We start from the raw sequence: 72,089 nt of genomic DNA, 5'->3' as shown, positions 1-72,089 counted from the left end.
TTGTTTGATGTGGTCATTTGTGTTGCCTTCTGGCTCCACTATGCTGGCGAGCCGTCTGATGAAGAGGGAAGTGATCGCAAGATGGAAAGCAGCCTGAAATATATATTTACAGCAGCCAATAATCAATCAATAAACGCGATAGATATTTGGAATGGCGATCAGGAATTGGAATAATCTTTTTGGAGAACATCTGATCTAAGGTAAGGAGTCTATGTTACCAGTTTTAGGATAATCAGAGCTGTTTTCACTGAGATAACAGCGTGTCCCGTATGTGTATATGTGTGTGTGTGTGTGCTGTTGAGGAAATAAGAGAATCGATTTCTCAGCTCGCTTCTATAGCATGCATAAGTACACTATCGATAATCTAGCGTTTATTTGAAAACTATTCATAAATAGGCCGACAAATGACAACGTGTCTAGTGTATTCGAGAATATTCCAATAAATGCCATTTATGACGGAATCTTTCTATTTTCCTGAAATTTTCAAGAAAACGATAGCTTTTCGAAATGCTATAAAAAGGATATGAACCGATTAAAAAACAATCCGTTTCGACAATGTTGACTGCAAACAAGTCATTGATAAGCGACGGGCAGATTAGACACATAGCCATAATTTAAAACATAGATTATGCGTTTTTAACGCTATCATTGAAGTGGATGCTGGCACGCAACGGGGTTCCGGGGCACCAAGCTCCGGCATTGAAAGTGTTAAATAGAGAAGGCATGTGTCAGTGGAGTGGGATGTTCTGAAGCCAGATTGGAATTCGTAGATTAGATTTTTTTCCGCGAGGTACTTTTTCGACCTGTTCGTATACTATTTTTTCCATGACTTTCGAGATGGAGGTAAGGATAGAAACAGGGCGGTAGTTGCCTGGGTCTAATTTGCTGCCCTTTTTGTGCAGGGGTGTTACTCTCGCAATTTTGAAGTCCTTGGGGACATGTCCCTGTTTTATGGAGAGGTTTATTATGTGTGTGATGGCGGCTGCTGAGTCTCTGAGGAATTTGGTCGTCTTGGTGGATTCCTAGGTTCTTGTAGTATGCTACTATGTGTTCTACCCCATAATGCCCTGAGTGGGAGGGTAGTTTGTTTACCAATGTTGTGGCTATGTTTGTGAAGAAAGTGTTTAAGTAATTGGCTACATCCAGCTTGTCTGTGATGAGCGTGTTGTCCGTCTTTATGTTTATGTTTGAGAATCTGGTTTTAAGTTTTTTTACTGCAGCCTAGTTGATTATTGAGTAATTTCCAAAGTGCACGTGGTTTGTTTTTGTTTTCCTCAGTTTTGTCATTGATGATTTTTTTTTTGCAGTTTTGATCATGGAGTTTACGTCATTTCTTAGTCTGTTTCTTTCCAGTTTGAGTTCAGTCACGTGGTCTTGGAGTTCACTGCTCGTGCTTTTGGTACGCTTTGACTGACTTTTACGAAACAGTGTGCATCCACGGCTCAGCGCGATTTTTTACCCTGGTGGTTCTTAGGGGGGCCATGTTGTTTAGTATTGTTGAAAATTTGGTTTTGAAACCAAGTTTATTCAACCAGTGTACCAACCAGTGTAGGATCTCATGAGTTTAGCTGTTTTCTGCTTCACTCGTACGTGTTTATTTGGGGCCACTACGTCTAGTACAGAGAGGAATTTCCCTTTGAATAGATTCCATGCCTCGTCTGCATCTTTACTGTTTAGTATGTCTATCCAGCTTATCTCACCAAGAGATTCAATAAAACGCTCCTTGCAGTAGTGCTTCATTGTTCTTGTTTGAATAAACTCGTTTTGGACATTGGGGACTTTAGTGCGCTTATGGGTACAGTAGGTCACCATATTATCACTGATACCATAGGCTAAAACTCCAGACTGAGAAATCTTCTCTGGACCGGATGCCAGAATCAAGTCTAAAGTTGCTTTACTGTTGACAGAGATACGTGTTGGCTCCTTTATCAATTGTTTCAATCCAAAAAGCTTGGTAAGTTTGCACAGTTTATCTACCAGTAAATTGTTTTGCCTGATGTCTGTACATTTGTATTATAATCCCCTAGAAATAGAATGTTCAGTTGCTATTGCATGCACTTATCTGTGTTTACACGTATTACACGTATTATACGTATGTGTGCATGGCCGCCTAGTTATAGTTGAAAGTGGGGGTGCACGAATCTTATTTTTATAAAAAAAAAAAAATTTATTATTATTATTATTATTATTTTTTTTTTTTTTTTTGACAGGCAAGGGGTGGTTTGGAGGGTGTCCGGCACGACCCCCTCCATGGCAGACTTTTTTTTAAATGTAATGAACCTGTACGTGCAATTTCCTGCAATATAGAGCCTTCAATCTTGACCAATAAAGCTGCTCTTTTCACTATAAAACTCAGTTTATATTGCAGTATGATAGCCAATTACTATAATAATAATATATTATACTGTATATACACTGTATATTGATTTTTCGCTCATTCATTTTTATTAAATCAATCTCCTTTCAAATAGGCCAAGTTTTTAATAAGAAAGAGAAAAAAGATATATTTCCATTACCTGTAAATCTTGTGTCTCTTTCTCTCCTTCTCTGCCTCCTCCCTGAGTCTGCAGTGCACAATCATGACATCGATCTAAAAAAAAAAAAAAAAAAAAAAATGGAGGCCCCTCGTCACTATAGGCCCACGGGCCGCGGCCGTCGTTAATCCGGCCCTGCTCGTCTGCCATATAGATAGCGATAGCGTTAACGTTTGGAAATGAAGTCAACGTCATCCAGCTGAGCTCACACCACATATCTAGATAAACTAAACTAAAGCTAACGCCAACCAGAGAGGGAAACGTTATTATTATTTATTCGAGGAAACCGTATGACCAGATCGCAATTCGGGACCGTGAAACACTTTTATGTATTGCGTGGTAGAACCGTAGAAGTTCTACTACCACTCAATAGTAACTTATGTCTAACATAATCCTTTTATTTGAACAACTTACTGGAAAAGCCTGCCTGCCCCACCAATATTTTGACACACTCTGTGGGCTTGATATTTACACTGACTCCTGCCTGCAGCCAGACTGCAGCGCTGTGAGGCAGTGAGCCAAGGTCTACGCGCTGGAGATGGGAGGAACTGGATCAAACCATAATGGGGCAGGGGGGGGGGGGGGGGTTCGCAATCTTTGGAAACTTAAAAACGTGTTATTAAGTGTCATTGCGTATTATTAATTTGATTGAAATTACGTAGTTATGCTTAGATTTATATATTGGGGGGGGGTATATCATATTTTTCATATGATCAAAAAGTGGTGGAGCAAGATCGTATCCTTGCTCCCCCAAGTTCAATAGTCCTGGAGCACGTGCATCGTCTGCTCTATTGCGCAGGCGTCTATGTATGTGTGCATGCTTACCAATACCAACTGTTTCGCCTGTTTTATTGCAACACTACTCTCACCGACATCTAAGAAGGGAGATCCCCCCTTGAACGGCCCTTCTAAGGTTTCTCTGCATTTTTTCCTATTGCTAGGTTTTAGTGAGTTTTTCCTTACCTTCGTGGGGGGTTTGTCTGGGAGTGTTGCATTAATTTCTTTTATTTATTTAAAATGTTTTGGACTTCATGATGTTTTTGTTTTGTTCTTGATTTATTGTGATGTTTCTTCTTGACTTGTTTAAAGAAGACATGTCCGGCCCATGGGGACATTAACATGTGTTGTCGGGTCTTACAAATAAATTTGATTTGATTTGATTTTGTATACTTTCATTTTTGGACAAATTAATCTCATTGCAGACAATTTCAAACTGCTCATAGAAGTTCTGGTGCTTTGGAGGCCTATAGCATACTCCGACAAGAATGGGATGGCTTTTGGGCAAGATTATATCAACACAAACCATCTCCAATTCCTCCGTCTCCAACTCAGTCCTAGGGTTAAAATGTAGAGCGTCCGTTAAATAAAGGCAAACACCTCCACCATTACGATTTCGATCCCGTCTGATTTGGCTATAACCTGGAATATTTACTTGATTATCGTCCACTGTATGGTTAATCCATGTTTCTGTCACTGCCAAAACCGCTGGCCTAATCTTTGATATTAACAGTTTTACTTCTTCCATTTTTGGTAGCAGACTTCAAGTGTACTAAATGCAGCCCTCTTCTGTTAAAACAGTCAACATTTACCTGGTTGAATCGTGCGTTAGTGTAATTCTGGTCATCCTCAATTGGAGTAATTACATCATCAAAACTGTCCTCAATTAAGCCTATATTAGGAATTGTTTGTAGACAACATACATTACACACTAATGGAATATCATTATCTAATTTGACTGCTTTGTTGTATGTATAATCTGATATCAGTCCACATTTAATATGCACACATCTATCACATATCACCTGCGACTGCTTTTGCATTTGATCTTAGGGTCTTATCACAGTTTGGGCATGAAGACTGTGAAACAGGTATGGTGCATCTGTGGTGAGATGACAGCGTATGCAAGTCATCATCGGTACCTGATCATTCTGACCTCCGTCGTTCGCCGGCTTCCCTCGTCCTCCTAGAGGGCTTGATTCTCCAGTACTTCCCCCAGCCTTCGGTTCCTCCGTGGCTCTCGGAAATCAAGTGTACAAAGGAGGAAGTGAAATTCAATATCATGGTCTGCACTGCCGATATCTGTCCATACCTGTTTAACAGGTGTCTTGCACATGTCCACAAGGAAATGTGATCTGCTTTCGTCATTCAGGTCCTTGGTCTCGGGACTTCAGGCGATAACTTCAGGCTGCATATAAGCAGCTAATCAGAGAGAGGGAGAGAGAGAGGGGAAGGGGGCACTTTTTCTCTAGGAGGCAAAACGGTAGGTCATCACCTTTTTTTAATTACCATTTCAATTCAGTAGTGTTAAAATGAAACCAATTAGAGTTCCAAAACTGATGCTGGTTTAATTCTAAATATCCTCCCTCAAATCAGCAGCAATTACTTTTCTTAAATATTGTTATTACAAACGTGACATTTTCATACTATGTAAGGTGTTAGTTAAATAGTATCTACTACTCATTTTAAGCCTTTAAGAAATTGTTTATAAAAAACAATTACATACAAATCATTTAGATAGATGCAACCTATATTTTCTAATAATTTGTTTATGGGTATTGGTTTGTTTGTAATGCATCTATAAACATTATCTGGATGTTATTGTAAAGATGCAACCGATGTTTATGATACTTTGTAAATGGATAATAAATACTGTGCATCTATAAACATGATTTGGATGGCCATTTTAAAGTTGAAATTGATGTTCATAATAAATGGGTTATAAAGCATATATACAAATACTGTATTATTATGAAGTTGCAACTGCTTTTGTAAATGGATAATACATGTTTTGTGAAGCATACATAAATATTATTTGAGTGGCTGTTTGCGTGAATATTAAAGGCAACCAACTTGTGTTCAGCTTTTCGTTCAGCGTTTCTCTGATTGGCCACACGGCCAATCAATCAATCCACTAGCAGACGCCCTTGCGGCGCGGCAGAAGCGCTGGTCGAACCAGCGGTGTTCTGTTGTGTGACTGTACTACAGCGGTGTTCTGTTGTGTGACTGTACTAAACTCTTCCACCACATGACCGACATTTGACATACAGTACACCTCCTATCTATGTTGGGATTATGTTTGGTCATGACAAAACAATAAAAATCGCTACTGTTAGTAATGCTGCCACCACCCACTTCAATGACAGAGCTCTCATATTTGCGAATGCATAAACTATATCTTAAATTATGGCGATGTGTCTAATATGGCTGTCGCGAAGTCATTGATAAGCGACAGCCATATTAGACACATAGCCATAATTTAAGATATAGTTTATGCTTTCGCAAAATATGAGAGCGCGCCGCTGTCATTGAAGGGCTTCCTACAACAGAGCACCGCCGCTGCTGCTGCTGAAGCTGTATCAAGCCGGCGGCGGCGCACGAAAGCCGGGGATAAACCACCGCGTCGCCCCGCTGGCGCTTCAGGCTCAGCAGCCTCCACGGGCGAAATAACATATAACGTTACAGTTCCACACTGATGTACAGTGAGTGTCTAATATGGCTGTCGCGAAGTCATTGATAAGCGACAGCCATATTAGACACATAGCCATAATTTAAGATATAGTTTATGCATTCGCAAAATATGAGAGCGCGCCGCTGTCATTGAAGGGCTTCCTACAACAGAGCACCGCCGCTGCTGCTGCTGAAGCTGTATCAAGCCGGCGGCGGCGCACGAAAGCCATTGTATGGGCTTTGATTAAACATGTAACCTACACCTACTGTAACTTACTGTACCTCTGCTTCCTACAGCACAGCAGGTAATGGCGTTAATCAATGGAACGCGAAACATAATAACGTTACGCTTCTAGTTCAGCGCATTTCATAACTGTATGGGCTTTGTTTATACACGAGTGAATCTGGTAGTTGGTTGTTAAAAACGCGAAACATAATAACGTTACGCTTTCTAGTTCAGCGCATTTCATAGCGCTCCACTGCTACCGCAGCCCAACACAAGTGCGTTGGAACAGCAGCCACAAGTTGGTTGCCCGCGCTGCCGCTCGCGCGCGCTCCTTGGATTTCATTTGGGACGTGGGACGACTGCGCTTGCCTGCGCGTGGGGGCGGGGGGGCGCGGCCAATCAGAGAAAAGCCGAACACAAGTTCGTTGCCTTTAATATTCACGCGTTTGAAAAGCCTTTATTAACCGGGGGGTGCAGGAGTAGGTGTAGACAGGTTGGTGGTGATGTAGGGCTTGACCCGAGTGACGTGGAACACCCGGTGGATGCGTCGGAGGGAGTGAGGGAGAAGCAACTGGATGGCGGCGGGGTTGATCACCCCGGTCAATGGTATAGGGACCGATGTACCGAGACGAGAGCTTTTTGGAAGCGACGTTGAGGGGAAGGTCTCCAGTCGACAACCAGACCTGTTGGCCGACCCTTTGTCGAAGTGCAGGGAGTGAATGGGACAGACACAGGGTTAGAGACAGACACGGGGGTGTGTGAGGGAGACACAGGATTGTGCAGGTGAAACCATAACAAGCACCAGCCATTCGATTCGATTCGATTAGATTCAAATGTATTGTCGTCATACAGCACAAGTACATTGCAAAATAAGGAAATCTGGCATCCAACCAGAGTGCAAATGTAACAGTAAAGTGCAGGTGATTAATGTACAGATATAGATATAGTATCTACAGATATGTAAAAAGGAGTATATGCAGGTATGTACAGACAGATGTGAATAGAGGGTGGCCGGGTAGCGCAGCGGACTAAGCGTCTGTCTACCACCGCAGAGACACTGGTATCGAATCCGGCTGTCAGCGGTGCCTCCGGCTTGGCCGGTCGTCATACTGACACAATTGGCAGAGTCAGCGGGTGGGAAGCCGGTGGGTGGTATCCTGGTCGTTGTAAACAGTGACTCCTACAGGTCGGTCAGGGCACCTGCACAGCAAGGGAAGGAACTGGTGAAGGTAGTGTGATCCTCCCACGCGTTACACTTCACCAATGAGAGTCCACGCTGCCAGGTGAAAAGAGGCTGCTGGCTGTCTCCTATGTATCGGAGGAAGCATGTGATAGACTTCAGGGCTCCCTAGACCGACCAGTGGCGGGCACATGCGCGCAACGACCAGGAAGGGGAAGGGGAAATTGGGATAGGAGAAAAATACAGAAAAATAGGAGGAGAAAAAGTAGATTAAAAAAAGACAGATGTGAATAGATATATATTATACGGTAATACCGGTAATAAATATGATTTATCTATTACTTATATACATTTAAGAATGAGTAATTCGCTTTTGGTTTTTAAGAAAATGATTACAAATGTGAATCATTTGTTTGTTATTTTCTTTTAGAATACTGTTTTGGAGTCTTAATTGTATTGTGTGAGGACTGAATAAACTACTACTACTATATATATATTAGGGCTGTCAGTTTATCGTGTTAATTAGATAAATTAATTAGACAGCAAATTATCACGTTATGAAAATTAACTCAAAATTAATAATACAAAAATATATATATTTTTTTTATTTGTTTTAATTTAAAAAAAAAATTATCTCATTCATTCCATAAGAACGTAGCATACACATTTACATACTTTTTTAATATGGTCCATTTGCATGTTCTTAGGATCTCAGGGAATGTATTCCCAGTGTCAGAAATACTGTGTCTGTTACTAGGCTTGAGTAAATTGTAATGAACCAAATGAGAATATCAATAATTTTTTTTTATCTTTGACTGTGAATAACACCATGCTAAAATTGACCAGACCAGACCAGAATAAATGGAAGATGATTAAACAGAAGGTTTTCTAGATACAGTACTGAATTCTGCCATCCGGACACATGCCATTTGAAATATGATTATAGAATATAGAATATCAGGCCTAAAATCGTTATTAGATTAAAATGCGATTAATTTGATTAATTAATTACAAATCCTGTAATTAATTAGATACATTTTTTTATCGCCTGACAGCACTATACAGCATTATTGTACATGCTATCATTGAAGATTCAAGATTCAAGAGATTTATTTGTCAAGTACATACACAAGACATGTAGTGGAATGAAGGTGGCCATGCCCGCCTCGATTGTGCAAAAATGTTAATAATAAAATAGAATAGATAATAAATGCTAGACATGCTAAAAAATTATAAGAATAAAATGCAATACAATGCTAAGCTTAAGAATTAAGGTAAAGTACTATATACAATAATATACTAATGTACAGTTATGTTTCTTAAAGTGACCTTTTTTGTAGTGTGTGGGTGAGATAGTGCAAGTGTGTGTGTGTGTGTGTGTGTGTGTGTGTGTGTGTGTGTGTGTGTGTGTGTGTGTGTGTGTGTGTGTGTGTGTGTGTGTGTGTGTGTGTGTGTGTGTGTGTGTGTGTGTGTGTTCATGTGTGTTTGTGTGTGGAGAGATCAGTGTTCAATGTTCTGATGGCCTTGGGGAAGAAGCTGAGTCTGATTCTCCCTGTTCTTGCTGCATGTATGTGGAGGCGCTTGCCTGACCGCAGCAGCTTGAACAGGCTATTGTTGGGGTGGTGAGGGTCCTTCATTATTCTGCAGGCTCTGGATTTGCACCTCCTGTCATATAAGTCCTGCAGGGGTGGTAGTGCAATACCCGTAGTACACTCTGCTGAGCGCACTACTCTGTGTAGAGCCTTCCTGGAGCCTTCCTGTCCTTGGCAGTGCAGTTGCCAAACCAGGCAGTGATATTTCCAGTCAGGATGCTCTGCACAGCCCCGGAATAGAAGGACTGGAGTATCTTCCCTGATACTCTGTACTTCCTTAATTGTCTCAGGTGATAGAGGCGCTGCCAGTGTCTGTGTGTGTTGGCCATGTCAGGTCCTCTGTGATGTGGACTCCCAGGTACTTAAAACTGCTCACCCTGTCCACGATAGTCCCACTAATACACAGTGGTGTCTGGTGTGTGTGTGTCCTGCTGTATTCTCCTAAAATCTATGATCAGCTCCTTGGTCTTACCAATGTTTAGGAGTAGGCTGTTATCCCGGCACCAGAGTGCCAGGACATCAACCTCCTCCCGGTAGGCCTTCTCGTCATTGTTAGAGATCAGGCCCACCACCATGTCGTCCGCAAACTTCACTATGGAGTTGGAGCTGAACCGGGCCCCACAGTCATGTGTGTACAACGAATACAGCAAGGGGCTGAGGACAGCCGTGGGGCGACCCGATGCTCAGGGTGATTGAGTTGGAGGTCCACCCACCCTGACCGCCTGGGGCCTGTCGGTCAGAAAGTCCAGGATCCAGGCGCTCAGGGTGGAGTTCAGACCCAGATCAATCAACTTGTCAGCCAGTCTGGTGGGGACTATGGTATTGAAAGCTGAACTATAGTCAATGAACAGCAATCTCACATAGCCCCCCTTCTGACTGTCAAGGTGAGAAAGGGTGTTGTGCAGTACATTTACATTTACATTTAGTCATTTAGCTGACGCTTTATCCAAAGCGACTTACAAGTTCTGTACGACAAGTCATCAGGAAGGGCACAAATCTATCAGCTGAGTAACAATGTTCATCAAAGTGTTGAGTGCTACAGTGTAGGTTAGTATATTAGGACCAGTGCATGACAATAAGGTTAGTTAGGGTTAGATTTTAATTTTTCATTTCAGATAATGGTTGAAGAAGTGCGTCTTTAGTCGACGGCGAAAGATTGGACGGGTTTCGGCTGTCCTAACTGTTTGTGTTCAAGGCCTTAAATGGTCTGGCCCCTCAGTATCTAGCTGAACTCATCCATCTTTGTACCCCTGCTAGAGCACTGAGGTCAGCAAATAAACTGCTCTTAGATGTCCCGAGGTCTAGGCTAAAGACTAAAGGTGATCGAGCTTTTGTGGTGGCTGCCCCTAAATTATGGAACAGTCTTCCACTGCAAATTACTGTAGGTCTGCCCAGACCCTACATAGTTTTAAGGTACAGCTGAAGACTCAAATGTTTTTATTGGCTTTCTGAGGCTTGGTAAGCCACACATCCCTTGGTCATGTCGTGATTGTTTTTTAAACGTTATTGTAGTTATATGACTTTGTGTGTGTACTGTATTTTATATTTCTTTTAGTATTTTCTGTTTTTGTAATGTACAGCACTTTGGTACAACTTCGGTTGATTTTAAATGTGCTATATAAATAAAGTTGACCTTGACCTTGGTGGGCAGTTCGTTCCACCATTGTGGGGCAAGGACTGAGAATAGGCAGCTTCTCCTTGATGACCCTCCTGGAGCTCAGATAGGAGTGGGTCTGAGACGGCCAGAAGATGCAGAGCGTAGGGGTCTTGAGAGTGTGTAGTTAGAGACCATTGACCGGAGGTAGGTGGGAGCGGTTTCCTTTGCCGCATGGTATGCCAGGTCGAGGGCCTTGAAGCGGATTCGTGCGGCAATGGGGAGCCAGTGCAGGTCCCTAAGAAGTGGGGTGACATGAGCTGACTTCGGTAGGTTTGAGATCAGGCTCGCCGCTGCGTTCTGAATGAGTTGAAGAGGCTTGGTGGCAGTGGCCGGAAGGCCAGCAAGCAGTGCGTTGCAGTAGTCGAGGCGGGAGATGACTGTTGATTGGACGAGGAGTTGGGTGGCTTCTTTTGTCAGGAAGGGGCGGATCCTTCTGACGTTGCTCAGGAGGAATCTGCAGGTTCTGGTTGTCGCTGCGATGTGAGAGGAGAAGTTCAACTGGTCGTCGAGGACAACACCAAGGTTCTTGGCGGTCGGGGACACGGTCACAGCTGCATTCTCGACTGTGATGGAAAGGTCGGTCAGGGGGGAGGATTTGGCGGGCAGGTGGAGCAATTCTGTTTTGCTTAGGTTCAGTTTGAGGTGGTTGGTCGTCATCCAGGCGGAGATGTCGGACAGACAGGCCGAGATCCGCTCAGAGACGTGGATATCTGAGGGAGGGAAGGAGAGGAAGAGTTGAGTATTGTCGGCATAGCAAGGATACAAGAAGGCATGAAACGTGATAATGTTACCCAGAGATTTAGTGTAGAGGGAGAAGAGAAGGGGTCCAAGGACTGGGCCCTGGGGGACACCCGTCCGCAGGGGGCAGGTGGCAGACAGGGTCCCTCTCCCTGACACTTGGTAGGAATGGTCATTGAGGTATGATGTCAGCCATGTCAGCGCAGATCCAGCCACTCCCATTCCTGCGAGGGACGCGAGGAGGATCTGATGGTTGACTGTGTTGAAGGCTGCAGATAGGTCTAGGAGAATCATGACAGAGGAGAGGCCTTTCGCTTTTGCTAAGTAAAGTGCCTCTGTGACCGCAATGAGGGCCGTTTCTGTGGAGTGACCAGTCCTGAAGCCTGACTGATTAGGGTCTAGGAGGTCATTCTGTAAGAGATAATCAGTGAGTTGGTTGGATACAGCACAGTATCTGGGAGACTGCGTCGTCAGTGGATCTGTTTGTCCTGTATGCAAACTGCAAAGGGTCCATGGTACTAGGGAGAAAGGTACAGATGTAATCCTTGACCAGCCTCTCGAAGCATTTCATGACCACAGAGGTGAGTGCCACCGGTCTGTAGTCATTTAGGAATGCTGCGGATGTGTTTTTTGGTACAGGGATTATAGTGGAGACCTTGAAGCAGGCAGGGACCATGGACTTGGCCAGGGATAGGTTAAATATAGTGGTGAACACTAGGGCTAGCTGGTTAGCACAGGACTTAAGTATTCGCCCTGTTATACCATCTGGGCCTGCAGCTTTCCTAGTGTTCACCCCTATAAACACTCTCCTCACGCTGTGCTCCGTCACAGAGAGTGTGTGCTCTTCCCCAGCGGAGGAACTCCCGTCGCGGTAAACGGTGCATCAGTGAGCTAGCGTAGCCACCACCCTACCCAAACCGCACCTAATAGTTCAGCTCGTTTGCTAGGGAGGCGTCAGCACTCACGATTGAGGAGGGGCTGACCTTGTAGTCAGTTATCGTCCGTAGTCCCCGCCTTAAGCCCCCGGTGTAGTTCTGATTCATCTGTGTCTCCAGCCTGTTCCCATATCTCCGTTTTGCACAGCCTTCACCGCCTTGTGATACTGTATGCTGCTCGTCCATACTCGTCCATATTTCCAGATGCACGCCCCGAGTTGTAAGCAGTAGTGCGAGCATTGAGGGCGACTCCGATGGAGTTGTCAACCCATGGTTTCTGGTTAAGAAAAACCAGAACCGCCTTTGCGGGGACAATACTGTTAGCGTTGCTATCAAGCTAACAACAGTATCTGCGAACTCACTGATGTCGCTGGAACTTGATTTTCTTTCAATTATTTGCATTTATTTTACATTTGTTGGACCTTATGGTGTTCTTGTTCTGTTCTTGACTTATTGTTATGTTTTCTTCTTGACTTGTTTAAAGAAGACATGTACGGCCCATGGGGACATTAACGTGTGTTGTCGGGCCTTATAAATAAATTAGATTTGATTTGATTGGAACATGTCCCAGTCGACGTCATCCAGTGCGTCCTGTAACGTGGCCTCTGATTGCTCGGACCACCGCGTCACTTCTCGCATCACCACAGCTTCACGCGTTTGGTGTTTATATCCCGGGATCAGGAAAATGGCATCATGATCTGATTTCCCAAACGGAGGGAACGGGAGCGCTTTGTACCCTTACTTAAATGGAGTATAGCAATGGTCCAACGTTTTCCCTCCCCTGGTGGAGCATGTAATATGCTGGTAGAGGTTTGGCATAACCTTCTTTAGGTTTGCCTTGTTGAAGTCGCCAGCCACCACCATGGTCGCGTCTGGATGTTTGATCTGATACCGGTATAACGTGTCCTGAAGGTCCGCTAGTGCCCTGTCGGTATCAGCTTGAGGTGGAATGTAGACTGCTGTGATGGTGATGGCTGTGAAGATAAAATGGACGACATAAAATGGACAGATGTTCCAGGTCCGGCGAGCAGGAGAGGTGGAGAATCTTAATCTCCTTGGGGGCTGCACCATTTGTTGTTGGTGAGTTCTGTCCACGCGGAAAACAGAGAAGGATTCGGACGGGCTGATAGCTTGATCCGGCGTGAGGGGGGTCAGCCATGTTTCCGTCAGACAAAGGATGTTGCAGTCTCTCACATCCCGTTGGAATCTGATCCTCGCCCTGAGGTCATCCATCATGTTCTCCAGCGACTGGACATTGGCAGTCATACAGAGTTATATGGGTAGACTGGGTAGATTGAGTTAGGTAGTTACGATTACGTTGTAGACAGTGAAGGAAGTAGGTGGGTATAAAAAGACACATTGCTTTACAAAGAGGCCTCTAAATAATTGTATTGTACATGCTATCATACAGAGTTATATGTGTTATATACAGGTGGATAAGTAGGTACAGGTGGATAAGTAGACAGATTTGGATACAGTATATACTGTATATATGCATGCAGTAAATATAAATGTAAATATGCTGTTGTACATGCTATCAAACAGTTATGGGTAGACTACAGTATGAGGTAGATAATTATGATTTTAGGTCTAACAGTGGTATTGATGGTCTAACTGTGGTATTGATGGCCTAACAGTGGTATTGATGGCCTAACAGTAGTATTGATGGTCTAACAGTGGTATGATGGTCTAACAGTGGTATTGATGGTATAATGCAGTGCTTCTCAAACTTTTTCTGTCAGGCCCCCCTTTGGTGGACCAAAATATTTTGCCCCCCCCCCCCCCCCTCGCCCCAACAAAATAGTCATGAAATGGGCCATGTTTAAATTGATTGAAATAACACCAATATTGTGACCTTTCAACTTGGCCCTATATTTTGTTTTCAGAGCTGTCATGGATGAAAAGCCAGCTTCACACAGATACTGTATGTGGTGCTGAATGGTATCAACACCTTAACTGCTGCATCATGAGATACTTGGTGGGCCATGAGATGAGATACTTGGTGCTCAGCACCACACTCTGAAACTAGCTCTCTAGGTGGTATCAGATGAGATTTTCCAAAGAGTTCTTCCAAGAGTTTGGATGGAGATGTGTCAGGAAGCTTTGTCTCAATGTTGTCTGTAAAGGTTTTTTTTATCCAGAGTAACTTGGTGATCCTTTTCTGTGTTTTATTAAATAATGATTTTCAGATTTTGAGAAATGGTATTTTCATGGAGAACAGTGCAGCTGCAACAGATAGCACTTTAGTGATAATTTTCTGTAATTTTTTTTTTTTTTTTTTTTTTTTTAATAAATCTCAAGGCCCCCCCTGTCATACCTCTGCGCCCCCCACTTTGAGAAACACTGGTATAATGTAACCACAGCAACCACCGGATGGATCTCAAAGCTATGGGAGACGGTTGGGGTCAAAAAGGATAATGTGATTCAGTGCAAATGATGTGAAAACAATTAGTTAAAATCGACAGCCCTAATATATCTACTGTATACTGTATATATTCCTTCTATCCAGATGATGGGGCTTGGCAAACCAGTGTTCATTGTACTCATGATGGTGTGTTGGTCCTGTATATTCATCTACTATGGCTATGTGATGGTCCACGACTGTCTCAGAGAGGGCGTGACAGAGAAGACACCTGTCTCCCAAACTTCACAACAGCTGCAGTAAGTTAAGTTAAGTAATACATCGCTTCTGACAGGCATCTTCCCAGATGCGTTCAAAACAGCCGTTATAAAACCCTTACAAAAGAAACCCAAACTAGACATAAAAGTTCTGACCAACTACAGGCCGATATCCAACCTTCCATTCAAGAGACTTAAAAAAAATGTCTCAGTCTAAATAAACAAATTTCTTAAAGTCCACTCTGGATCTCACTTGTATTTATTTTAAGTTGCTTTACTACAGATTAAATAGTGAACTATCGCACAAAGCTTTCTGTTTTCCAAAGGACTAGACTAAGGTGTGAAAGGTGAGGCAGGGAATACACATCAAAGGCTGACATTCCTACCAACACACACAAGGAGGGAGGTGGCTGTGATTGTACTTTTTGGTTAATCCGTTACCTGGCTAGAGGGAATGGGAAGCTGATCTAGACGAGCAATGCATGAGGATACTCCATTGTTACCGTTCTTCAAAATCTAAGTAGGATAAAGCTACACGCCATGATCAATTAGCATCTTCCACTCACAATATTTCTGAGCAGAGATCACTTTGACCAGATAGAGATAATTAATCAGTTACACCTCAATCTAGTAAATTAGTTCAATCTCCCTTTAAATACACATCATACAATATCAACACAAAATTAACTATACTGGGATGAATCACTGCCTGCTTGTGAATGAATGAATGAATGAATGAATGAATGAATGAATGAATGAATGAATGAATGAATGAATGAATGAACTTTATTTAACAGATTGCAGAATGGGTACAATACAGTACGGCTCAATACACACAATTGTTAAGGGGATGCAGACCAGAGAAAGACGTTTGTAGTATTGATTTGTATTGTATTGGTCCACTGAGTAATTCAAAACCACTTTGTACTGTATTTACTCAATGAGGTAGTGTTCATCAAAGGTGCACTATGTTGTTTGGGAGATAAATAGAAACAAGTAGACAAATTATGTCCTTAGAAAATAACTGGGTGTCTGTTTGTAGCTAAAAAGCTATCTGAAAAGTTACCATTCCACTCTTGTTGTTTACAGTGGCCTGGCAAATGTTATGGCTGTCTGTTTTACTGCTGTGAAGCACTTTGAGTTGTAATTTTTGTATGAAAGGTGTTGTACAAATGTGCTCTTCATATGCTGAATGTTGTGCTTTGTCACCTGAATTTATACATTTGCTTAAGTATTATACTTCAGTGGCAGAAAGTGATGATTTAAAAAAGAAAAGTATCGTAAATATCTCTGTTGTTTTCTCTTTTGCTGTTATCGTACAATAGTTTTAGAATTATTGGCATCTTTGATAACTATAAGCCGACAAGACACATATCATGTTATATTCTGTGTTAATAAAAAAAAATATTATAATATACTACAGGGGAAAATATTTCCAATGTTTGGAAACAAATGCTTATCAGTAATTGATTTGTCAGAAAGTTAAATGTTCTACTTGCTGTCTGGTAGTAGATTGGTGAGTATACCCCCAAACGCTTCATCTATTACCTATATTTAAATCCTGAGAGTTGTGGTATATTCCTTTTGAGATACTTTGGTAAAGGTCTGGATGATTAAAAAAAAAGATGTACCATATATACATTACATTATAGATTTGTATTAACATACATCCTGCTAAAAATGAAAACAATTAAATAAAACAATATTTCTGAGTAGAGATCACTTTGACCAGATAGAGAGAATTAATCAGTTATGGCTCAATCTAGTGAATTTGTTCAATCTCCCTTTAAATACACCTCATACAATATCTTGAATTTCCTACTGTCATCTGGACAGGGAACAAACAACCTCTGTATATTTGCTCCAAAACAAAACAATAAAGTCTGTATTTCAGCTAACTCTTTAAGTTTCAGTAATCTGGATTTAATAAATAATTTGTTCTTATGTTCTCTTGAATCTATATTGTGAACTATTCTTACTGCTCTCTGATGTAATATAAATAATGGCTTTATGTTACTTTCATGTGTTACCCCACACTTCCATACAGTAGGTTGAGTGAGTTCGATTTTAATTTGCCATAGAACTGTCAAATACCTTTGAGTTGTTTGAATAGTTCCTGCCGTGTGTAACTGAACTTTGTAATGAAACTCAAAATATTAACACATTCCCTGCCACGCACTTCGAGCATCTTATACCATTCTCTGCCAGTACTGTAAGCCTATGGAGATGTTCACCTTCTTTGCAGGGCTATAACTTTTTAAATTGTATTGCTAAATTGACATTACTATGGCCCATTCAACATCGATTATCTATCGTTCAGGATGTAGGAACGCTTTACTTTTTCATGCATACATTCATACGAAAATACCGTCTAGAATATAAATATGTTTTTATTGTTTTCTGCAGTAATTCCTAGAACGTGAGATATAGGCATAAACGTATATATAGATTATCAAATGCCGTTTGTTGCCGATCCACGCTATTTAAAAAATTTCAACTGTACATGATCCTAAACGTTATGACTGATCATGCACGGATGAACGGAGGGAGGGGGGGTCGTTTATAATTCCGTGATCGTCGTTAAATGCTTTATGTAGTATGGGTGATATATTGATCAGAGCGGTTTGCATGGATAATAATAAACAAACAGGCTGAAAGTAACGTCAGCCTCCTCTTACCGTTGGGCGATGAGACTGGAGCAAAAAGATCCCAGTTATTTGATGGGGATCGAGTCGATCGATTTCCGGTTTGTATAATAATAATACACGCCCAAATCATGTCGATTATTGCGTTATGGCAGCAATCGCTACACATGTGTGTATACAGTCCCGCAACGATATGCGAGTGGCAGGACGCATTTCGCCGATCATCCACCAGGGGGCAGTATTGAAGCGTTGCAGAGTTGTGCCGGCTCACACAGCATCAAACCAGGCTCCGTGAGGGAAATATGAATAACATGGCGAAAATATGAAATATGATCTCAATAACGTCGTACGCCGTGGATTGGCAGAATTCGCATGAACTTGAAACCCGTCGTACGACATTTATGGCGCAGGATGTGTTAAGAGCAAAGTACTGCTCTGGGCTTTCTTATTATGTATTGTGCCTAAAAACAAAAACAACTTTAACTAGAGGTTGTTCTGTAATGTAGCTCAGAACTGTTCTGTAAAGTAATTCAGAACTGTACTTGTTGTATAATGTACCTTAGAACAGGTGGGGGAAAAAAAGGCGTATGAGAAAGTCCTATGGCTCTGATCGTACTAAACTTCTAAAATACTGTGGTGGAGCACTTTTTTTTTTTTTTATCAAAACATATTGTAAACATCTAAAAAACTAGGTTGATATGTCTATTTTAAGTGTATCGGCCAATTTCATGATTTTATATGTCTATTTTATGTGTATCATTGACACTCAAACCGTAAACAAAAAATGCCTTTTTAAGATGTTAGATCCTAATATGAAAGAGGGATCAATAAAGGAATCTTATCTTATGTGATTATCATGTTTTCTGTATAGACTATACAGATGGAAATGAGCTTCTGCTAAATCTGGTGCAAACATGTTTTCATGTGACAATGATTATAATATAAATGCACATTGTCTATAAGTAAATACAAAAATAAAAGATTTTAATGTTCTAGACCTTTTGAGCTGAAATTCTTGTATGAAAGGTGCTTTACTTTCATATGCAGTACATTATGGATTTTTATTCACAAACATCCTGCTCAAATGGAAAAAAGAAAACGAGTCTAAATCTCATTGTAATTATCTATTTTTCTTCCCATATATTTCATTGAATTAATTGTTTGTTAATTTTTTTTGTTAATTAAGTGGGCCTTTAACACTATCAGTGCCTACCTTGTTTACCTTTTTACCCCGTTGAATGCCATCATCCACTTCAATGTTAGCGTTAAAAACGCCTAATCTATGTTTTAAATTATGGCTATGTGTCTAATCTGCCCGTCGCTTATCAATGACTTGTTTGCAGTCAACATTGTCGAAACGTTTTTTTATCGGTTCATTTTCGTTTTATAGCATTTTGAAAAGCCCTCGTTTTCAAGGAAAATATAAAGATTCCGTGATAAAAGACATTTACTGGAATATTCTAGAATACACAAAAACATTGTCATTTTTCGGCCTATTTATGAATCGTTTTCAAATAAACGCTAGATTATCGATAGTATATGTGTACGTATGCACGCTATAGAGGCGATCTGAAAAATTGGTTCTCTTATTTCCTCATCAGCGATCACAGCCAAACAGCCACATCACACATGGCAAACGCTGAAATCTCCGTGAAAACAGGTCTGACTGGTCAAATAGATTCCTTACCTGAGATCAGATGTTATCCAAAAAGATTATTCCAATTCCTGATCGCCATTCCAAATATCGATCACGCTTATTGATTGATTATTGGCTGCTGTAAATATATATTCCAGGCTGATTTCCGTCTCGCGATCAGATCCCTCTTGATCAGACGTCTCGCCAGCACAATGGAGCCAGTTGGCTCCACCTCTACAGATCTACAGATCCCAGGTCAGTCTAATCGACTGACCTGCAGTTACACAGGGATAGACGATAGGGGGCACTTTTTTCCCATCTGAGCTCCTGGAGGAGCTGCTGTACCAACGGGAGACTCGGTTGAAATATGAATTCAGATCGCTAATAAAAAAAATAAAACGATAATTGTCGTCGTCTGCACTCAATGGGGGGGCTAATAAAACGAGATATGACGTCCCTGGCACTCAAAGTGTTAAAGAAAACAATATCATGGAGGAATTTCAATCAGGCTTCAAACCCCTAAAGCAAGCAAGATGGTGCCGCAATGCTCTGCCGCCTCTCTGTGGACTCCGTCAAGATGTGCTTGATTTGGTCATTCTTTTAGGTTTTACTCGGTTTTTATGCACCAACTGCTAGTGCATTTAATGTATGCAGATAGCTCCCAGCATCACTCACATCTTCAACCTATCCATTGAACAGGCTGTTTTCCCCCAAGACCTAAAAAATACTCCCCCTGTATAAAAAATGGAGCCAAAAATTACCCTGGTAATTGTCGACCGGTGTCAATTTTGGGTTCTTTGTCAACGATTTTTGAGAAGGTAATTATTTGAGCAACTAAACGAGTACTTAAATAGGAACAATCTAATGTACAAACTCCAATCAGCTTTTACAAAATTGTACTCAACCGACACATGTTTATTATATTTAACAGAACAAATATGGAAAGAGGTTGACAACGGGAAACTCTGTTGTATGGTGCTACTCGATCTACGGCGAGAATTCGACACAGTGAACCACAATAGGTGGAGTCAAACTGAACAAGCTGGTGAGGAAGGCTAGCTCCATAGTGGAGTCAAGCTGGTGAGGAAGGCTAGCTCCATAGTGAAGTCAAACTAAAAAAGCTGGTGAGGAAGGCTAGCTCCATAGTGGCGTCAAACTGAACAAGCTGGTGAGGAAGGCTAGCTCCATAGTGAAGTCAAACTAAAAAAAGCTGGTGAGGAAGGTTATCTCCATAGTGGAGTCAAACTGAACAAGCTGGTGAGGAAGGCTAGCTCTGTAGTGGAATCAAACTGAACAAGCTGGTGAGGAAGGCTAGCTCCATAGTGGAGTCAAACTGAACAAGCTGATGAAGAAGTCTAGCTCCATAGTGAGGTCAAACTGAACAAGCTGGTGAGGAAGGCTAGCTTCATAGTGGAGTCAAACTGAACAAGCTGGTGAAGAAGGCTAGCTCCATAGTGGAGTCAAACTGAACAAGCTGGTGAAGAAGGCTAGCTCCATAGTGGAGTCAAACTGAACAAGCTGGTGAAGAAGGCTAGCTCCATAGTGGAGTCAAACTGAACAAGCTGGTGAGGAAGGCTAGCTCTGTAGTGGAGTCAAACTGAACAAGATGGCGAGGAAGGCTAGCTCAGCAGTGGGAGTCAAACTGAATGCCAAATTCCTACGTTGGATAAAATAAATTACAAATCTGACTGCTATAGATATTTAATTGTACCCAAAATCCTAAATTTTTCACCCAGATGTCACAGCACTTTACAATAAATTAGGCACTATATGGACAAGAACATGTGCATGCTTATGCATAATGCACCAGCACAGGAGGATACCAAGAGAGAAAGAGAGATACCTGAAGGATTTCCTCAACAGTCCTCTTGATGTAGTCGTTGGACTTGACAACCACCATCTCTCTTGTGGCCAGGACCCGAGTCACCATGTTCCAGTCATGGATGTAATGGACTGTTAGAGTGATGTAGTGAGTGTTTGTCCTCTCTTCCACCCAAAGGACTTTGGTCACAGCATACCCTTTGCTCTAAGGGATACAACATCCTATTAATTGTTATCAGATCTCAATCTTACATGTGAAATAGATTACCAATTTTAAATGTTAGAGATCAAGCGGTTAAAAACGTAATGCGATAGTTTAAAGAAAACAATTTTAGTGCATGAGATCGTTACATTAACATTACAAAATAGGCAATAGTCTGGCTGTCATACCTGACGGAGCTCCTCCATAACACGTTGTTTTACTTTCTCATACTCTCCATCCACATGGCGATAGACTGCGTGCAGACGGCAGTATGTCTTCCACCTGCACATTGCCTCCGAACCTGGATCCAATGTCAAGCCGCACCTGGGCAACCTCCGTAAAGCCTTGTCCCTCTACCACAGCAAACGGTCTCAAATCTTGGCAGCAGAAAAAGAATTTCACCCTCTAGTGTCCAACATACAGTATTGTATGCATGTGCGCGTGTGTTTTGTGCACATGTAATGAGCGTGAAACCTCACACTAGCAGCTCCTTGGTGTAAACTGGTGGTCCCCAGGTCCAGGCTGAAAACAAGGGGTGATCGAGCCTTCGAGGTGACAGCACCAAGGCTCTGGAACGCTCTCCCCCTGGACCTGCGAACTGCCCCCTCTGAAAACTCTTTTAAAAACCAACTAAAACCACATTTGTTCAGACAGGCCTTTGGTCATACATAGGCACTTTTTCTTGTCCTCACTGTTCCTATAGTTTTGTTTTTTAATTAGTGACTAATGATTTTATCCAAATTATTTTATTCTACTTTTGTATCTGTTTTCACTGTTTTTTAACTGTTGTCTGTCGTTGTTGTTGTCATTTATTTCTGATTTTTTTTTTTTTTTTTATATAAGCTGTAGGGTAAAGCACCCTGTGCATTCGTGCTGTGAAGGGTGCTATATAAATAAAAGTCATTCATTCATTCATAAACTCACACCTAAGTTAACGCCTGTTTCACCACCTGAATTGGATCCTCAGGCAGTAGAATGGATGATGCTGTGGTGTGGTACAGTATGTAATGCCTTGTCTCCACTAGGGCAGGGTTCTGTCTGGCAAACAGTGAGCATCTCCATTGTCTTAGTCAGGATGGGGGGGGGGGGGGGTATAGGACAGGCACGCAGACACACACACAAAAGAGGGGAATCTTAAGGGGTAACCTAACCACTGGAATCGCAGAGAGATGAGATAGGGCTGGGGAAAACAGAAGAACACTGAAATAAATACAAATAAAAGCTATAGAAAACACCAGGATACAATAAATGGGGGGAAAAAACTAAATAACCACCACTGCCTAGCGGCTGGCTGTTTTCCAAAGAGGCCTCAAAATAATGTTGATTATTATTATGTATTTATGTGTGTGTGTGTGTGTGTGTGTGTGTGTGTGTGTGTGTGTGTGTGTGTGTGTGTGTGTGTGTGTGTGTGTGTGTGTGTGTGTGTGCGTGTGTGTGCGTGTGCGTGTGTGTGTGCAGCGTGATGCTGTTTCCAAACAAGTCCAGTCCCGCTCCAGGTTGTACGTGTGGTAAAGGTGCCATCAACCTGCACGACCACATACCCAGAGATCAATACAACGACACTCTACGCCGCAGAGCTGAGGAATACAAGAAGTACATGATTAGGTATTTTTTTTATGTATTAAGTATTTCAAGTATTATCTGAACTCATGAGCCAAATAGTTTGTTTACATGGAAAGAAACAATAAACCACACAACTATAACATTTGCAACACAGAGCGACCACCTGCCATCTTAGAAAACAACCAGAATCACACATTTAGCTGTAACCGCAAAGCATGGTGGAATGGAGGGAGTGGCTGGCCAACCGTCTCCAGCATTGCACCGTAGCTACAATAAATTGAATCCACCTAGTAGTGCCTTTAATACTACATTCATATTTATTTTATATTACATGATAAAATAATATAATTGCTGTACATTTTTAATGATGTGGCACAGCTTGATCTATCATATTTTCCTTTCTCCTTTACCCTCTTTCTCTCCCCGTTCTCCTCCTTCACTCTCTCTCCTCCTTCACTCTCTCACATCCTTCACTCTCTCTCCTCCTTCACTCTCTCTCCTCCTTCACTCTCTCTCTCCTCCTTCACTCTCTCTCCTACTTCACTCTCTCTCCTACTTCACTCTCTCTTCCTTCTCTCTCCTCCTCCTTCACTCTCTCTTCCTTCTCTCTCTCCTCCTTCACTCTCACTCCTCCTTCACTCTCTCTCCTCCTTCACTCTATCTCTCCTCCTTCACTCTCTCTCCTCCTTCTCTCTCTCTTCCTTCACTCTCTTTCCTCCTTCTATCTCTCTCTCCTCCTTCACTCTCTCTCCTACTTCACTCTCTCTCTTCCTTCTATCTCCTCCTTCACTCTCTCTTCCTTCTCTCTCTCTCCTCCTTCACTCTCACTCCTCCTTCACTCTCTCTCCTCCTTCACTCTCTCTCCTCCTTCACTCTCTCTCATCCTTCACCCTCTCCTCCTTCACTCTCTCTCCTACTTCACTCTCTCTTCCCTCACTCTCTCTCTCTCTCTCTCTCTCTCTCTCTCTCTCTCTCTCTCTCTCTCTCCAGGACCAGGTCTGATTTGGACACCCTTCTGTTTTCTCCAGCCAACTCTCCTCTGCAGTACCCCATCCAGGGTTTCTTCGTACGTCCTCTCACCAAGACCACCATACCAGGTATCTTAACCCTAACCCTCTCACCAAAACTACCATACCACACAGAAATCAAAGTACAGGAATGGACCTAAAGGTACATAGGCTTTGTCGCTCCAGTGGTACCATAGGGTACGAGCACTGTACCTTTGATGCAGTACAGGGGGGTACTATCTGCAGTGGAAAACAAAGTACTGGCTGGTACCAAAGGCGAGTCGAGTTGAACTGAGCTGGTACCGTGGAGTGGTGGAAAACACTAAGCACTAAACATTAGCTACAACCCTATTGCTACTATACCTATACTACTGCCTACTATGCTACTATGCAACTATGCACTCAGAGTGTAGCACTCAGGTTTGACACTGTATGAGGAACAATACCACTTGCCCATTGCTGCCAGAGGTATTCCCCTCCTGCTGACTTGTTGTACACAATTTGAAAGTCGCTTTGGATAAAAGCGTCAGCTAAATGACTAATTGTAAGCCTATATGTAAATGTGATATGATATTTTGGCCATATTGCCCAGCCCTATAGTAACCAGCTACATGATTTCAGGTTTGATGCTGCATGCTGGGAACTCTAACGGCTACAAGGTAGGTTTGTATACGTCATCACAGTACTCCATTGGCACACTGAAGATGGTCGCTATACATGGTTCCATTAACTTGTCATGAAAAACAATCCAACCTGAGATTAAAGCTAGAGGAGCACTTCCTATCTACATAGTACAGCCAATGAGATTGAAGCTAGGGGAGCACTTCCTATATACATAGTACAGCCAATGAGATTAAAGCTAGGGGAACACTTCCTATCTACATAGTACAGCCAATGAGATTGAAGCTAGGGGAGCACTTCCTACACAGTACAGCCAATCTTACCGTACTCCGTGTGTGCGTGTGCGCGCGCGCGTGTGTGTGTGTCCAGGTATCTCTCCGTGTGTCCAGTGGTGTGCTTGGTGTGGACAGTCATCTGGACAGTCAAGATAAAGGAGTAGGGTTCACAGGTGAGGTCTTCCTCATTCTGACACAGCAGCTGTTCTCTCCTCCCCCTCCTGTTCCTCATTCTGACACAGTAGCTCTTCTCTCCTCCTCCTCTTCCTCATTCTGACACAGCAGATGTTATCTCCTCCTCCTCCTCCTCTTCCTCATTCTGACACAGCAAATGTTCTCTCCTCCTCCTCCTCCTCATTCTGACACAGTAGCTGCTGGATGTTTAATGACTGAAACAGGTTAAACTGGGGATGTTTAATGACTGAAAGGGGTTAAACCGGGGATGTTTAATGACGGAAAGGGGTTATATATTCGTACTGGCGAATCGCGTCTCGCTCTTTCGCCATATTGAGATATACCTCATCTCCAGTACCTACTGTACTTCATTAATGAAACAAATGCACCCATGCACTTGACCAGGCCCCGCCCCAGTGTCCTCCTATAAGACACCAGGCATGGTCACACTCGCCCTTCCTCTTTTTTTGTTTTCCATCATGGACGTGCATTGCATCCCATGAACTAGCTGTTATGAAATGCAGAGAGAAATTTAACAATGTTGGGTTTTCGCCGGATTTGCCAGCCCCTGGAATCTTCTCGGCATGTTCCAACGGCGCGACGGGCCTGTCCTGGGGTTTCCTCGTCTTCTGACAGTGGATCGAGGGACGTTGCGCGATGTTTAGCTGTCGGGCTAACTCGCGATCAGGTAGGCCCTGTGCCATCAGGCATTAATGTTGGCGTTAGTAATACTGCTTGTTGTCCTGTGAGACAACCGAGTTGTGTATTGGCGTATGGGGCAGGATATCTGGGTAAACGTGACTCTGAGTTGGACGTTTTCCCGGCTATCCTGGAGCGCGCTGCTAATGCTAATGCTGTAATGCTGGGTCACTGTTACGTTGTTCCCCGTTGTGGGATGTCACTGCTTTTCCCTCCTCTTAACCGGTTCATTGATGAAGGTCAGTCGGTAGCTAATGTGGGGGGTTTTGCTGAAACTTATTGACCCTTTTTACGGGTAGATGGGTTGACAACAGGGCGCAAGGCAGGTGTGCCCTGGCTTGAGAGCCAGGTAGCATCGATCCTTTGCCCTGGCAGGGTTGAACGGTGTCCCACCCGGAAGACGACGCTTGAGAGCAAGTCGGCCCGGCAGGTGGCAGTATGGACTGATGATGTTTATACCGCCACAGGATGGAATTTAGCTGCGGCCAGTGTCATGGCTCAGCTGACTGTTTTTCTGTCCACATTGCTGTCGGGTAGTGGGGCTGCAGGGCCAGCCGACGCTGAAAACATCATGCATGTTTTTGGGGTTATAGAAATCTTGAATCAGTTGCAAGCTATAACCGCAGGAAGGATCAGGATGCTATCAACTCTTATTAATAGGCATCTCTGGTTGGAGCAGTCTTCCCTTGGGGAGGAGGAAATGTTTCTTCTCCTTAAGGCTCCTCTTTCCGCGGAAGGACTTTTTTGTCGTTCTGCAGAAACGCGGGCGGTATTTGACCTGGGCCCCACACCGCCTCACACCATAATAATAATAATAATAATTTAGGACTTGCTCAGAGGTCATTAATCGGCATGCATGCGATGCATGTATGCGATTCGTCTCTGCGATTAACCCATCCCGTCGTCCTTCCCCCCCATGGGCAGCCGGGAGCAGACAGGCGCAACGTGAGCCGCGCCAGGGGACCAATCCAAGTGCTCCTGTCCGTCTTCGTCAAGGACGCCACAGCGTTAGTGATCTTGTTGTTGTGCATGCAGCCAGAGGTGAGAGCACGGCCTCGTCAGCGACTATGGCGAGGCCCTTGACCAGCGGCCATGTTTCCCCCGCCTGAGGTACCCTGGGCTCTACGTCAACAGGTGTCCACAAGGCCGACAGCCTTGGCGGCCGAGGGATCGACTACATTGGATGAGCACGCCCTAAAAAAACGTCGCCGTCCTGCTGTGTGCAGCCCGCTCTCCGATCAATCCCTCCCCCAACACCAGCGGAATAGGGGCTCTGATTTGTTTCCTTTGGCTGCGGGCCGCGGGTCTTCAATGAAGCGCAGGCGGCCCCACGTTTCGCTTCTCATGGGGACAGGGGCTGACACCCAGTTGATGGCTGAGACTGGGTCTGTCCGTGAGAATGTTGTGCTATCACGTGGCTCCCTCGCCACACGTTCTGCGTCTGCGATTGGTGAGCCTGGTGTTACGTTTGTCACCTTCAAAGGTTGTCAGCAGGGGGACTCGAGGCCTCTTCAGGCTCAGCGCGGGTTTCCCCGACCTCGCCTTCGCCAGGCCGGGTATCACGTTGGTGCCTCCCACTCCGGAGAGCCCGGCAGTGGTCTGGCAGGCGCGCGTGATTTGGGTGGTAGTAATATCACTGCAGGGCTACGGTGTGTAGGAACCCATGGGGGCCTCACACCTTGCATGTCCAGCTGCAGAATAGCTCCTCAGCGGTCCATGCTGGAGGGGTGTTCAGTGGGGGAGCTCTTGTCACCTGGTATGATGTCAGCTTCTCCCGTATCAAACCGGCCCTTTCTGTCGGGGTCCCCCCTTGGGTGCGATTGCCTCGTGGGTTGTATCAGGGACCGATGTCCCGACTCCACGAAACGCCCTGCCCGCACGGTTAGCGGGTCCAGGGTTGGCTACGCACAGCGGGTGGGACCGGGCCGCCTATCTACAGTTCCTAGCGGGCCAGCGCCAAATGGCGGTGGGTGCGCTTTGCGAGTATTATCACATATGGCTACAGCAGTGCCATATGTCGAAGTGGATGGAGAGAACGTTGAGGCGGGGGCTTGTCTTGCAATTCACACAACCCCACCCTCCGTTTTCAGGTTTGGTGCAGACCCTGTTGTCAGGGTCGGCAGCAGTGACAGCTCTGGCCGACGAGATCCAATCTCTGTTGGCGAAGCAAGCCATAGTCATGGTCCCACGGGAGGACGTGATGTGTGGCGTCTACTCCCGGTATTTTCTGGTGCCCAAAAAATCTGGAGGTGTCAGACCTATACTGGATCTGTCCGCGTTCAATAGTCTGATTGTGGCGAGATGGTTCAGAATGTTGACCGTCAAACACCTGCTAAACGCTGTCAGGGTGGGAGACTGGTTCACCTCCATAGACCTGAAGGATGCGCACATTCACCAAGTGCGTAGAGACCGCGCTGGAGCCTCTACGTCGTCAGGGGATACGAATATTTTTCTATCTTGATGACATTCTGCCCCTCAGCCGGTCGGAGGAGGTCGCCAGGTCTCATACCAGGCTGGTGGTGGAATTCCTCACCAAGCTGGGTTTTGCTGTGAACTGGAAGAAGAGTACGCCTCTTCCCAGTCAACAGGTGGAGTACTTGGGCTTGGTTCTAAGCTCAAGGCCCATGAGGGCAACCCTCTCGGAGCGGCGGCGAGTGACTATCCTCGACGCGCTCGGGGGTCTCCGTCCTGGCTGGATGGTTACAGCGCTGTATGTGATGCACCTGCTCGGTATGATGGCATCTGCTCACTCGGTGGTCCCTCTTGGCCTCCTCTTCATGAGGAGGATACAGAGGTGGTTTTCCAGTCTGAGAATAGACCCGGTGAGAGGCAAGTGGAAACGTTTGAAGGTTCCCTTGTCGATACGGGGGGATCTCGACTACTAGAGGAGACCTGGTACCCTCACGAGCGGGGTCCCCATGGGCAACAGGCGGTCACACGTCACGGTCTTCACCGACGCCTCCCTCACGGGATGGGGGGGACGTGTCGGACCAACGCAGTGGGGGGCATGCTGCCCGGTCTGCTATGCACATCAATGTGTTGGAATTGAAGGCGGTCCTCCTGGTCCTCAAGCGGCTCGGCCACTTGGTGGTGGGCGAGCACGTGTTGGTCAGGACGGACAGCACGACGGCAGCGGCGTATATCAACAGACAGGGTGGAGTACGCTCCATCCGTCTGCACCGGGCGGCGTTCGAGCTCTGGCTGTGGGCGTCTCGCAATCTGCGCAGCCTGAGGGCGCTCCACATCCCTGAGGTCCCTTGGTGGGGTTTTTCTTGATGGAAAGCTTTTTCCCGAAGAAGGGCGAGTGTGATCATGCCTGGTGTCTTATAGGAGGACACTGGGGCGGGGCCTGGTCAAGTGCATGGGTGCATTTGTTTCGTTAATGAAGTACAGTAGGTACTGGAGATGAGGTATATCTCAATATGGCGAAAGAGCGAGACGTTCAGCCAGTACTCATATAACTAGGTTATATACATAACCTATTGTTAAACCGGGTATGTTTAATGACTGAAACAGGTTAAACCGGGGTTGTTGTGATGTGTGAAGATAGTGATTGCTTATTTCTCCTTCTAACAAAAGGTAATGGTGAGAAGGAGCTGATCCTGAATCACAGCAGCCTTGCGGAACTCAACGCCCTGCTGGCTACAGTCACCTACACCAGCACCATCTACAGAGTACATACTGGAGACCTGGGTACGACTTAGTAGTTTAAATCTGTACGATCTACTGAGTACATACTGGAGACTGCTTTATACCAAAGACTCTGATACAAGTTATTATACCTAAACACCAGACTACAGGTTACTATACCTAAACACCAGACTACAGGTTATTATACCTAAACACCAGACTCTGATACAAGTTATTATACCTAAACACCAGACTCTGATACAAGTTATTATACCTAAACACCAGACTCTGATACAAGTTATTATACCTAAACACCAGACTACAGGTTACTATACCTAAACACCAGACTACAGGTTACTATACCTAAACACCAGACTACAGGTTATTATACCTAAACACCAGACTCTGATACAAGTTATTATACCTAAACACCAGACTCTGATACAAGTTATTATACCTAAACACCAGACTCTGATACAAGTTATTATACCTAAACACCAGACTACAGGTTATTATACCTAAACACCAGACTACAGGTTACTATACCTAAACACCAGACTACAGGTTATTATACTGTGACGAGCCTGGTGGTGTTCAGGCTCGACACGGTGCAAAACAAACAAATCCAAGTTCCACACAAGCACAATTTCAATAAATAAAATATATTTATTGATTAACACATTGACCGCCACAGCAGGGGGCGCTGATACCCCATTCATTGCCAGGTCTTTATTCAATGGATATAGTTTTAGACTGTGACATTTGCGAGTGCTTAAAATATATCTTATATTATATCTATGGGTCTAATAACGCCGTCGGGTCTCAGTGAGCTGCTTCTAGTCAACATTGCCAAGACAGATTGTTTTTTCATTTGTACATTTCCGTTTTATACCGTTTTGAATAGAGTATGGTTTGGGTGTTTTTCAGTAATTCCAGGAAAAGGCGAGAAAAATGCATTTACTGTAATCCAGTCATCACGTTGTAATTTTTCGGCTGATTATTTAATCATCCTGAAATCAATGCTAGATTATCACTATTAGGTCTCCTCGTCCATACATGAAATGGCACTCGTTTTTGGTGGGGAATGTGTTAACCTCTTAAGCCGGAGCCTATTTTCAGAAAATCCGCCTAAAATACATACCTAAGTAAATGGAATATTAAATAACTGGAAAATCTATATAATAACACTTTAACCTATTCCTAAACTAACGTATTGATGATAATATACATTATAAATGCTGTTGTGACATGGTTATGATGTTTATACTTGAATACGTCTGACAAAAAAACAATACTTTTGGGACCGGTACCGGTCCCGTCGGGTGGAAGAGGTTATATTTCGTATGGCATCGCTCCCGCTCTGAGCCTTACGAGATACTCTATATCGCCTGTGATACCTAATGTATCTCCCACGAACAAAAACACATGCACCCCACCTGTATGGGGCCCCGCCCCTTATGGTGGTACCACCCATATAATCATGACTCTGGTCATGACACACCCTTCCTCTATTTTCGTCCCAGCGTACTGGATGCTATGCACCATGCGAGCTAGCGGAATGAAAAGATTAAGGAAGGTTAATAATGTTGAGGGCTTACCGGAGGATTGTGTTTCCCTGGATTCTCCGGAGCTTGTTTCGACGACGCAGACCTATGCTGGTGGTTCCTCGGCTGACGGCGACGGACCGAGGGGCAGCGTGCAAGGTTTGGCTATCGGGTCGGCTTGTACAAAGGTGAGGTCTGTGTCAGTAGGCGGCGATGTCGGTGTTGGTCGTGCTGTGGAGTATGTTTCGGCACCAGGGCCGGGGCGGCTTGGCGATCGTTCCACTGTAGTGGGCGATGTCTTGGCGATCCTGGAACATGCTGTTGACGCTAATGCTACTGCTACTGCTAATGCTAATGCTACTGCTGCTTCTTCTGCTAACGCTGATGTTGACGCTGGAATGTCTAATAATCCCCGCCGCGGGATTCCGCTTTTCCCTCCTCTTGCCACCTTCATTGATGAAGGTCAGTCGGTGGTGGGTGTGGGGGGGTTCGCTGAGCTCTATTTACCTTTTTTGCGGGTGAAGGGGCTGACGACGGGGTGCAGCCCGGGGGTACCTTGGCTAAGTAGCCAGGTAGCTTCTTTGTTGTGCCCAGGCGGGGATGAACGACGTTCCGCCCGGCCGTTGCTTGATAGCATGTCGGCTCGGAGGGTGGCAGTATGGACGAATGAGTGGTATACTGCTGCAGGATGGCATTTAGCGGCGGCCAGTGTTGTGGCTCAGCTGGCTACTTTCCTATCCAAGATGGCGTCGGGTTGTAGGTCTTTGAGTCCAACCGACACTATGAACGTGATTCATGTTTGTGGTGTTATAGAGATCTTGACTCAGTCGCAAGCTATAACTGCGGGGAGGATTCGGATGCTATCGACTTTGGTTGTTAGGCATCTTTGGTTGGAGCAGTCTCCTCTTGGGGAAGAGGATAGGTTTTCTCTCCTCACGACTCCTTTTTCCACAGATAGTCTTTTTGGGCGTTCTGTGGAGGCGCAGGCGGGTTTTTGATTCGGGTCCTACACCGCCTCACGCTGTGCAGCCAGGGGTGGGAGCACGGTCTCGTCAACGACTGTGGCGAGATCCTCGACAGGCGGCCATGTTTCCCCCGCCAGTGGTGCCCTGGTTGGAGAATCGACAGGGTTTCGCAAGGCCGACAGTCTTGGCGGCCGAGGGATCGGCCATTTTTGGTGATTTCGGGGTTGGTAAACCACCCCGTCGTCATTTTGCCGCGAGCAGCCCGCTCCCCGTTCGGTCCTCTCTCTGGTATCCCCAGAAGCGGGGCTTTGAGCGTTCTCCTTTGGCTGCGGGCTGCGAACCTTCTTTGAAGCGTATGCGGCCCCATTCTTCACTTCTCATGGAGACAGGGGCTGACACCCAGTTGATGGCTGAGCCTGGGTCTGTCCGTGAGAATGTTCCGTCGTCGCGTGGTTCCTACACCGCAGGTTGTGGGTGGGTGGAACCTGGTGTTGCAGCTGCCACTAGCTTCAGTGGTCAGCAGGGGGACTCGGTGCCTCTTCTGTTGAATGCTCAGCAGGGGTTACCCCGGCTTCGCCCTCGCCAGGCGGGGTATCGCGCTGTTGCCTCCCACTCCCGTCAAACCGGCAGTGGTCTGCAAAGGAGAGGCTGGCGTGATTTGAGTGGTAGCAATATCACTGCAGGGCTTCGGCGTGTAGGAGCCCATGGGGTCCTCAGGCCTTGCGTGTCTGGCTGCGGAACGGCTCCTCAGCGTGTGCTGGAGGGGTGTTCAGGGGGTGAGTGTGTGTCCACAGGTTTGATGACCGCTCCTCCCGTATCAAACCGGCCCTTTCTGTCGGGGTCCCCCCTTGGGTGCTTTGCACGACGGGGGGGACCGGGCCAATTATCTGCTGTTCCTTGCGGCCCAGCGTCAGTTGACGGCGGGGGCGCTGTGGGATTATATTCACATATGGCGACGGGAATGTCCCTTGAATCGGTGGATGAGGAGAACGTTAGAGGCGGGGCTGGTTTTGCAGTTTGCGCGGCCCCATCCTCCGTTCTCAGGTTTGGTGCCGACCCTATTGTTAGGGTCGGGCGCGGTGACAGCCCTGGCCGACGAGATTCAATCTCTGTTGGCGAAGCAGGCCGTCGTTGTGGTCCCGAGAGAGGACGCAATGTCAGGCGTCTACTCCCGTTATTTTCTGGTGCCCAAGAAAACTGGGGGGGTCAGACCTATACTGAATCTGTCCATGTTCAATCGGTTGATTGTAGTGAGACCATTCAGGATGTTGACCGTCCGACTCCTTCTGCTTGCTGTCAGGAGGGGGGACTGGTTCACCTCCATAGACCTGAAGGATGCGTATTTTCACATACCCATTTTCCCTCCTCACAGGAAGTTCCTACGGTTCCTGTTTCAGGGCGTAGCGTACGAGTACCACAGAATGCCGTTCGGTTATTCTCTGGCTCCCCGCACATTCACCAAGTGCGTGGCGGCTGCTCTGGGGCCTTTACGTCGTCGGGGGATACGAGTTTTGTTCTATCTCGACGACATTCTGCTCCTCAGCCGTTCAGAGGAGGTTGCCAGGTCTCATACTCGACTGGTGGTGGAATTCCTCACCAGCTTGGGTTTTGCTGTGAATTGGAAGAAGAGTACCCCTCTTCCCAGTCAACAGGTGGAGTACTTGGGCTTGACATTGAGGTCGAAGCCCATGCTTGCGACCCTCTCGGAGCAGCGTCGGGGGGATCTCCGTCACGCGCTCGGGGGTTTCCGTCTGGGAGGGACGGTTACGGCGCTGCAGGTGATGCGTCTGCTGGGCCTTATGTCGGCGGCCCACACGGTGGTTCCTCTTGGCCTCCTCTTTATGAGGCGGATACAGAGGTGGTTTCTCTCTTTGAGAATAGATCCGGTGTGGGGCAAAGGGAGACGGTTGACGGTTCCTTTGTCGATATGGGGGGATCTCGCCCACTGGGGGAGGCTGGGTATCCTCTCCGCTGGGGTCCCCATGGGCAGCAGAGGCTCCCACGTCACGGTTTTCACCGACGCCTCTCTCACAGGTTGGGGAGGGGCGTTTCGGACCCACGCAGTGGGGGGCAGCTGGACGGGTCATGCCGACCCAGCTGTCCTGCATATCAATGTGTTGGAGTTGAAGGCGGTCCTCCTGGTCCTCAAACGGCTCGGCCACCTGGTGGTAGGCCAGCATGTTTTGATCAGGACGGACAATGTGACGGCGGCGGCGTATATCAACAGGCAGGGTGGGACTCGTTCCGCCCGCCTGCTCCGGGTGGCGCGCGAACTGTTGCTATGGGCATCCCGCAGGCTGCGCAGTCTGCGGGCGCTCCACGTTCCTGGTACGGAAAATGTGGCGGCGGATATAATGTCTCGGGGCGGTCCTCGTCACGACGAGTGGGAACTCCGCCCCGACATAGTCAGACAGATCTGGGATCGGTTCGGGGAGGCCTCGGTAGATCTGTTTGCGTGCCGACGTTCTCACAAGTGCCCCTTGTGGTTCTCGCTCAGTCGAGCGGATCATCCCCCCTTGGGGGTGGATGCCTTCTCGACCTTTCCGTGGCCGCCCGGTCTTCTGTACGCCTTCCCTCCTGTACAGCTGTTGAGTCAGCTGTTGGAGCGGATACGGAGGGAGCGCAGGACGGTGATCCTGGTCGCGCCGGACCGGGGCACGTCAGTGTGGTTCCCGGTCTTAATCCAGCTTCTGGTCGCTCCTCCTTGGGTCATTCCGTGGTCAGCGACGGCCCTCTCGCAGCACAACGGAGTGCTTGTCCAGCCTCCGGTGTTGGGTCAACGCCTGGTGGTGTGGCTGGTGGGAGGGTGAGTCTGGAGAGGATGGATCCCGCAGTGGTTGATACCATCCGGTGTGCGCATGCTCCCTCCACTGTCGCGGTTTACGCGGGCAGGTGGCGTGCGTTCCAAGAATGGTGTAAGGGGGGGGGGCTGGGACCCAGTCTCCTGCCCCCTGGATGCTGTTCTGGGTTATCTCCAGTCTCTCCTTGATAGTCTGTCGGCTTCGACAGTGAGGGTATATGCAGCAGCTATATCCTCCTATCATGAGGGATTTGAGGGGAATGTCTTGTTCAGCCACCCTCTTGTGAAGCGTTTCCTGCTTGGCGCTCGACGCGTTAAGCCGGTGCAACGCTCCTTGGCTCCGACTTGGGATCTTCAATTGGTCCTCGGTCGGTTGTCCTTGGCCCCGTTTGAGCCGCTCGAGCAGGCGCCGTTGGGACGGCTGTCTTTCAAGACCGCGTTCCTACTGGCTGTCACTTCCGCTAAACGCGTGGGTGAGCTCTGTGCTCTCTCGGTACGTCCAGAGTGCCTGTCTTTTCGGACCGATTGCGGTGCCACTCTGCGACCTAATCCTGCTTTCGTGCCTAAGAATATCCGGAGTTCCTTCCGCTCCCGGGATATTGTGGTTCAGGCTTTTCGTCCTCCTCCTCACACTAGTGAGTTAGATGCGGGCCTTCACCTGTCATGTCCAGTCCGTGCTTTGGGGTTTTACCTCAGCCGTACTCAGGACTTCAGGGTTACCGATCAGCTTTTTGTCTGTTACGGTGGGGCTCGTGCTGGTAAGGCACTGTCGAAGCAGCGCCTGTCCCATTGGTTGTGCGAGGGTATTGCCCTCTGCTACACGTTGGCTGGGCAGGATCCCCCTGGGGGCGTCAGGGCGCACTCCACTCGTGGGGTGGCTGCCTCTGCCGCTCTCCTGGGTGGGGCCTCGGTGGAGGACATCTGTGCTGCAGCTTCATGGTCCTCACCGGGCCCCTTTGTAAGGTTTTACCTCATGGACATGACCGGGGGTTCTGTCTCCCAGGCGGTTCTGGGGTCTGTGGCCTTTCCTGCTTCCCGTCCTTTGGTCGGGTAGCGGGAGTGTATGGGTATGGGCCGCAGTGTGTTGAGTCACACGTGGTTCCGCCTGTACGGTGTGTTCAAGGGGTTCTGGCTCCCTCTTGTTCGCATTCAGGTGGAGTTGACTGCGCCCCCCCTTCGTTAGGAAGGATGGGGTGACAGGGCTCCCCGCACCCCTTGATGTGGGCTTACGGGTCCTCAGGGGGTACATCTGTCGGGTCTCGCACCCGCTCTTCCCCATTATCTCGTAAGGCTCAGAGCGGGAGCGATGCCATACGAAATATAACGATAGGTTATGTAGATAACCTAGTTATATTAGTATAGGCTAAGCTCCCGCTCTGCGCGCCCTGAGTTCCCTCTTGAGGGATCTTTTCCTGGGACGGGTTTTTGGCGAGGAAGGGTGTGTCATGACCAGAGTCATGATTATATGGGTGGTACCACCATAAGGGGCGGGGCCCCATACAGGTGGGGTGCATGTGTTTTTGTTCGTGGGAGATACATTAGGTATCACAGGCGATATAGAGTATCTCGTAAGGCTCAGAGCGGGAGCTTAGCCTATACTAATATAACTAGGTTATCTACATAACCTATCGTTAACAGCACAAAGTCCGATGGGCAATAGAGTAGTCGAATAACAGTCCAGGGTCAAAACACATATCAGGCTCTCGTACAAAAAGGGAATTTTCAATACTCAGTCTTCCGGTCCAGGGTCAGTTTCACAAGGGGGTATCTCAGCCAGTCCAGTACCAGGAACACCTTCTCGCTTTCACCTCTCCTCTTAACTACCTCTCACCTCACAAACTCCGTATCACAATCTCTCTCCCTGCTCTCTGCTCCTTCCTCACCCCCACTCAGCCTGTCTCTGTCTCTCCTCGGGCTTTAAGCTATGGGTGTCTCTGTGTGTGTGTGGGATGTGGGTGATCACGTGGTGCACATGTGTGTTCCATCAGTCCTAATCAACTCCCTAATTAACTCTCCTCTGGCCGTGGCAGTAGTATCTCCCTTCCTCCATGTAGCCATGGGACGGGGGATGATATCTGCCACAATACCTAAACACCAGACTCTGATACAGGGTTCCCATATCTGAAATAAACAAAACAGTCCTCTTGTGGTGAGTGCGGTGACACTCCCAGGGTGATGGGCAGCCCTCCCCCTTCTCACTTTGAGCGCAGTGGACCCTGGGCTGATCTGCTGGCTGTTGGGATGTGAACTGTAGCTATAGGCATGGGCTGCTGCTTGGAGTGGCCAGACTTGTGGGCTGCTGAAAACACCCTTCTCCATCCTCCCTGTCGGAGCAAGTAGGCCTTGGGCTGCTACACTATAGCTGGCGAAGGTATAGCTGGGCCTCAGGCTCTTACAGGCTACTTTGTGGGGCAGCTAGGCAGTTGTGGTAACTGCTCGGCTGCTTCTTTGGAGGGAGAGCTGGGGACCAGGATTAACTTGACCCAGGGCAGGTGTGGCTGTTCCCAGGTCTTAATTAACTTGACACTGGGCAGGTGTGGCTGTTCCCAGGTCTTAATTATCTTGAAACAGGACAGGCGTTACGGACACTGTCCTTTTGTGTATGGGGAGTTATGTATGTTATGTGTTATGTATGTACAGTAGTCTGGTTTTGGTTGTTGTTGTCCTCTGTCTCTCCCCCTTTTTCTCCATATGTTTTCCCAGATGCATCTCCTGGTTCCAGGCCCCAGCACCAGCTGGTCAATCAGTACCTCAGTCCTTCCCCAGCAGCACCTGATCCCAATCTGCAATCAACCTCCACACTCCCTTCATATGTCCTAGTCTTTGTGTCACTTCCCTCTCTCTGTCTTCTGGTATAGAGCCGTGGCTCTTTGGGGTATGTTTGGTAGAGCTGGTGAAGGCTCTGTTTCTTTGCGCTGTTAGTTTGTAGGAATATCTTTTGTGTTATACTTTATTGTAGAGCTGTGCCGTTTTTGGTGTCATTTTGTGTAGAGCTGTGGCCTTTTGGGCATTAGGTTGGTACAGAGCTGGTACCTAAAGCTCTGGTTCATTTGAGTTGTTTAGTAGAGTCATTGTCTTTTATTGCACATTTCCGTTTAACCCTAACCCCTTTGTATATGTGTTTGTCATTTTGTCATCCAGCCTATGGTGATTACTTTTCTGTATGCTAATCTTTTGTTTTCGCACACATTGAGGACAGGAAGATACCCTGGGGTCTACATTTTGCATCACGTAGTGTAGATGACCTGATGTTAGAGACACCAGCTTAGAGTGAGCACCACCCGCTGTACTTTTGGGCGCTTGGCGCCTGTAAAGGCGGGTGGGTTTTCTTTTCCTTTTTGTGTATTGATTTGGTGCCACTGGTAGTCCTCCTTGCTCTCTGTGTTGCTTTGTGTTTGTAAATAAATACTATTATTTTGCAAACTGTTTCCTGATTTTGTGTCGCTGCACCCTCACCTACTATGTCTGTTGCCTTGTGTTGCGCCCCCACACTGGGGTGCGTAACAACAGATGTGGCTGTTCCCAGATCTTAATTAACTTGACCCAGGGCAGGTGTGGCTGTTGATATAGTCTGTAACACTTTCGCTACCCGTCTTCTGGAGCGACGTTAGCATGGTGTACAAGTTAATTATCCAAGGTTTTCCCCTCCTGCCTTAATATTTTCAAGGCTTCTCTTGTGTCTTCTTAAAAAAAAAAAATAATTGGTCGATATTTTTATTTGTTTGTACTACCGGGCAGTCCGGTAGAGAGAGAGATGGAGGAAGAACGGGAGACAGAGCGGGGGGAAGACATTTGGCAAAGGACGCCGGGTCCGGGAATCGAACCGGGGTCGGTCGCTTTGCGACGCAGCACGTTACATGGGTCGCCACTTGGGTGCCCTCTCTTGCGTCTTCTCGCGCATCTCATAATTAATGAAAGGCTCTTGTCGTCTAGCAGTTGAATTAGCTCTGCGTAGGCATCAGCATTTTTATTTGCGTCTGTCGCTACCTCTGCTTCATTATTCGGTTGTCCCAAAATAGTTTTCTTCAACCCTAATAAGTGAAGGTGCCCCAACACTTTGGTCTCCCATAGTTCATACTTAGTCTCATCTCCGTCAAGCATCAGTCGTGGCAACCGGCTTGTTCCTCAAGTCAAGTCAAGTCAAGAGTTTTATTTGTCACGGCATACAAGTATACAATGAAATGCGGGGGGTCTTGCCCGCAACGATTGTGCATAATACAATAGTAATATATAATAATATAATAAGAATCCAATAGAACGACATTGTGCAATAATACAAGTAATCAAAGTAGGGCATATCGGTATACATGAGTTATTTACAGAGCATGGTAGGACATGCTAGGTCCTGTGGTAGTGCAATACACTGTTAGCTACAGATGAGGCACTGGGTCTTTATGTACACTGCTATACAATGCTATATTATACAATCTCAAGTTATACTATACTATTCTTAAAGTGACCTTTCCTTTTGTAAAGTGACCATAAGTGTGAGCGTGTGCAGCATGAGTGTGTGTGTGCTCATGTTAAAGTGGCTGCTAGTGTGTGAGCGTGTACAGTGTGTGTGTTGTGTGTGTGCTCATGTGTGCTTGTGTGTGGAGAGTTCAGTGTTCAAGGCTCTGATGGCCTGGGGGAAGAAGCTGAGCTGAAGTCTCTCTGTCCTAGTTGCTGGTGTTCGCAGGCGTTTGCCTGACCGCAGCAGCTTGAACAGGCTGTTGTTGGGGTGGTGAGGGTCTTTCATTATTCTGCAGGCTCTGGATTTGCACCTCTTGTTGTATAGGACCTGCAGGGGTGGTAGTGCAATACCCGTGGTACGCTCGGCTGAGCGCACCACTCTCTGTAGGGCCTTCTTGTCCTGTGCCATGCTGTTTCCATACCAGGCAGTGATGCAAGATGCTCTCTACAGCTCCGGAGTAGAAGGACTGGAGTATCTTCCCAGATACTCTGAACTTCCTTAACTGTCTCAGGTGGTAGAGGCGCTGCTTTGCTTTTTTTACGACTGAGTCTATGTGTGTTGTCCATGTCAGATCCTCTGAGATGTGGACCCCCAGGTACTTGAAGCTGCTCACCCTGTCCACGGTAGCCCCGTTTATCCTCAGTGGTGTGTGTGTCCCCTGCTGTCTCCTCCTAAAATCCACGATCAGCTCCTTGGTTTTACCAATGTTCAGGAGCAGTCTGTTGTCCTGGCACCAGTGTTCCAGTACCTCAACCTCCTCCCGGTAGGCCTTCTCGTCGTTGTCCGAGATCAGCCCCACCACCACTGTGTCGTCCGCAAACTTCACTATGGAGTTGGAGCTGAACTTGGCCACACAGTCATGTGTGTATAGTGAGTACAGCAGGGGGCTCAGAACACAGCCCTGGGGGGACCCGATGCTCAGGGTGATGGTGTTGGAGGTCTGACCCCCCACCCTGACCGCCTGGGGCCTTTCACTCAGAAAGTCCAGTATCCAGGCGCTCAGAGCGGAGCTCAGACCCAGCTCGATCAGCTTGTCCACCAGTCTGGTGGGGACTATGGTGTTGAACGCTGAGCTGTAGTCAATGAACAACAGTCTCACATAGCCCCCTTTCTGGCGGTCTAGGTGAGAGAGGGTGCTGTGCAGTACTTGGGAGCGTCACAACGGCGTCACGTGATCTCTGCCTGTAAGCAGGAATGAGCAAGATGGAGTCATGATCTAGTCATGTGCTAGTAGCCCCCACTAATGGCGGAGCCGGTACAGCCTTGTAGCCGGCTCTGAACGGGGTGTAACAATGATCCAGCGTGTTTCCTCCCCTGGTGGAGCAGGCGATGTGCTGAAAAAAGGATGGCATCACTTTCTTCAGATTCGCCTGGTTGAAATTGCCGGCTACGATCATTGCTGCGTCTGGATGTTTGATCTGGTGGATGTTGAGATGTCCCTGTAGCTCCGCCAGGGCCCTGGCGGTGTTCGCTTGGGGAGGGATGTACACCACAGTCATGATGATCGCGGTGAACTCTCGGGGAAGATGAAACGGTCGACATTGAATGGCCAGATGTTCCAGGTCCGGGGAGCATGAACTGGAGAGTATCTTTATCTCCTTTGGGCTTACCCAGCCGTTGTTGGTAAGGAGACAGACACCCCCGCCGATGCTCTTACCGGAGGCTTCTGTACGGTCCGCTCGGAAGATGGTGAAGGAGTCCGAAGAAGAGACGCTGTGATCCGGAGTCGCTGGTTTCAACCATGTCTCCGTGAAGCACATGATGTTACAGTCCCTCACCTCTCGCTGGAATGGGACCCTTCCATCCTGCCCTCCAGCGATGTTCCTCGCTGGAGGGCAGGATGGAAGGGTCCCATTCCCATGCCCTCCAGCTGATTCCTCGATGTTCCATGTACGCTTGTCTTACTATCCCGTTAGCATGCGGTCCGTTGCGACTTTCTAACGTTGGTTAAACATCATTAATTCTCTCCGAATGACTCCTGGGCCCATAACCTGTTAGGATAAGGATTGCAGCTTCTCCTACATTGCATTCGGAGGAAAGGAATTGATGAGAGACGATGGCACTCTTAACACAATGGCGCCCGACCACAGATATATACGTGTTTCGATTCCATGCTTGGCTTTTATTACATTTTAATAACCTATTCAAGGTCGCCGAGCTGCACTGCAGATGTACCCTACTCTTTGAATTCGACAAAGTGCATTACTGGCCAGATCCTCTTAGGGGCGCTGTCGCGATAATGCAGTGTGCCCTGTGGCTGAACGGTGTATTCTTTTTTTTTACTTTCAATGGAGTTTCCAGTTAGCTGGATTCTGGATGTGCAGCCTGTAGCTTGGAATACGTTTTGGATTTCACTATGCAATAAGGGGATTTATCATCAGCCAATGGACATATCGATCTACCAGATGCCGATCGATAACGGGGAAATGCTCGGGGGAATCCAACCGGCTCATGGTAAGATCTTTTTCACGTAAATTACAGCCCGATCGGGCCTTGTTATGATACTCAACCAGGCGACCAGCGTATGTGGCTACTTAGACGAACACGGTTATTGGTAATCAATAATAAGAAACGACATCCCCCCCCCCCCCTTTATGCATACATGCTTGAGGATCGTGCCGATCATATGCAGTTTGAGTTTTAACTGTAGCTTATGTATAAGGGAAATGCCATTGGATATAACGTTAGTAGCTATTAGCCCTTTATCTCGCCTTCCAGGAACTATCCTAGCCGGAATCCCGTATAGCGCTTATATTCACTGCGCTATAAAATGAGAACGTATTGATGATATTTTTTTTTCTTTAAGCCATTTTGAAGGGACGGTTTATGGTCTCAATTGACAATGAGAATGGACAGATAGCAATACTATAAAGTATAGATTTAGCTCTACAAACAGCCCAAAGTCTGTTTACATATGCTGGTCGTCTAGAGTGATATTAGGCGCATCCCAGTGGCCGCCAATGTGTTAATATACATTGAACACAAACAGTATATATTGCCACATTTAGTACAACTGAGGACAATTGTATACCCTTACTCTGAACACATTGACTGCCGTTCACGTAGATCTACGTTTCTGTCGCCCGACGGTTGAGTGCCGGAAACGTAGATCTACGTTTCTGTCACGGTATTTCTTTTATTATCTATTGCCATTCATAATTCAGCGGGGCACCTTGTGCATACTGTTCTGAGTGTGTCTGAGCTGGCAGACGGTATTATACCACCCTCTAACGCCTTCGGCCAGTAATGCACCCCGTTAGAAACGGGTTGGTTTCTTTTCTCTACCGAGCTGCGGCATGGGGGCGGGTCCTAAACACTCCGGCAAAACACACGCTTGTAGGGATGCTTTGGACTACTGACCCCACCCGCCCGTTGAAGAGCAATGTCCAACAACGTCGGAGGCACGATCGCTGTGGATAATATCTGTGTTATAGCTGTTTGGCTGTTTTCAGTTGGGTTGCAGGAGGGGGGGGCGCCGGTCTAAATCACATTGCATGCGTGCACGACAAAGGATACTAGTGATGATCTAGCGTTGATTTCAGGAAGATCCGATAATCAGGCGAAACATGTTTATTGAATTACACAAAAACGCTGTTTTCGTGTCTTTTCCCTGGAATTGCTCAGAAGCGGCCGGACTATGTTCATATTCAAAACGGTATAAAACGGAAATGTACGGATGAAAAAATAATATTTTTTTTGCACGTTGACCAGAAGCAGCTCAATGAGACTCGACGGCGTTATTAGACCCATAGCTATACTATAAAATATAGGTTTAGGTCTACAAAGTACAACTACGTTTACATGTGGTTAATGGATGGCACGGAAGTGGTCACTTCCCGGAAGGGGCGTGGCACTCAATGTGTTAACAGTTTATCTATAAAGCTCTTACATTTTTTTAAAGTTACCATCCTGTATTGCATCTACAGTATGTTAGTTATATTTATGGACCATACCAAACTCACTCTGATGATTGTATAAACTCAAGGGGCATGATCCAGAGATTGAAAAGCTTTTATACTCTGGCCTCCATGGAACTTACTATAAAGCACCCTAAAATGCATCCGTAGTAACCATAGTAACCTCAGTAACCATTCACCCTCATTTACAGGTATGTACTTGTTTTAATACTCTTTTTTGTTTCTTTTGTCTTGTGTCCTTTTGTATTTCGGTATCATTGGAAATGAGGGACAGCCCCTCAAAGATTTTTCGAGATTGAAATAAAGGTTGAATGATTTGCTCCGTCCTCAGCTCACTTCCTGTTTGGTCCTCAGCTCACTTCCTGTTTACTCCCTCCTCAGCTCACTTCTAGTTTACTCCTTCCTAAGCTCACTTCCTGTTTACTCTCCTCACTTCCTGTTTACTCCCTCCTCAGCTCACTTCCTGTTTACTCTCTCCTCAGCTCACTTCCTGTTTACTCCCTCCTCAGCTCACTTCTTGTTTACTCCCTCCTAAGCTCACTTCCCGTTTACTCCCTCCTCAGCTCACTTCCTGTTTACTCCCTCCTCAGCTCACTTCCTGTTTACTCTCTCCTCACTTCCTGTTTACTCCCTCCTCAGCTCACTTCCTGTTTACTCTCTCCTCAGCTCACTTCCCGTTTACTCCCTCCTCAGCTCACTTCCTGTTTACTCCCTCCTCAGCTCACTTCCTGTTTACTCTCTCCTCACTTCCTGTTTACTCCCTTCTCAGCTCACTTCCCGTTTACTCCCTCCTAAGCTCACTTCCTGTTTACTCCCTCCTCAGCTCACTTCCTGTTTACTCCCTCCTCAGCTCACTTCCTGTTTACTCTCTCCTCACTTCCTGTTTACTCCCTCCTCAGCTCACTTCCTGTTTACTCCCTCCTCAGCTCATTTCCTGTTTACTCTCTCCTCACTTCCTGTTTACTCCCTCCTCAGCCCACCCCCCTGTTTACTCTCTCCTCAGCCCACCCCCCTGTTTACTCTCTCCTCAGCTCACTTCCTGTTTACTCCCTCCTCAGCTCACTTCCTCTTTACTCTATCCTCAGCTCACTTCCTGTTTACTCTGTCCTCAGCTCACTTCCTGTTTGAGAACTACAAGGCTGTCTTCCCCATTGTCATCCAGCAGCCGTCCCTACCTGTCCTCTACGATATAGGAAAAGGTCTGTCTATCTGTCCTCTATGATAAAGGAAAATACATGTCTGTCTGTCTGTTCTCTACGATATAGGAAAAAGTCTCTCTGTCCTCTACAAGGGCCATTGGTGGCCTAAATATGCGGCCTCTCCCTCTTTATCTCTCTCTCTCTTTATCTCCATCTCTATCTCTCTGTATCTCTCTCTTTCTCTCAGACATCAACTCCCAGGTGACCATCACCACCAAGACGTTTGTTCGTTACAACAACCTGAATGTGCTGATTCAAAGCATACGACGTTTCTATAAAGACATTAAGATCATCATAGCAGATGACAGCATTAAGCCAGAAAGCGTATCCGGCAAGAATATAGAGCAGTACATCATGCCACCATTAAAGGTAAAGATGAGTTCCTCTATTCTATTCTGTTGCACTCTATACGACTGAGACACAGTCGTTCAGTATTCCATTGTATTCTACTCTAGAAGAGCGAGGCAGAGTAGTTAAGTATTCTATTCTACAAGAGTGAGGCAGAGTAGTTAATTATTCTATTGTATTCTACTCTACTTTATGCAAGTGAGATAGAGTAGTTAAGTATTGTATTCCACTCTACTCTATAAGAGTGAGACAGAGTAGTTACGTATTCTACTCTACTCTATACGAGTGAGACAGAGTAGTTAAGTATTATATTGTATTCTACTCTACTCTATAAGAGTGAGACAGAGTAGTTAAGTATTCTACTCTATACGAGTGAGACAGAGTTAAGTATTCTATTGTATCCTACTCTATAAGGGTGAGACAGAGTAGTTAAATATTATACTCTATAAGAGTGAACAGTGCTGGTTACAGCTGATTCTGTACATCTGGTGTATTACTGTAATATTGGAAAATGTATTTAATTTAATTGATTTGATTTCAAACATGTAACTGTCACAATGTGGTGGTGTAACACGACCCAAGAGCAGACAAGTGGAGGCGGGCAGCAAGTCCAAGGGTTTTTAATGAACAAGAATAATAAACAGAATAATAAATAATAAATAAACACCTCAGTAACAACTGGAAGAGGGGGAAAAGAGGAAAACACAATAACTAACATCTAACACGGGGCACACTTACTTGAAACATGGAACGTGAAACAAGGACAGCGCAACATCGACAGAGTAACAGAGATAATGGACCGACACAGAACAGGAAACAAGGAACTCAAATACACAGGGACAAATGACAAACGACAAACACCCTGGGAGGGGAAACAGACTGACAAAGAACTACAAGCAACAACACTAAGGGGAGGTAGAGCAGGGGAACAGTCCATGGATGGGTGGGACGTTACAGTAACACACGAGAAACAGAGAGGCTTGGAGGCTATTAACAGTTTCACTATTAATCAGGTTTTAATCTGTTTTGGACATCATCCATAAATGCATTGAATTGATTAACCTTTGGTTTATACCAGTCATGTTCATCACCCTCTTTTTCATCATCAGATAACAGTGCTTGAACAGATTGATGCATTTTCTCAAATTTATTCATCAAAACAGCAAAGGCTTGCAATTTCTCATTCACCTTTCCCACATCCATGTCATCAAGTCCGTCAAACAGCGCATCCAACTCATTCTTGCACCTAGTCAACACACCCAGTGTGAGGATAGGGGTTTTTGTGGAGCCCAATAGCGAACAACAGGAGGAGAGAGAATGGAGCGGTTTAGGGTTCTTTAATTGTTCTTCCCCAAACAGGCAGAGTTATAACAGGAATGTGCGATAGACAGGGGTTATAATGTTCTTGGGGGGGAATGAGAACAGGTGCACTTCCAGTGCAGCTGTAGGCAGAGAGAACAGGTCTTGCATTGAGAGAGAGAGCAGGGGGGCTCCTTGTTAGGCTCGAGACGTCCAGGCAGGAAGGGCGCTGGAGCGGGGGTCCTGGGGCACAAGAGACAGGAGGTTAGAGAAGGGATACAACAGGAGTAGATACAACAGGTGGAATCGTTGTACCTAGGTAGGCAGTTTAACACTGCAACGCCGGATGACAGGATCTGCCAGATGATATAGGGACCGCTTGATGAGGGAATCCCTTGCAGCCGTGCTGATTGCTCCTCATCTGGCAGCGCGGGAACGCTCCAGCAGGAAGCCCATGTATGGGCGCGTCAGGCTGACGGCAGAGGAAGGCTCGAGCCCCGATCGTGACAGGACCCCCCCCCTCGACAGGCACCTCCTGGCGGCCCTCCAGGCTTGTCTGGGTTACGCTGGTGGAAGTCCCGGATGAGGTCGGGTCCAGGATCATCCCGCGGGAGACCCAGCTGCGCTCCTCCGGGCCGTAGCCCTCCCAGTCCACGAGGTACTGATGCCCACGACTGCGAGGACGCACGTCCAGCAGCTGCCGGACGATGTAGGCCGGGTGGTCGTGGATGACCAGCGGAGGGGGAGGCTCCGGAGCTGGAGGAGACAGGGGACTGGAGACCACCGGCTTCAGCTGTGAGACATGGAAGGAGGGGTGAATGCGCATGATGGAGGGGAGCTGGAGTTTAACGACCGAGGTGTTAATAATGGACAAGATCTTGTAGGGACCAACAAAACGGGGGGTAAGTTTGCGGGACAAGGACTTGAGTGGCAGGTCTCGGGACGAGAGCCAAACCATCTGACCTGGTTGGTAGTCGGGAGCCGGGGTCCGGTGGCGGTCGGCGAAGCGACGGTTCTGCTCAGCGGAGCGGAGCAGCGCGGCCCTCGTGTCCTCCCATATCCTCCTGCAGCGGCGAAGGTGGTCCTGCACCGATGGAACAGCGATCTCCTCCTCCTGTGCAGGGAACAGCAGGGGTTGGTAGCCCAGAGAGGACTCGAAGGGAGACTGACCTGTGGCCGCGGAGGACAGTGAGTTGTGGGTGTACTCAATCCACGGCAGAAACGTACTCCAGCCGGAGGGGTCCCGGGTCGTCGCGCAGCGGAGGGCGGACCCCAGGTCCTTGTTGGCCCGCTCCGACTGACCGTTGGTCTGGGGGTGGTACCCGGAGGAGAGACTGACCGTGGCCCCCAGGGCCCGACAGAAGGCCTTCCAGACTTGGGAGATGAATTGCGGACCCCTGTCAGAGACGGTGTCCACCGGGATCCCGTGGAGGCGGAAGACGTGGAGCACCATCAGGTCCGCGGTTTCTGAAGCAGAGGGGAGTTTGGAGAGAGCAACAAAGTGCACGGCCTTCGAGAAATGGTCCACGATAGTGAGAATGACTGTGTTACCGTGTGAGGAAGGCAGGGACGAAGTGCGACCAGGGCCGACCGGGAACAGGGAGCGGACAGAGGAGCCCCACGAGCACAGATGGTGCATGCCAGGACGAAGTCGCGGGTGTCTTCCCTCATGGAGACCCACCACAAGTGCCGTTTCAGCAGGGACAGGGTACGGTTGATCCCAGGATGACAGGCGAACCGGGAGGCATGGACCCACTGGAGCACCTGGGAGCGGACAAGGTCGGGGACAAAAAGCCGGTTAGGTGGGCCGCTACCTGGATCAAGCTGGACGCGCTGGGCCTCCCGGACAACGGACTGGATCTCCCAGGTGGCTGTGGCCACCAGGCAGGAGGAGGGGAGGATAGTGTCCGGGTGTGCGGAACCCTCTTCGGGGACAAACTGCCTGGAGAGGGCATCTGGCTTGGTATTCTTACCCCCTCCCCCAGATCCGACCCACTCAGCTCCACCCCCTGCATGTGCAGATTCATCTGGGATTTTCTGGGTTGTGTAGCTGGTACCTCAGTTATGGAGGAGTTGGATAAGACAGTACTGTGCGCACAGCTTGAAGAGCGCTGGACCCGAGAGGGGGCCAAGTCCAAGCGGCCCCCCACAAGCTCCACCCCGGACCTGCGGTCTTTGGCTGGTCAGGGCCATCCCTGGTGAAAACATATCCCCCATGTTCACCAGTCTGCCCCTCCGGTATTCATTCTTCAGCAACGGCATTCGTTTTGAATACTACATACGTTGATCGGCTGGATTGATATGAAATCATTGTAGGATCAAGGTGGAATTGACGTCAGATAGTCCTTACATTTGATCAGGGTTATTCCAAAAAGAATATTCCAATTGTCTGATCACGATTTCCAGTATTGATGTCCATCGGGTCCCCGACATAATCTGGCACAACACATGCATCGAGGGGCCATGGCCGCGTTCCAATGTGTTCGGATGAACCGCTAGCCTTGCCTGGACAGAAATTCTCCACCTGGACGACATTAGATGTGACACAGTCTGGAACAGGGTTTTAAAGGGTGGGCGATAACAGGATCTGGCCAGCATTGCACTCTCGGGGTCTCAGTATGGCTTTTAACGGTAACATAGAGGTCTGTGACACTGAATAGAATATTAAAATCGTAAAAAAAAAATAAAAAATTTACCAAATAACGTATATATACACGTGATTGGCGTTCAGCGGTTGGCAAGAAAACATGTATATATATACGTGAATGGCGCAGATTGAGTTAAGTCATTGGACGCCAGAGGTCGCTGTGGGTGTATGGCTGTGTGTGCCAGGGCTGTAATGAAATGGGGGTACATGCCGGTGTTTGTAGTGCTAAAACTATATTACAGTACTTGGGAGACCGCATCATCAGTGGACCTGTTTGGCCTGTATGCAAATTGCATAGGGTCCATATCACTGGGGAGGGAGGCACAAATGTGATCCTTGAACAGCCTCTCAAAACATTTCATGGCCACAGAGGTGAGTGCCACCGGTCTGTAGTCATTGAGACCTGTTGGGGAGGATTTCTTTGGTACCGGGATAATGGTAGACATCTTGAAGCATTAACGTCCCCCTGATCCCAGCCCCTACCACAATAGTTCCTCCATGTACTATAGTATTGCAATTGGGCTAGGATCACCTAATAATAGTGTCAAAAACATCACTGGTCTCCATTCTACCACATCTCACCAAAAAATGGATAATACAGCTGCTAACACCACACCTCCAGAGACAATGGACAATAGCATAACACCGCCCTCCCCGCACCCCCCATCCTCGAACCCTTCCACTGCCAAGGCAAAACACAGAAACCCGGTCTTTAACACTATCAGTGCCAAAAATGTAAAAAGTCGTTATTGGGCGCCAACGGTTGAGTGCCAAAAAAACGTAAAAAGTTGTTTTTGAGGGTGGCTAAGTGGCACAGTGGGCAAGGCGCTCGCCACTAACGCAGGAGATGCTGGGTTCGAGCCCAGCTCTCTGCGTTGCTTCCGGCTTGGCTGGTCGTTCATACTAATACAATTGGCAGTATTAGGGGGTGGGAAAGCCGGTGGGTGGGGATCGGACGTTGTGGACAGCCACTCCTACAGGTCGGTTGGTGCGCCTGTACAGCAGAATCAGGAAGCAACGGGGGCAGCGTGAGCCTCCCACGCGTTACTCCTCGCCGCTGAGAGATCGCGCTGTACAGGTGAAAAGATGCGACAGCTGCCTCCTCGTGTACCGGAGGGGACACGTGATGCAAGGCTTGGTCCACATTGCAGCCGACCAGTGGGAGGCATGGTCTAACAACGTTCGAGACAGGGGAGGGTAGAATTGGATAATACAAAATTGGGATGGGAGAAAAATTGAAAAAGGGGGAGAAAAAGTAGATAAAAAAAATAAGTAGTTTTTGGATCGTTTTTCGATATTGTCGTGGACCAAATGGACATCGGATGTACCAGATGGCGATCAAACAATTGGAATATTATTTTTGGAATACTCCCGATCACAGGTAAGGACTATCTGACGTAAATTTTTGCTTGATCGTGCAATGCTTTTGCGTTTTTAGTGTTCAATACGAATGCCGTTACTGGCAATAATCAGAAACGACCCCCCTCCCCGTTTCATGCATTCATGATGAAAAATTTGGGATTTTAAAATCAAACGTATTAACATCACTAACATGTCACAAAAGCATGTAGAATGTATATTATCATCAATATGTTAGTTTAGCAATAGGTTAAAAGTGTCATTATATCGTTTTAAGTTTTCGATTAGCTGAAGTCTATTCAAAGACGGCGACCATTTTGGAAAATTTGAATCATGGGAATTGTAGTTTTTTTGCTGCCATTTTGTTGAGGGGATGCATAGCTGTGGATCAGCGTTGGAATTTTGCCAAACTACACTTCCTGGCAGATACTATGGGGGTTCAAAGTTCAGCGTTCTGAATGAATAATATCAATAACTGTTATTATTCGGGATAATAAGCCACAAAAGGTAACGTTTCTCCTCCCTATTGTTAGCATGTAGCAACAATTAGATCTGAAATTAGTTTAAAAATGGTTGCACTGTGGTGAAAATAAAAAGGTACAGTAAATTACAGTAGATATCATTATCTGTTCTTATGCACGCCTGGTGATACTAAATCCAAATTGAACTCAGGCATTTGAAAGATAATATATGTATATATATATAAATGTGCGAATTGGCTATAATAAGGTAATTTATAAGCATCTATTCTATATTCTATAATAATATTTCAAATTGCATTGGTCCGGATGGGAGAATTCAGTACTGTATCTACAGAACCTTCGGTTTTATCATCTTCCCTTTATTAATGTCCTTAGATTTTTTTTACACATGATCTCAAGAGGGTACTGAACAACATCAGTGGCAGTTCTTTAAGTTTGGTCATTATTATCATGGTGTTATTCACTGTCAAAGATGCAAAGAAAAATCATAATTCATATTCTCCTTTGTTTCATCACAATTTAACCCATTCTCCGCCGGGCATTGTACCCATCCTAAACCATCCTCTGCCAGCTCTATTTGTCTATGGAGATGTTCACCTTCTTTGCAGGGCTATAACCTTTTAAATTGTATTGCTAAATTGACATTACTATGGCCCATTCAACATCAATTATCTATCGTTCAGGATGTAGGAACGTTTTACTTTTTCATTCACACATTCATACAAAAATACAGTCTAGAGTATAAATATGTTTTTATCGTTTTCTGCAGTATTTCATAGAACGTGAGATATAGCTATAAATGCATATATTAGATCATCAAATGCAGTTTGATACCGATCGATGCCAGATAAAAAATGTCAACTGTACATGATCCTAGACGTTATGACTCATCATGCACGGATGAACGGAGGGGGGGGGTCGTTTATAATTCAATGACCGACGTTAAATGATTCATGTAGTATGGGTGATATATTGATCAGAGCAGTTTGTATCGAAAATGGTAAAGAAAAACGCTGAAACTCACCCCAGTCTCCTCGTAGCGTTGGGCGATCACACTGGAGCAAAAAGATTGCTATTATAGGATGTTGATCGATGCGATTCATTGCCGGGTTGTATATTACTAATACACGTCCAAATAATGTTGATTATTGAGTTATGGCATAGATCCATATCCACGGTGTCTGTATTGAGCCCCGGGCCGGACGAAAATAGGGGACGGACCAAGCACTTCCGGCCACTTCCAGTTTGGCAACTCGTCGATCGGCCACGAGGTGGCGGTATTGAAGCGTTGCAGAGTTGAGCGGAGTCCTACAGCACCAGCCAAAACTCTGTGGGTGAAATGTGAATACCATGACGAAAATATGAAATATTGATCTCAAAGATGCCTTACGGCGTCATTGGCAGATTACGCATGGCGGAGAATGACGTGTTAACAAGTCATTGGCGAGCAAATTAAGCAAGCCTAGTAATAGACACAATATTTCTGACACTGTGAATACATTCCCTGAGGTCCATAGATGTACCTAGATACCAAGAATATGCAAATAGCCCTTGTAGAAGTGGAGCAATATTCCATTTACCTAGGTATATATTTTATGCAGATTTTCACATCGTGTGGAACAGGTTAATGTTTCTCTGCATATTTTCACACCGCCAACAAAGTACTGGGGCCATTGTCTCAGAATGGATTTTGGTGCCAGCTGTCATTTCTGTGTGTCTCTGTCTCTGACATCTCAGACAGAAAGTACTTAGCCAATCCCCTCCGACACAACTGTAGTCTGCTCCTAACCAGGCCCAGTTTAGAAAATCCCTGAACTTGAACTTCATCAGTTTGTGATAGATTATTAGTTACTGGGTATTTCAAAGTACCTCATATTTGGTACCATTTTGAAGCTATCAACTAGGGCTTTCCAATGATATAAAATATGTGTATGATTATCATCATTATTATTGTTATTATTCTTCCGATGTAGTTGAACTTGAACTTGTTAAACTTGAAGATACAAATGAATTTTCAACCCCTTTACTCACATTGGATTATAATAATAAATTATAGTGAATATATATAGAACAGCTGACAGATGACAGATTAGAAATAGCATCTATTGTTCAAAAGTGAATATCAGGAAGGCAGCAGGACCGGACGGCATCCCCGGCCGCGTCCTAAAAGTCTGTGCCGACCAACTGGCCCCGGTATTCACTGACATATTTAACCTGTCCTTAGAACAGGCTGTCATCCCCACCTGCCTGAAGAAGTCCACTATCATCCCTGTACCTAAAAAATCCAAGCCTGCTTGCCTCAACGACTACCGCCCTGTAGCTCTCACCTCCATAGCCATGAAGTGCTTTGAGAAGCTAGTAAAGGGCTACATCTGCTCCTCCCTCCCCATCAACCTGGACCCCCTGCAATTTGCATACCACCCCAACAGGTCCACGGAGGACGCCATAGCCCATGTGCTGCACACAGCAGCATCACACCTGGACAAGAGGAAGGGGAACTATGTGAGAATGCTATTCATCGACTACAGCTCAGCATTCAATACCATAGTCCCCTCCAAACTCATAGCCAAGCTCAGGGACCTGGGCTTGAACTATGACCTCTGCCAGTGGGTCTTGGATTTCCTGACGGGCAGACCCCAGGTGGTGAGAGCAGGCAACTGCACCTCCTCATCCATCATCCTCAACATAGGGGCCCCCCAGGGCTGTGTTCTGAGCCCCCTCCTCTACTCCCTGTACACACATGACTGTGTGGCTCAGCGGAGTAACAACACAATCATCAAATTTGCTGACGACACAGTAGTGGTGGGCCTGATCTCTGCAAACGACGAGAGGGCCTACCTGGAAGAGGTCAAGGTCCTGGCGGGATGGTGCCAGGAGAACAGCCTCTCCCTGAATGTCAGCAAAACAAAGGAGATGATTGTGGACTTTAGGAGGTCGGGGGTCAGAGACTACAGCCCCCTCAGCATCGACGGTTGAGAGAGTGAACAGTTTTAAGTACCTCGGAGCCCACATATCCGAGGACTTGACATGGACCACACACATTGACAGTGTTGTGAAGAAGGCACGACAACGCCTCTACTTCCTCAGGCGCCTAAGGAAGTTCCGAGTCAGTCAGAAGATCCTTAAGAACTTCTACTCATGTACAATAGAGAGCATCCTGACTGGCAACATCACCTCCTGGTTCGGGAATAGCACTGCACAAGACCGAAGCAGACTACAGAGAGTGACACTTTCAGCCGAACGCACAATTGGAGGGGGGCTTCCCACTCTCCAGAACATTTACAACAAGCGGTGCAGGGGTAAGGCTAAGAGAATCATCAAGGACTCCAGCCACCCAAACAACTGCCTCTTTGAACTGCTGCGGTCAGGCAAGCGATACCGGAGTCTCATGGCGAGCACAGAAAGACTCAGAAGAAGCTTCTATCCCCAGGCCATCAGGCTGCTCAACGAACAATAAACACTATGCAACAACCATCAAATGCACACAGCACACACATCCACACGCACACACTCACTTTAAACAAACAACACACTGCAGCACCCACTCTCCACACTTTAGATCACCTAAACACACTTTATATTTATTGGTAAAGGATTTGCACTACAACTCGTACACCTTACTGTAAATTATACCTAAATTGTACCTCATCCCATTTCTGCTTTGCACTATATAGCAGTGGAGGTTTCTCTATGACAACACGTGAAATACAAATTCACTCATAATTCATAATTATTATTAATTTACATATACCTATATATATATATATTTTTTTTTTTTTTATTATTATTATTATTATTTTTTATTATAAATGTTTTCCTATGTAAAAAAAATGCCAGTGAATCTTTTTTCTTCAAAAATGCCCAAAATTGACCGCTCTGAGCAGGCCTGCACTGCAGTAATTATTCGTGCAGAATATCTGCACAGGTTGACCAGGGTTAAATAAATAATAAATAATAGCCAATCAAAATAGGCTATTAACGTCATCTAAGCACGGTCTGTGCAGTTAAACTCTTGCCATTGAATGGTGGATTGAATGATTGACAGCCTTGTTATCCAATCAGCTAATGGTTTCTCTTTTGCTGCTCTGCGGCTCTGCAGCTAGCATGATTGACAGCCTTGTGGCCCAATCAGATAATGGTTTATCTTGTGCCGTACTGCGGCTCTGCAACGAGCTTGTTTACAAAATTATTTTTATCTCAGTTTAAGAAGATAACTTGTTGGAGCTAACGTAGCTAAAGGGCTACCACCGCAGCTATCAGGCCCAGGGTGGAGTGTTTTGTTATTGTTCATGAACTTATTGTGCATCGTTTGATGATATATATATACACCTGCGATAAAAGCTAAACGTGACAACAACAACAACGTCATCGCCTCGTGGGCACTTTGAATTCTCTAGTACTGTAGATAGCGTTGCAATGGAGGAAGGAGATATTGTCGACTAGCTTGCTTCAGCTAACGTTATGTTTAACGTTATGCAAGTCTTGCGAATGTCTAAACAGGGCTGATGGCATTGATGAAGATGATATCAATAACAACAATGCCTCTCCATGGCCCTATCTGGAATGAATGAATGGAAAAGATGACATTGTGGGATGCATGCAGCAGGTGCGGCTCATCTAAGGTAAGGGACAATAATAATGTTGTTGTTTAAACTGCCGCCGTGCAGTTGTAACGTTATGCAAGTCTTGTGAATGTCTAAACAAACGGCATTGTTTGATTGAAAACTTTATTAATGACGCAATGAAGCATATAGCACTAGTTAGAGGGGAAATTCGGATTCCTCTCGGATTCATTCATTGAGCAGAACTGCAATTCGCTCAGCTGCAGAAACGTTGAGGAGACAATACCCACAGGACTTGGAGGAGAACTTTGTTTGCACTGTCTGTCTATTGTCTACACATTCTGCCGTGAATTGAATTGAATTGAATTGTAAAACTTTATTAACAGATTGCAGAATGGGTACAGTACAGTACAGCTCAATACATACAATTGTTAAGGGGATGCAGACCAGAGAAAGACTTTCGTCTTGTTTACATCAGGGTCCCCCATTTTCAATTCATCATAACATATATGACATACATGACATACAGATAGACAGTACTGCTACATCTATACATTTATGACATGTACCAGACTTGCAAATACAGTACTGTTTGTGATATAAAAATAGTCCAGAAAAGGGAGTATATACATTTGACGTAGAAACTGTACATTGGAGGAGGTTGGGTAGGGGGGGGACGGGACTGTACATTGGAGGTGGGGGTGGGGGACATACACTGTACAACTGTACAAACAAAACTGTACATTGGAATATTGACAAAACCATACTTGGTCATTTACTGTACATTGAGGGGGTTGTGTTAGGACATTTACAGGGGCCAGTCATAGCATACTGTGTTATTTTTTGATGGGCCCGAGCCATACTGTACATGGTCTGCTTGGTTTGATCAGGGGCCGCCGAGCCACTGTATACTGTACATGGTCTGCTTGGTTTGATCGGGCCGCCGAGCCACTGTATACTGTACATGGTCTGCTTGGTTTGATCGGGCCGCCGAGCCACTGTATACTGTACATGGTCTGCTTGGTTTGATTTAGGGGAGTGGTCTGCCCTGCGGGGGGGCCCCGACATATTGCGCAACGCCACTGCATACCATTGACTCAGAATGGTCTGTTTTATTGAAATCGTCACAGCAGTATAGTTTGTTTATACTTCAGAAGGATGATATTTAAACATGGTCCCCAAAATGAATGGAAGCGAATGAGGAGCCTGACACCTGGGAGGAATGGGGGTGTTGCAGCGTTGGGGATGTTTAAAAAATATAATTTAATATATAATATAATAATTTCTTTTATTTCATACTTATCTTGTCTAGCACAGTCTCAGGAGCGTAACAGTAAGAAGCATTTTGTATAAAAGTATTCTGTACTTCTGTATGACAACTATTAAAGAAACTTGAAACTTGAAATGTTATGAATGAATGAATGAAACAAAATATCACGAAAAATAATTGATTATAATTTAGACCCTGATTTATTCATTTTTTTATTTTACTATTACACATTATGTAATAATTTAATGTGTGTGTTAAAATTTTTATTCAAACGTACCCTGTTCTCTTCCTCGAGCCTCGTCTTCCACCATGACTCTCTGCCTCTCTACGAAGCCTCTTCTCTGGGTAAACAAGGGTGGGAGGGGGCTCTGGTTCATGGGCTAGCTCGACGTTAGCTACGAGCCAGCTACGAGGAGGCGGCAGCGAGCCTCAGAGCTAGCTGGGCTACTGAATGCTTGCCGGCAGGAAGCTTCATCTCTGTGCATGTGGGCCGCACCGACCCGGTCACACTCATCGTCCGTTTTGTGCTGATCAAATTAAATATATTATATATAGAATATGACCCAGTAATGAATAAACTAATAACAGCAATGTGGCTATTTGAAAACATTGCATACGCTAAATAAAATACATCAATGATTCCTCGGGCACGAGCGCCGGCGCACAGGGGACTAGCACGCGCGACATACATGAGCCCTTTTTCCTGGCTATTTTTCCACTCGCATCGCTGCTTTAGAAAAATTTTTGGAACGGAAAATATTACCAAAATCTCTGCAAAAACATTCTCACAAACACTATAAACTGTCGGAAACTGAACAAATGCTATAATATGTCCAACAACTGCCTATAATTTATTAAAAACACTACTTACATCGGCGTTTCAAAATGCATGCTGCAGCTTTATTCCTGGGTAGAATTATTTTTCAAGACCGGGCGATCTGAACATTTCTTCAAATGACATGAGCGTTTTACCGAGAGCTCCCCTAGCGTCCCTGTTGGCACTTGCTGAATGAGACTATTATATAAATTAAAGGGGAAATCCTCACCTTCAAGAATCTGTTGAGATTTCGTTCCCCGACAATAATTTACTGAATGGGTCCAATCTGCATGACAACAGTGCCCTCTCTAGCGTCGACGCAGCATTCTGTGCTAGGAGAGTTGCAGTGAGGGAAATAATACTGTTGGACTATGTAACAATAAAATATTTACAAGTTGTATTACGTTTAGCAAATAAGGAGACCGATAGAGACCATTTCAAATAACTCAAAATTGCCAATATCTCGATTTTGACCTATTTCTGAATTGCGCAACATTTTGGCATTTTCTGATGAATCGTGAGCTCCTTAACACTTTGAGTGCCATGCCAACAACGAGAAATTTCATTGTTGGCCACCATGCGCTGAGTGCCAACAACGAGAAATCTCGTTATTTAATCGTTATTGCTTTTATTAGCGATATCCATACATTTTTCATCAATCCAGCCTCACGTTATCATTGGGACTGGCTCTGACCTCAAAAAGGGCAAATACCGCCCCCTATCGTCTCCCGGATGGTAATGCACCCATTGGATTGGATTCAATGGAAATCCATGGGGAGGAAAAAACCCGGATTCCACATTTTACTTCTCAGGCATGTAACCCGAGACGATTGCATTCATTGGGGACCCTCAGAGCAGCGTGATATGTGTTTCGAGGTTGGATCGTTGGATCAATAAACACAATCGATATTTGGAATGGCGATCAGGAATTGGAATAATCTTTTTGCAGAACATCTGATGTGAGGTAAGGAATCTATTTTACCAGTCTTGGGGTAATCAGATGTTTTTTTCACATTTTTCACAACGTGTCCCCTATGTGTGTACGTCTGTATATGACGTTAGCGCTGACCAGGTCATAGATAATCGATTTTTCAGCCCCCTTCTCTAGCGTGCATAAGTACACATATACTATCGATAATCTAGCGTTTATTTGAAAACGATTCATAGGTACATGCGCATTACAGTGAAATGCTTGGTTCTGCATGAGCCCCCTAAGATTGTGCTTCATACAGAAAAAAAGTAGAAGAATAGACCAAACACTATACAAAATATACAATATACAAAACTAAAGTACAAAATGCAAACAAAATGCTAAAATGAGGTAGAGAGGTAGTGCAAATCTTTTAGTAATAAATAGATAAAATACGGTGTAGTGTTAAAAAGTGTTTAAGTGTCTAAAGTGAATGTTAGAGGTGAATGTTTAAAGTGAGTGTGTGCATGTGGATGTGTGCACAATGAATGTAGATGGATGGGTTAGTGTTGCATAGAGTCATTGAGCATCCTGATGGCCTGGGGAGAGAAGCTCCTTTTGAGTCTCTCTGTACAGACTCCGGTAGCACTTGCCTGACTAACATGTTAAAAATCAAGACACCCTTTTAACCTGGAAACGTCATTCCTCCCTCAGGGCTGGTTCGCTGGCAGGAACCTGGCCATATCCCAGGTTACCACCAAGTACTTCCTGTGGGTGGATGATGACTTCCTGTTTACTGCAAACACCAAGATAGAGAAGATGGTGGAGGTGATGGAAGCCACACCAGAACTAGATGTGGTGAGAAATACACCCATAGACCCTAGTCTACTGTATATAGACCCTAGTCTACTGTATATAGACCCTAGTCTACTGTATATAGACCCTAGTCTACTTTATATAGACCCTAGTCTACTTTATATAGACCCTAGTCTACTGTATATATATCCTAGTCTACGTTATATAGACCCTAGTCTACTGTATATAGACCCTAGTCTACTGTATATACCCTAGTCTACTGTATATAGACCCTAGTCTACTGTATATAGACCCTAGTCTACTGTATATAGACCCTAGTCTACTGTATATAGACCCTAGTCTACTTTATATAGACCCTAGTCTACTGTATATAGACCCTAGTCTACTGTATAGACCCTAGTCTACTGTATATAGACCCTAGTCTACTGTATATATATCCTAGTCTACGTTATATAGACCCTAGTCTACTGTATATAGACCCTAGTCTACTGTATATATATCCTAGTCTACGTTATATAGACCCTAGTCTACTGTATATAGACCCTAGTCTACTGTATATACCCTAGTCTACTGTATATAGACCCTAGTCTACTGTATATAGACCCTAGTCTACTGTATATAGACCATAGTCTACTGTATATAGACCCTAGTCTACTTTATATAGACCCTAGTCTACTGTATATAGACCCTAGTCTACTGTATAGACCCTAGTCTACTGTATATAGACCCTAGTCTACTGTATATATATCCTAGTCTACGTTATATAGACCCTAGTCTACTGTATATAGACCCTAGTCTACTGTATATATATCCTAGTCTACTGTATATAGACCCTAGTCTACTGTATATAGACCCTAGTCTACTGTATATAGACCCTAGTCTACTGTATATAGACCCTAGTCTACTGTATATATATCCTAGTCTACTGTATATAGACCCTAGTCTACTGTATATAGACCCTAGTCTACTGTATATAGACCCTAGTCTACTTTATATATATCCTAGTCTACGTTATATAGACCCTAGTCTACTGTATATAGACCCTAGTCTACTGTATATATATCCTAGTCTACTGTATATAGACCCTAGTCTACTGTATATATATCCTAGTCTACTGTATATAGACCCTAGTCTACTGTATATATATCCTAGTCTACTGTATATATCCTAGTCTACTGTATATAGACCCTAGTCTACTGTATATAGACCCTAGTCTACTGTATATATATCCTAGTCTACTATATATAGACCCTAGTCTACTGTATATAGACCCTAGTCTACTGTATATATCCTAGTCTACTGTATATAGACCCTAGTCTACTGTATATATATCCTAGTCTACTGTATATAGACCCTAGTCTACTGTATATAGATCAAAGTCTACTGTATATAGACCATAGTCTACTGTATATAGACCCTAGTCTACTGTATATAGACCCTAGTCTACTGTATATATATCCTAGTCTACTGTATATAGACCCTAGTCTACTGTATATATATCCTAGTCTACTGTATATAGACCCTAGTCTACTGTATATATACCCTAGTCTACTGTATATATATCCTAGTCTACTGTATATATACCCTAGTCTACTGTATATAGACCCTAGTCTACTGTATATAGACCCTAGTCTACTGTAAATAGACCCTAGTCTACTGTATATAGACCCTAGTCTACTATATAGACCCTAGTCTACTGTATATAGACCCTAGTCTACTGTATATAGACCCCAGTCTACTGTATATAGACCCTAGTCTACTGTATATAGACCCTAGTCTACTGTATATAGACCCTAGTCTACTGTATATATCCTAGTCTACTGTATATATCCTAGTCTACTGTATATATCCTAGTCTACTGTATATATATCCTAGTCTACTGTATATAGACCCTAGTCTACTGTATATAGACCATAGTCTACTGTATATAGACCCTAGTCTACTGTATATATCCTAGTCTACTGTATATAGACCCTAGTCTACTGTATATAGACCCTAGTCTACTTTATATATATCCTAGTCTACTGTATATAGACCCTAGTCTACTGTATATAGACCCTAGTCTACTGTATATATATCCTAGTCTACTGTATATAGACCCTAGTCTACTGTATATATCCTAGTCTACTGTAAATAGACCCTAGTCTACTGTATATAGACCCTAGTCTACTATATAGACCCTAGTCTACTGTATATAGACCCTAGTCTACTGTATATAGACCCTCTACTGTATATAGACCCTAGTCTACTATATAGACCCTAGTCTACTGTATATAGACCCTAGTCTACTGTATATAGACCCTCTACTGTATATAGACCCTAGTCTACTGTATATAGACCCTAGTCTACTGTATATAGACCCTAGTCTACTGTATATAGACCCTAGTCTACTATATAGACCCTAGTCTACTGTATATAGACCCTAGTCTACTGTATATATCCTAGTCTACTGTATATAGACCCTAGTCTACTGTATAGACCCTAGTCTACTGTATATAGACCCTAGTCTACTGTATATAGACCCTAGTCTACTGTATATAGACCCTAGTCTACTGTATATATCCTAGTCTACTGTATATAGACCCTAGTCTACTGTATAGACCCTAGTCTACTGTATATAGACCCTAGTCTACTGTATATAGACCCTAGTCTACTGTATATATCCTAGTCTACTGTATATATCCTAGTCTACTGTATATATCCTAGTCTACTGTATATATATCCTAGTCTACTGTATATAGACCCTAGTCTACTGTATATAGACCCTAGTCTACTGTATATAGACCCTAGTCTACTGTATATATCCTAGTCTACTGTATATAGACCCTAGTCTACTGTATATAGACCCTAGTCTACTGTATATAGACCCTAGTCTACTTTATATATATCCTAGTCTACTGTATATAGACCCTAGTCTACTGTATATAGACCCTAGTCTACTGTATATATATCCTAGTCTACTGTATATAGACCCTAGTCTACTGTATATATCCTAGTCTACTGTATATAGACCCTAGTCTACTGTATATAGACCCTAGTCTACTGTATATATCCTAGTCTACTGTATATAGACCCTAGTCTACTATATAGACCCTAGTCTACTGTATATAGACCCTAGTCTACTGTATATAGACCCTCTACTGTATATAGACCCTAGTCTACTATATAGACCCTAGTCTACTGTATATAGACCCTAGTCTACTGTATATAGACCATCTACTGTATATAGACCCTAGTCTACTGTATATAGACCCTAGTCTACTATATAGACCCTAGTCTACTGTATATAGACCCTAGTCTACTGTATATAGACCCTAGTCTACTATATATACCCTAGTCTACTGTATATAGACCCTAGTCTACTGTATATATCCTAGTCTACTGTATATAGACCCTAGTCTACTGTATAGACCCTAGTCTACTGTATATAGACCCTCTACTGTATATAGACCCTAGTCTACTGTATATAGACCCTAGTCTACTATATAGACCATAGTCTACTGTATATAGACCCTAGTCTACTGTATAGACCCTAGTCTACTGTATATAGACCCTAGTCTACTGTATATAGACCCTAGTCTACTGTATAGACCCTAGTCTACTGTATATAGACCCTAGTCTACTGTATAGACCCTAGTCTACTGTATATAGACCCTAGTCTACTGTATATAGACCCTAGTCTACTGTATAGACCCTAGTCTCCTGTATATAGACCCTAGTCTACTGTATATAGACCCTAGTCTACTGTATATAGACCCTAGTCTACTGTATATAGACCCTAGTCTACTGTATAGACCCTAGTCTACTGTATATAGACCCTAGTCTACTGTATATAGACCCTAGTCTACTGTATATAGACCCTAGTCTACTGTATAGACCCTAGTCTACTGTATATAGACCCTAGTCTACTGTATATAGATCAAAGTCTACTGTATATAGACCCTAGTCTACTGTATATAGACCCTAGTCTACTGTATATAGACCCTAGTCTACTGTATATAGATCAAAGTCTACTGTATATAGACCCTAGTCTACTGTATATATCCTAGTCTACTGTATATAGACCCTAGTCTACTGTATATAGACCCTAGTCTACTGTATATAGACCCTAGTCTACTGTATATAGACCCTAGTCTACTATATAGACCCTAGTCTACTGTATATAGACCCTAGTCTACTGTATAGACCCTAGTCTACTGTATATAGACCCTAGTCTACTGTATATATACCCAGTGGTGCAGTCGTAATATGACAGTAGGCCAAACGCCACATGCACGCGCGCTCCAGCGCACGCGCATACATGTTCCCTCGGTTGCGCACAGAACAGATGATTATTATGCATAACAATGTTTTAAATGTAATTGTAGTTACAATTTCTTTAATTGAATTAACTTAAACTAGAAAAGTAAATACAAACTAAATTAACAATGTAACTTAGAGTTAGTTTACTGAAGGACAGTTTCCTTCAGACTGAAGCACAACTTGTCTCATCCTTCCAGTCGGGAGATCAAGCAGCCCCCCACCTACAGGGCTTGTATTTTGGTTGTCGCAGTATCCTATTATTATGCAAAGTCTAGGTGATAAGTGCCGGCCGGGGTATACGGCGCGACGAGGTTCTCTAGCTGGGATTTGAGAGAACAGATTTCATTAAAGAAAACTGAATCAAAACAATCTCCCTCAGTGACGTAGCCTAAACGGCGTTTAACTGCGTTTGACCACCACTGCATGCCTGTATATACCCTAGTCTACGTTATATAGACCCTAGTCTACTGTATATAGACCCTAGTCTACTGTAAAGACACTAGTCTACTGTATATAGACCCTAGTCTACTGTATAGACCCTAGTCTACTGTATATAGACCCTAGTCTACTGTATATAGACCCTAGTCTACTGTAAAGACACTAGTCTACGTTATAGAGACCCTAGTCTACTGTATAGACCCTAGTCTACTGTATATAGACCCTAGTCTATTGTATAGACCCTAGTCTACTGTATATAGACCCTAGTCTACTGTATATAGATCAAAGTCTACTGTATATATAGACCCAAGTCTCTGTCTCTCCATCCCCCTCTCTCTTTCTCTCTTCCTCAGGTAGGGGGTTCTGTAGGTCGAAACCGGTTCTACTTTTCAATGGAATATGAGGAAGGAGATCCAGAGGTGGGAGGCTGTTTGAAGAGGAAGTCAGGCGGAAGGTTCCACACGCTGCCTGGTTTCTCCAAATGCTTTTTGACTGGTGGAGTAGTCAACTTCTTCCTGGGTCGTACCGACACTGTGCGCAGGGTGGGGTTTGACCCCAATCTACAGCGAGTTGCTCATTCACGTGGGTGGAGCCAAATAGTAAATTATATCAAAGTATTGTTCAGGTGGGAGGAGCCAACTGGAAAATGTTATTAAAGGATCATTCAGGTAGGGGGAGCCAACTAGTAAATGGTATTAAAGTATCTTTCAGGTAGGATGAGCCAACATGAAATGGTATTAAATAGGGGTGTAACGATGCATCGATCCTAATGTGACATTTATTTTCAACTGCATCGATTTGAAAAAGTTAGAATCGATTTTTTTTTGTGTATTGTTTTTATTGACCTATAGTCCATTCATGCTGAGTTAATCAGTTCCCCCAGCCACATTTGTGTATTCAACATTTTTTGGGGAATTAACTGATTAATTAACCTATTTTCAGAAATTCTGCCTAAAGGTACATGCCCAAGTAAATGGAAGATTGCTCCACTTCTACAAGGTCAATTTGCACATTCTAGGAACATCTAGGGACCTGGGGGTATGTATTCCCAGTGTCAGAAATATTGTGTCTGTTACTAGGCTTGAGTAAATTGTGATGAAACAAAGGAGAATATAAATTATGATTTTCTTTTGCATCTTTACCGGTGAATAACACCATAGACATTGAGGTTCTTTTGATTACGCTCATTGAGCTCATTCAGCACCTTCTTGAGATCAAGTTTACAAAAGATCAAAGCTAACTAATGAAGGGAAGATGATTAAACAGAAGGATTTGTAGATACAGTAATAAATTATAATCCATTTTAATTATGAATTCATATTTGACCTTGAACTTGACCTTGACCTTATTATGGCCAAATCATACATCTATGGATAGGGAATAAGATCCCCTTTCCAATGGCAGTGTTAAATCTGGATTTAGTCATTTCCTCTTGGTTTTACGATAAAAGAGAGATAGAATTAGCATTTTTCCGATAAATTCTTATTTTTGGTAAATCTTAAAGGTGAAAGAAAAATGTTTAAATGGCTTTTTTCAGTGTCTAGCATTGTATTATAGTAATAGTAGTTAGTATCAATAGGTCTCATTCCCGACATTTTTTCAAAGATATATTCTGGAAGACTTATCTTGGAACCACTGAGACATAATCAATGGGTCTCATTCTCGAACGAAGTTACGACAAAATATTTCGTCTTAGCCAGATTTCGGCCTATTTAAGACATATTAGGGCTGGGAGTGGGAGTCTTCAAATTTTCCTGAGATCTTATTTGAGAACAGATCTAAGAGTGCTGAGGAGCACACTTAAATATGCTCTCAGCCCACGATCAAATCTCATGATTGATTGACTAATTTAAAATGTTATTATAACTTGACAGACTGTGTTCTCATAGTGATTCCTTCACGTCAACGCTACAGGCCTCCTTGGAATTAATTACTTAATCATAATTAAAATAAATATGACAATATTTGTACGATAAGAAATTACGAATTTGATGTCGGAAAAATTGATTACACCTGCTTATCCTGGTACAGTGGACTTAACACATTGTGTGCCAACGACAAGATTAGTCGCGCTAACTCGCCATGCGTTGAGTGCCAATGACGAGTTCTCGTCTTTTAATCGTTATTTCTTTTATTAGCGATATCCATTAATTTTTCATCCATCCAGCCTGACGTTATCATTGTGAATGGGTCTGAGCTCGAAAAGGGCAAATACCGCCGCCTATCGTCTCCCGGATGGTAATGCACATCATTGGATTGGATTGGGTGGGCATATGCCTCAGAAAAAAAGTCCGGTCAGGGTTTTTTCCTTCTCTGGCAAGCAGTATCATGTTATCACATTCACTGGCGAGGCTCGGAGCAGCGTCGATTATGTGTTTTGGTGCTATAACGTTGGATCAATAAACGCAATCAATATTTGGAATGGCGATCAGGAATTGGATTAATCTTTTTGCAGAACATCTGATGTGAGGTAAGGACTCTATTTTACCAGTATTGGGTTAATCAGATGTTTTTTTCTCAGCCATCGCAGCGTGTCTGTGTGTGTGAGTGTGTGTGTGTGTGTGTGTATGACGTTAGCACTGACCAGGTCATGGATAATACTTTTTTCAGCCCGCTTCTCTAGCGTGCATAAGTACACATATACTATCGATAATCTAGCGTTTATTTTAAAACGATTCATAAATCAGTTGAAAAATTACAACGTGTTTTGTGTATTCCACTAAAGAGCTATTATCACGGAATTTCTGTGGAATTACTAGAAATCTCCAAAACTATACTCGTATTCAAAACGGTATAAAACGGCAAGCAAGTCATTGATAAGCGAGGGGTGTTTTAGACCCATAGCCATAATTTAAGATATAGTTTAAGCCTTCGCAAATTTCCCCAACCTCCCATTGACTTCCTTATTGGCACGGTAGCCCTAATATGGTCAAAGGGGCATGGCACTGAATGTGTTAACTAGAACTTCCAGTAACATTTAAAATGTATTTGGTCCTACTCCTTATATACAAAGCACTAAATGGAACATGACCAAGCTACATTGCCAATTATCTTGTCTCTACGTGCCCCCAAGAACATTACAATCATTTACTACTGGTTTAGTAGTAAGGTTCCCAGCAACGGCCAAAAGAAGACCTTTTAATACATTCTTCCACTTAGACTCATTACATCCACACTGATTATTGTACTGTAAATGAGAGCTATTTTATTGCACTACGTTTATTCTGTCTATTTTATGCTACTTTTACATCTATTTTACAGCATTTTATGTCTGTACTTCTATTTTTATGTCTATTTTTACTGCTAGAAAATAGAAAAAGGTTGGCATTATGCTGAAATAGACAGGTACTTCATTATTCCACATCAGGCTTGGGTGTGAAGAAGCGGCTAATCTAGTCCACAGGTGTAATGCTATTCTGTTAATTAATTAACCAGACTTATTGTACTTGCATTGCTTTTACCCTTGTCTTCCTCTCTGCATTGCTTTTATTCTGTACATGTTATGCAAATGATATGCCTATGTCTATTTTACATCCATTTTATGTTTATTTTTCTGCTATGAAACACTTTGGGCTTCTTGTTCTTCTTATAATGTTTATTATTATTACTTACAAGTATGATCCGTCCAGCCAACACCAGATTATAGCTCATATCCAGAAGTCATAGTTTTCCAGAAACCATTCAAACAAGTCACAGAGCCATACCTTTTGTTTTGGTCGGTATAATTCATCACTGCAATGAACACAAGCAACATCACTCCACTGTTAGGGTTAGGTGTCTTTTCTAGAACCCAGGAGCGGAACACAGGCACAGGAGAATAGAGCGGTTTAGAATATATGAGAGTATGGGAAGCAAGGTCCAAGGTGGTGAGAGGAGCTCAGAGACAAGGGATCAAGGAGTGGAGGAGCAACAGACAACTGGTTCAGGCTGGTGAGGGTCTGTGGTTGAGGTGTAGTCCGGAGAGGTGAGATCCTGGACATTAGAGAACAATAGTTAGTATGAAGCAAAAAGTCACTGGGCACAAGAAGACATGATTCCATGAACGCTGAGGTCTGAATAGAGTCCTATACAATAGGAGGTGAAAACAACACTCGGACAAGGAGTGACAGGAGTGCAGGCCTCTTTATCCTGGCTCCTTGATGATGTGAGGGTTCTCAGGTGTGTAGGCCGCGCCCAGGTAGACAGTGGTCTACCCGTGGGGACAGGAAGGACCATGTATGGGCCTGGGAATCTGCTGAAACACACAGGGGAGAGAAAAGCCCTGGCTGTGGCTGGAACATCCACGTGATAGCTGTTACTTTATAAAGTAATTCCGTAAAAGCTGTGCATGAATTATACAAAATGTTTTTTTTTGAAAGCGATGGAGTTCTATGACTTATGAATATATGCTGTTGACTGGATGGGCCATATTTGTAAGTAGAAGAAATGCATTGTTGGTTTTGGTCTTTTTGTAGGCCATGTTGACAATAAGAAGAAATGACTGGCCTTAATTCTGCCTTATACTTTATTAATGTTCCAATGAGTTCCTAAATCTATCTATCTGTGTGTTGACAGAATTCTTCATGGATGGTCTAGGAACCTTTCTCGTTGCCAGTTGTGACGACATCTCCATTGGCCATCAGGGAGCATCTAAGGGGGGCAAAAATGCTGTTCTCTATAAATCCTTCAGACATCCACCAGCAGCCGATCAAGAGAAGTCACTACGGCTGCATTTCTATAAGAACTATCTCAAATGTGTCCACTACGCCTAGTAAAGAAACATCTCAAATGTGTCCACTACGCCTTTTAACACTTTCACAGCCAACCACGACTATAGTCTGGTTATCTCGCCAACCGTTGAGCGCCAAAACCGTGACGTCATAATTATATCCGGTTTTGTGTGGAGATGTGCATCCCCACTAAGACCGTCACGTCACATGGAAACAATAAACCCTGGTTCAACAAGGACATAGCATCACTACGTAAAGAAAAGAACACAGCCTACATAAATGGAAATAAAGAGCAGTACAAATCTGCAAAATATAAACTACGGTCTGCCATCAGGCAGGCCAAATCAAATCATGCAAAAAAACTGGAAGATCAATTCGCTGCCAACAATCCCAGAGCAGTCTGGAAAAACCTACAGGAAATAACAAACTACAAACCCCCCCCCCCCCCTACAGATGATGACCCGGACCTCCCTGACAAGCTCAACCACTTCTATGCCCGGTTCGACAAACAGGCCTCATCACCCCCTGTTTCCCCCCTCCATGCAAAAAAAAGAATACTTTATATAGGATATTTATTAAAGACAAAACAAAAGAAGCCGAGTTGAAATATAAAAAATACAAAAACAAACTAATTAGTATTATGAGGAAATGCAAGAAGGATTATTATACCAAATTATTGGATACAAATAAAAATTATGTTAAAGGAATATGGGACATATTAAATAGTATTATTAGAAATAAACCAACCAACCTAGCTTACCCTGACTATTTTACAGAAAAGGACAGAAAGATTACTCTTATAAATGAAGTAGTGGATGGGTTCAACAACTTTTTTGTTGATGTGGGACCAAAACTAGCCAATGAAATAGTCAACACTGGGAAGAGTTTTGCGGTGGAAGATTGTGGAGAAAGAAACCCTGCTTCAATATCTCTGGGATCTGTGGAGAAAGAGGACATTATTGAGATGGTAAACAAATGCATGAATAAAACCTCCACAGATGGGGATGACATTGATGTGTCTCTGGTGAAAAATATTATTCAAGGAGTTGTGGAGCCACTATCTCATATATTCAATTTGTCGTTCAAAATGGGAGCATTCCCTCAAAAAATGAAAATTGCAAAGGTTATACCATTATTTAAAGCTGGAGACAAGCATTTGTTTACCAATTATAGACCGGTATCCCTGCTATCACAGTTCTCAAAGATACTCGAAAAACTATATGTTGCAAGATTAGACACTTTCATTGAAAAACATAATCTCCTAATGGACAGCCAGTATGGTTTTAGAACAGCTAGATCTACCTCCATGGCATTAATGGAGCTTGTAGAGGAAATAACTGACGGTATAGAGAGAAAGAAATATGTATTAGGAATATTTATTGACCTAAAAAAAGCTTTTGATACAATAGATCATGAGATTTTACTGAAAAAGATGGACAGGTTTGGTGTCAGAGGGGTTGCTCTAGACTGGCTGAAAAGCTATATTAGTAACAGGCAGCAATTTGTTCTGATGGGTCAGCACAAGTCACAATGCTTAAACATTACCTGTGGTGTTCCACATGGGTCAGTATTGGGACCCAAATTGTTCATTTTATACATAAATGATATATGTAAAGTATCTAACATACTGAAACTTGTTGTCTTTGCGGATGACACAAACATTTTATGTTCGGGGGATGACCTTTAGCAGCTTTTAGAAGTGGTGTTGAATGCCCACGCTTGCTCTTATGTCAGATCGATAACTTCATAACTCATTGGTCTGCCTATCTTGACCTCAAACAGCGTCCTGTGAAGTGGTTGACACGCAGAACCAAACGAGTCTACAAAATGTTGTTGTTACCACTGACCGACAAGAGACAGCGAATGCACCGTTCCGACCCCCGTCAGTCATCGACCTTAGGTCGAGTGATTGAAGTTGCGGAATCTTTTATTTTATTTGCACTGGGACGGACTCTCTTTAATTAGATGAGGTCCATTTCCTTTATCCGTTACACGTATTATCACTGTATGGCTTTACTTGATAATCCCATTATACTGTACACGTATTATCACTGTATGGCTTTACTTGAAAATACCATTATAGCTAGGGATAAAGCCACTTACACATATTATCACTGTATGGCTTTACTTGATAATCCCATGATACAGTACACGTATTATCACTATATGGCTTTACTTGATAATCCCATTATACAGTACACGTATTATCACTGTATGGCTTTACTTGAAAATACCATTATAGCTAGGGATAAAGCCACTTACACATATTATCACTGTATGGCTTTACTTGATAATCCCATGATACAGTACACGTATTATCACTATATGGCTTTACTTGATAATCCCATTATACAGTACACGTATTATCACTATATGGCTTTACTTGATAATCCCATTATAGTTAGGGATAAAGCCACTTATTCATTTTCATTCTATTCATAATCCTATGTCTCCTTTTACTCCGTAGGGATAAAGCCACACTTCTAAAGTTTTACATCATTAATCAAAAATGCAATACGGGACCGCGTGGTGGACATATTTCTCTTTAGGCCTCCATATGGATAAAGCCTTAATGCATAAGTTTTTACATCATTAATCAAAACGCAATACGGGACCGCGTGGTGGACATATTTCTCTTTAGGCCTCCATATGGATAAAGCCTTAATGCATAAGTTTTTACATCATTAATCAAAACGCAATAGGGTGAAGTTACAAGGCAAAACACATTTCATGCTTACCCGGTCGTCTGGTCAGAAGAAAGGATACAAATCATATTTATAAAGAGGTAATTTTAATTAGAAAAAGCTAGTTACAAGAAGAGACTGAAGTGGAAAGCACCCAATTCAGTTTAAAATAAGCAGAAAACAGAACATCTCATCATGCACGGCTTGTGCCCCATGTCTGGCAGCAGGATCTCCATCTCTCAAAAAAGTCTGGCCCTTGAAAGGGCAACCGTCCCTTTTATATCCATCTTACAATATTTCCGATTGGTCTAAACACAGTGAAGTCACAGGGATGTCATTTTTGTTTTAGCAAACCAGAGTACAATACGTAATTCGTATGAGCTCCTCCTTCTTGGTACTAACGTTACTTCTCGTTACCTAGTGGTTTTAAGTAACAGAAAGTCCCTTATTCCTTCAGAACAGACAACTGCTTTGTCTGTGGGGATCACGTGACATGGTACCGGGCACGAAGCCATCCATAGTATCTCTTAAAGAATCCCTCCAGACAAACAGTTTTTACACATTATTCTTTTAGTATTATTCTCTATTGACAGTCAATTATAAGCATGCCATTTTGAAAACTTTTACTGTACACATTAAACATTTAATTGTTATATAGTTTCTTTTTTTAAGATCTCCTCAATAGTTTCCGGACTCCGTCTTTCAACCCTCAACCCTTAATTCCCTCCTCGTCTGAAAGGGTTAACATCTTACAGCTCTCTCTCTCCTTTGCTGGGGCCCACATTCCGCAGGTTCACTCCCTTTTCACAGACACCGGCCCCTTCTATGGAGACATTTAAAGGCTCAGTTCCATTTTTTATAAGTAGAGCCATCATAGAGCTATCTTTCCAGAGTTTAGTTTAAAGATTTATACTGGTCATATAGGAACGACCCAGGATGTCATTGTCCAAAAGTGTCACTTGTTCTGTGGCACTTCACACCCACTCTGTCATTCTGGGAGATCATTGTCCATCATCAATTGAATAATGAAGCATATAATTACATGTGAAAAATAGGTATATACGGCTATATTGGAACGACTCAGGATGTCATTGTCAAAAAGTGTCACTTGTTCTGTGGCACTTCACACCCACTCTGTCATTCTGGGCGGTCATTTTCCATTGTCTTAATAGCGTCTGTACTGGGGGACGAGATGGCGATTGTGGGGTCACGTGGCTGTGACTCTCCACACCCCCTCTGCCATCTCGGTACCTTGTTACCCTGGTAGCCGGCGGGAAGACTTGCATCTGTTGTTCCCTGGCTGGACGGCTCGACAGGATAGGGGTCACGTTGTTGCGTGGTATCCGGCGGGAAGACTTGCATCTGTT

At 44.6% G+C, this 72,089-nt stretch overlaps 1 protein-coding gene and 1 long non-coding RNA gene across 2 annotated transcripts; both read left to right on the top strand.

The window, feature by feature from the left end:
* The first annotated feature begins 23,783 nt into the window (after nt 1–23,783).
* Nucleotides 23,784–24,812, top strand: LOC311242367. Its single transcript, XR_014620615.1, has 3 exons — nt 23,784–23,892; nt 24,424–24,461; nt 24,793–24,812. It is a non-coding gene; the product is annotated as an uncharacterized lncRNA (long non-coding RNA).
* A 3,455-nt stretch (nt 24,813–28,267) lies between these two features.
* On the top strand, nt 28,268–68,080 carry LOC311243062 (beta-1,4 N-acetylgalactosaminyltransferase 1-like; the record flags this gene model as incomplete). Its single annotated transcript, XM_084332133.1, has 7 exons — nt 28,268–28,301; nt 29,151–29,264; nt 43,993–44,079; nt 44,267–44,448; nt 58,488–58,631; nt 63,683–63,911; nt 67,884–68,080. The coding sequence occupies 7 exons, from the start codon at nt 28,268–28,270 to the stop codon at nt 68,078–68,080; spliced, it is 987 nt and encodes a 328-aa protein (XP_084188259.1).
* Nucleotides 68,081–72,089: the final 4,009 nt, after the last annotated feature.

This window comes from Notolepis coatsorum, assembly GCF_963971535.1.
Source record: "Notolepis coatsorum genome assembly, chromosome: 16".
Classification (NCBI taxonomy): domain Eukaryota; kingdom Metazoa; phylum Chordata; class Actinopteri; order Aulopiformes; family Paralepididae; genus Notolepis; species Notolepis coatsorum.
The sequence above is the reverse complement of the archived record's forward strand: the minus strand, read 5'-3'. Positions and strand labels throughout refer to the sequence as shown.